Source organism: Uloborus diversus, chromosome 1 (genome assembly GCF_026930045.1).
Source record: "Uloborus diversus isolate 005 chromosome 1, Udiv.v.3.1, whole genome shotgun sequence".
Classification (NCBI taxonomy): Eukaryota; Metazoa; Arthropoda; class Arachnida; order Araneae; family Uloboridae; genus Uloborus; species Uloborus diversus.
In genome coordinates, this window is record NC_072731.1 from 181,663,200 (window position 1) to 181,735,288 (window position 72,089).

Below are 72,089 nucleotides of genomic sequence, written 5' to 3' on the forward strand. Positions count from 1 at the left end.
TGTGTCTCCGCAAGGAAGGTAAACACCAAGTTTAGCAGATGCCTTTCTGTTTCACATTTCTGTAGCTATCAAGTGAATGAAATGTCAGAATTCAAGTTGTATGGCTAAATCATTTTATTTATAATAATCCAATAATTAACAACTGTAAAACAAACTTTAACATAGGTAAATGTTATAAACAAGTATAAGGAATTTCAACACTACTCAAAAACATCCTTCATGTTCCAAAAGAACATCTTCCTAAAAAATGTTTCAAAAATTTTAAGTCCCTAACTCTCATGGCGAAATTCTAAAAGCCATTCCCTAAGTGCAGGACGTCGCTTCAACAGCGAACGATCCTCTCAAAAATACGACTATCGTCAGTCGAAAATGAGAAACGCGAGCAGAAGAAGTGATTTCCTTCTCATTTCCCCCCTGCTTATATAATACAGCGCATTCAGTGCACGTCACGCCGAATATGCCTACGTAAGAACTTAATCTGGATGTTTCCAGAACATTCGATTTGCCACGGAGCTACCAGGAGATTACATCATCTCCGCTCGTGCTCTGACGTCACATCCTTCTTCCTGACGAAACACGTCGTTCGTAGTCGTTCTGATGTTTATACGTAGATTCTCCCGTACGCGAATTGAAACAAGCGTCCTTTAAGGGACAAGATTAACTGCCTTTTCATTATTAAAGAAATACAAGTGAGTAAAAACATTTACACTTAGTTTTCAAAATGAATTGTTGAGAATATTTCTCAAATAGACATTTTTGGCTATCAGTAAGGTGTTTATCAGTCTATGTATGTCCGTTTCTATGTGGCGTTCTACAGGCTAAACGCCTTGACCAATTTTGGTAATTCTTACGCAATCAATTTGTCTTAACCTTGGGAGTGTCACTAAACACATGACAGTAATCAAAATTCTCCATATAAACAACCAGTTTCCATTTTGTTAGTTCTGGATCGTGTCGCACGCAGTCACGGTGTCCCTCACTACCTGCATGCGACACAGCATGAGGCAAATGCAGGTAGCTTTCACTGCCTGAATTTTTTGTTTACTAGCGTCTACTAAATTGGGCCTCAGTGGCTGAGTGGTCTAAGCGATTGCTTCTCACATTTGAGGCGGTAGATTGGACTTCCACCCTCGCTCCGTATGTACTTTCCCCTCATTTGTTTTTGTCGTGATTCAGGGGACTGAGTTTCGGTGCGTGTACTTTCGCGTCAGGCCTTTTTAGTTTTACGAGAAAGATTTGACTGACGATGTTTTCTAGCTCGCATCATAAGAGTTATACAGGCTGTTTATATGGCTGTGCTGTGGTTGACTTAGTTCTCGCATTTTTGCTAAAGGTCAAGCACATGTAGCTTTAAGCCGAGTTAGGTCTCTAGAAGGACTAATTATCTGTAGTTTAAACCACCACAAGTTACTTAATAAACCTCACGATACAAACTCTCTCTATGAAATGACAAGATTCCAAGTCTTATAATCATAATGACAAACTCAATGAAAATTAACTAAAAAGTGTAAAATAAAAATATTTATTAAATAAAAACAAAAAACCCGACTGCGTAAAATCCAAAAAAAAACTAAAAAGAAAAATGTATAAGCCCAGTAGTTTAGAATGCTATTAAGTACTACTGAATAACTGCACCATTGAAATAGTTTTACATTCGTACACAGATAAGACATATCATAAATTCAAAATCAGAATGGAAGGATCAACAGTCGGGCCCTTCCTTTTTGAATCAAGGAACCCCGTAAAATTTGAATGGGTCCCGACTGTTGATCCTTCTATTCTGTTTTTGAATTTATGATATGTCTTATCTGTGTACGAATATAAAACTGTTTCAAAGGTGCAGTTATTCAGTAGTACTTAATAGCATTCTAAACTACTGGGCTTATACATTTTTCTTTTTAGTTTTTTTAATTTTTACCAGTCGGGTTTTTTGTTTTTATTTAATAAATATTTTTTTGAAAATATATCTTTAGTTCAATAATTTTACACAACTTAAAATGTTTAAAATACTGCATTTTATACAAACATACAATGGATTTCAAGTAGAGCAAAGAAAGGAAACCATTATCATTGGTAACGTAAATCAGGGAAATTTGGTGAACTTAATCAGGGAAAAGTCAGGCACCTTTTTTTATCAAATTTCCTGTCGCCACCCTGCTGAGGCTGGACACTACTCTTAAGAGGGCAGCATTTTTCATAGACTCAAGCTGCAATCTTGGCAATTTTCTCGCTTTCGCTCAGCCATTGCTTTTTTGTTGAAGATGTAATCCCCCCCCCCCTCCAATGCTAAATCACTGCTGGTTGGAGGATAGTTCTTCGATGGATCCCCAGTTATTGCAACATTAAATTGCAGTGTTTCTAAATTGGAGCAGCCGATTTTCTCATTCACCTTTCACCAATTTTGTACTCGGGTTAAAAAGACAATGAAGGAGATCTTGCAGCAAGAATTTACACAAGTTTCAAACGGTAAAAAATGGAAGGACCTGCTCCTTTCTCCTGTTCCACCGGGCTTATCTCAAGCAATTTTTGTTGCAATTTTAGATTAACAGGTCATGATTTTTTCTATGGACACCCGCACTGTATCAGTGTTAGTAAATAATAGCTCTTTTGTGCTCCCAGGACGAAGTAATGAGCCTTCTACATTTGACGAGGTGCTGTGCACTATCTAGTTCCAGTAATTTTATCCAGGACAATTTCACCATTGGATTGCTAGGAGGCTTATAGCGGATAACGTCACGACCTTATGACATAGGAGAAAAAAGAAACATTTTTTTTTCTCCTCTTGCTCTTTCATTTACATTATAATGACTGCCAAGTTCTAATACCAGCCATGTCAAGTGCTTGACTCCTTTCCTCAGTTTGAAATAAAATTGATGCACCATTAAAATCAACAGCTTGAAGGCTCTCAGATATTCAAGATGGGTTTCAAGTGAAATTGGAAAAATAACTGTAAAGATAGTGAGAATGAGTTCAAAACAAAACAATAACAACACAGCAGGTCTCACTCAAAGCAATAAATTTTGATGAACGACTTTAGAAATGGAACCTGGAAGACTGTCTTGTTATAACTGTCTGTATAAACATCCAGAAAATTCTAATTTTAGATTAAGACTGATTTCAATGCAGTGACTAGTAAAGATGTGGTGTTCATTATGAATATGTTTTCATTGTATTTGTTGATTTATTTTTAATTTTAAGGGGTTTTTTTCCTTTTTTAGGTTAAGTCATTAAAAATCATTACTGGTGGAGATGGACGAAAAGTAACTGTCATTCCAGATAAGACAGAGAGCCAAGATGAGCACCACATTGAAAGAAATAGAAATCTTTCTAACAGAAGTGGCTACAGGGAGCAGAGCTTCTGTAACCAAAGTTCTTACCATTCTGAGAGTATTGCAAATAGTAAGGACTTAAGTATTCCTGAAAAGCCAGAACTAATTCCTAATCCTTACAGACAATGTTTATTCTGCAAAAAAGAAGGCAAGTTATTTTCATTTTGAAATTTATATTTAAATTATTTTCACATCCATTGTATTGGGTTATTTTTGAAGATATTCTTTAATCAATCTAGCATTTCTCTCTTGTGGAAACTGCAAGAAACCATATTGTTCTCAAGAATGTCAGGTTCAAGATTGGTTGAAACACAAGACTATGTGTCAGCAGTTGTGAGTATTTTTTTTTTGAGCATCATGAATTGCTTTTATCCTTATTTGAACGTAGTTGATGTTCCTTTGATTTTTCAGATAACTATGATGACGAGAATAAGTCTAGCTCGTTGTTTTTATTATTTACTAGCTGCGTTACCAGGCTTTGCACGGTCTACCTCTAAAAAAAAAATTATGTTAAGTGATGTGTGTTGAATAATCAGGCTTCAATTCGAGAAAAGAAAAAAAAAAATACTGTAAAATTTCCTATCAAAATTATCATTCTTAAGGAAAGAAAACGGCAAATCAAAAAATTCCGGAACAAATTAAACGCAACTTTCCTGATTATCTTCTGACGGCAGTACAAAAAGAAAAGAAAAAGGATAAATCGCCAAACAATAATTTACCTCAAAACAAAAGCAAAATTTTACATAGTCACAGCCGAGAAAAAAAAAGTGGCAACCTTCTGAATAGTTTTGTTCAAGCTAATTTAAAATGAGATCGTTCAAACGATAATTTTCCCATATGAAAATGCTGTTTCATTTTAGACTTAAGAATCAAATGCTTTTAACTTTTTTCCCGGTGATTTTACTGCCTTGTTTTTTTTTTTTTAATTCAAAAGAAAAAAATCTATTTCAGAGACATTTTTCGCTGGCTTTCCAATGGGACCTGAATCAAGAAAATCAGATAATTATTTCAAATGGAAAGAACCGTTAATGCCATTTTCAGGCCCTACAATTAAAGTTTGACTGTTTTGGTACTTTTTTAGCATTGTAAAATGTCCCTACAATTCTTTTCTGGTGTCTAAGTACCTCCCTGTCGAATTTGGAGATCTGACGTAAACTAGATTTGTATAAAGAACATATATACACACATATAGTGTTCACATTTTTTTCAAAAAGGGGCAGGGTAAATTTCTCAGAGAGGGCATTTTCCATGGAAAAAGAGGCACTTTTCGGGAAGTAAAAAGGCACGCAGGGTAACCCAGCAGGAGGTCAACACAAGGGGTGCCCCCCCCCCAAGAGCAAGGATGCATCCCCCTCCAAAATCACGAAGAACCCCCCCCCCCCCCCCGGCCAAAAAAGAACGGGAGCTTCTAAAAATTCCCGATTCAGCAAATTTTTTGACAATAATGCAACCTACTTTTTTTCTTTTTAAATAACACTTAATGACCCCCTATTAGATCTAGGTGTGAGTGCATGGTCGTATTTTATAATTAGGTCATATTTACGTTGAAAAAATTGCGAATTTCTTCTTCCTAAACAATCGGGTTTGGAGTGAACCTGAAGACACTTTTGTGACATATTTTAAACCATGTACTACTATGTGTATTATAGTCATTAAATTAAAAGGAAGAAACTCACAGGAGTATACTCATAATTTTCAAATTTAGATTAGAATTATATATCTAGTGATCTGGTTTAATCAAATTGTCTTGGAAATTAATAGCTGATTCCCTTATGCATCACATCAATATAGGAACATCACTTAAGTTATCAGTTCTTAAAAAAAAGGGGGCAGGGCGCCGCGCCCTTTGAAAAACGCATAACGGGAACACTACACACATATGTACCCACCTTTATACACATATTTTTGGTTTTATTTCTATAGATTAAGAGAGACTAAATTTTGTTAATCATTGTCACAAATCGTCTGCGTTCATTCAAGGCTTAACTAAAGCTGATTTTACTTTGAAAAAAAGGGTTTATTTTGTGTAAATTTTCACGTTTTCAGGAAAACCTATTTTGTGTAATTTAAATGGCAGAACGTCATCCAAATACAAAATTTGCAGATTGCTAATTTTGATTACTAAGATTGATGAGGAATAAAAATGCCCTAACAGTATATGCTGCAAATATAAAATTTGTCACAAGTGTGTGGGACCAAATTGGCCTTAATAACCACATCTTTATTACTGTCCTGTCATAATATGCCAGGTGCAAATTTCTTTAACATTTCCATTCCATTTCATTTGTAGAAACAAGACACAGAACAAGTAGGGTCCTATAAATTTTCGATTGAGAAAAACACAATTTGAATTTAAAACGTAAAAACTCAATTCAAAGGGCAGGATGCTAGATTATTTTTTTTTTTTTGTATTTGTTTGCAGTTAATTAACTTTAGAATTTGAGTCAATCTTTCAAATTAAATTTTTACTGTTTTCTAAACCTTTCTCTCATAATCTGCTTTGAGCTAGACCTGAAAATGGAAATTTTTAGTTAATCTCCTGTTGCTGATTTGACATTTTTTGTTAAGTATCCTCTTTTTATTAGTAGAGCTACTTTAATCTTTTAACTTTTTTTTTTTTTGGGATGAAATAAAATGCAATCTCCAGTCACTTGCTGAAAGGTATTGTGTGAGTGAGGAAAAGAAATGGCATATCCCATTGCAGAAATGTCCGATGCTGCAAAGATTCGCTGATTCCTGATGAAGCCTTCAGACTATTTCTTCACGGAGGGGGATGGGGGGGGGGGAGAATAATCTTTTGGGAGAAAAAATTAAAATAGTGCTGTGGCATATGATCCATGGGTTATGTGTTACTTCGTTTTACTAAGCATTTTATGTAACATACAGCATACCTATACATGGAATAAGAAATTCATGTCTGTATTGGAACAGTGCAAAGAGGGATAATTTAATCTCAGATGCACATGTATTAAAGCTTAAAATAAGAGTTTTAGACAACTATGTTATGTTTAATAGAATGCAATTATCATTGATATAGTGCCATGACAATATGATACATTTTCTTCTTGATATTTCTTTTCAAGCTCAAAGATCCACAGTGGTGAGCGAAAAAAAGCCAATCAATCTCAACCTCAACAAGACAGCAGTTATGTTTCAGAAGGCAGTAGTTCTGAATATGAAATGGTAAGTAAATTTTGTACTGTCTTTCTGTTTAGTGTCACTTTAAACTAAGAAACTAAGAGGAATCTGTTATCATCACCCTCTCAGAGCTAAGCTTATAATTTGAATTCATGTCAGAAACTAAATATTGTTTAGGTCAGCGGTTCTCAAACTGGGTGCTGCTTCACCTTGAGTTACCGTAGGAAGAGGCAAAGGGTGACACGAAGTTTTCATGCTATCAATGTAATAATATAGGTGCGCCGAATAGCATGTATACCAGAAAGACCATCCAGCACCCAATTTTTTGTATGTTGTAGCATAACAAAAATCCACTAAATTGTGACTTCATCAACATCAGAAAGCTTAACTGATAATAGAGAGTAATCAAAAAACATATTTTAATTCCCAGACAACAGTGTAGTAAAAGTTGTACGGAAGAGTCATGTCCAAGTTACCTGATCTTATTTTACAGTAAGTTTTGATTCTTTATCATTCACTGTGTTTTAATGGTATAAAAAAAGTTGTTAGTCGTTCTTGAAGCCCAATTTATCTTTCGTTGGACAAAACCTAACCTGGCAGCATTGTGAAGGCTACGCAGATCCTATGCAGAGCATTGCGATGCTGTCGAGTTAATATTGCCCCAACTATAGTTGACAAATTGAAAAGGAAAATGTTCTATATGTACTGTCACTTTTTCCTGTGATAAGATAGCTCAGAAAAGTAGATTGCAGCTCATTAAGGCCATGGGTAGCCTTATTGATTTTCTGGTGTCCTTATAATATGATACCAGAGTATCGGATGGAGGATATGATCCATATGTGCACGAACTGTGGACAGAAGTTCAAAAAAAAAAAAAAAAAAAACACAAAATTACAAATTATCAGTTGTCTTGAATATGATGACTTTCTCTTTTTAATTGAACTAAACGTGGAATTTTTGGCAATGTTTTGAAGGTTATCAAATGTGATTGAATGTGTTTTTATATTGATATTAAAAAATAAATAATTTGATAGTATTCTTTAACTTTTTTTTTTCGGCTTCCACTCTGCGTGAAGTAATCCATGCTCAGTGTTGGCTGCAATATCGACCCATGTTCTTAAAAAGATCAAGTCCCCTTTCTTTGTCAAAATATCTCAAAAAACACAGGTATTTTTTCCCTAAGTAGTTTATGAATATGCAAAAGCTGGAGCCAATTCAATCATAAACGTGAGAGGTATTAAGTTACAAACCTTAGAAAGACCTTATTTGGCGAACTTACTTTACATAATAGATATAGACTAGGGTGCCGTGAGAACATTCTAATTCTTCAAAGGGTGCCGCAAATCAAAAAAGTTTGAGAACCCCTGGTCTAGGTATTATTTTTTCATTTTATCTGTAATACCTTCCCAAGTAGCATCAACTCATCGGATTTTGCTCGGCCAATCATCGCCTCCTCCTAATCTCATCCCGTAACACACGCTGATATCGTTGCGAGCAGAATCTGAGAACCGGTTTTCGATTAACTGTTTTTTATCAGAAAACTATATCCTTACGATCAAATTTTCCGATTAAAATTTGCCGGTCTAAATTTCATCGGAAAAAGAGATCGTAAAGATCAAATTTTCCGATTAACATTTGCCGAGCTACATTTCATCAGGAAAAAGAGATCGTAGCGATCAAACTTTCCGATGAGAATATGCCGAGTTACATTTCATCGGAAAAAAAATAGGTCGTTTAAATTTTCCTATTAAAATTTTCCCAATCCAAAATTTTTTGGAAATCTCCAAACTGTTAAAGTAGGATAAGTTTTATTATTCGAATATCTGACGATTGATCAAAAGTAAGGCTATACGGATCAACATTCAGAGTTGAGAATCGGAGGAAAAATTACTGAGACTTTGACTTCGAATCCGACTCCTGGATTTTGGAAAGGTTTACTCTGACTTGCTGCAAAATTCAACTTCAACTCCATTATTCCGAACCCGATTACCTCACTGGAATTGCTATCTCCAAAACAATTCTACTCGGTTCAATTTGACTCCCAAAATTACCGACTCCGACTCAGTTTGCCGGCAAAATGATTGACTCCGAATCTTCACTAGCTGGCACCACAAGCGCATTCCACTGAATAAAATTCTCACTTTCCGTTCAGAAATCTGTCATGGCCTTGACCCCCGATAGCTGGCGACACAAATGATTTCCCATTTGACACATTATTTTCCTCCTTGGTTAGGACATTGGTTAGCATACAAAGCTCGTACTCCAAAGGTTGAGGGTTTGATTCCCAGTCAAAGCAATTTAGGTTAAACTCATGAATCACGTTCATCAAAAGTAATAAAATTAGAAATTAAATAGGTAAGAAATTAAGTAAACATGTTATTAAAAAAATTAAAGACATCATCCGAAAATACACCTTCTGAAAGTTTTCAAGATGGTGGAAGGGTCACGTGATCATCCAAGATGGCAGACCCCCTTCCCACTGTTGAGTTGTTTTCCTCCTGCTTGTCCCTATGTCGCGGCTGTTACTACTTCTCATTGTATTTTCATCCAAAATTCATCGCCTCGGAACAGCACTGCTCGTATATTGCTCCAAATCTCATCGTATTTTTATCCAAAACTCATCGCGTTGGAACAGCACTGCTCGTATATTGCTTCAAATCTCATCAGTATAGGGAGCAAAATTCATCGGATTTCGATTATCAGATCCTACTATTGCCGATGAGACATATTGGTGCAATTTCCGATGAGAACTCATCGGAATCCGATCATCGGCCGATCAAAGTTTGATCGGATTTCGATGAATGGCCGATGATTGACCGATGAGTTGATGCTACTCGAGTTGTCATTACCTTCTTAAATTATGCTAGAACTAAGCCTTTAACTTGAGTTTTTACCTTTTTTTTAAAACTAAATATTTTCATCCACATCTTTTAGAAATTACTTCCATTTCTTCTTTGTAATAACCCCCTCTATATTATATTGGTTATAACAGTGGTCTTTATTGTATTCACTCATTTGTTTTCTAAGCAGCAAACAACAAATCAGCACTTGAACCCCTTCACTACTCTTTGTGTAAGCCCAATTAACATTTTTCATTTAATTCTTTTTAAAATGTCTTTTCTATTACATTTCAATCAGAAACAAAGAATTTCTGGTGTATTAAATAGGAATCTAAACCGAACTTTAGAACTGATCTCTAAGATCAGAAATAATCTTATAGTAGTTAAGTTCAGTGATGTAGTACATTTAAAAATTAATTTGCTTTTTCTTTCTCTAGGGAGCAAGTAAGCCTCATCAAATTGAAATGTTGCGTTTATCACCATCTAAAAAAGAACTGGTAATTAATAAGTCTTATTACCTCTTTTCGTGGAAGAGTGCCTTATGTAAAATTTATGTGTTCTTTATACTGGAAAATGTGGAAGTTATGTGTTAGTTTTTTGCTTTTAATTTAATATTCAGTATTGTATGATATAACTTTGCTCTATAGCTGAAAGAGAAGTATGCGAAAGTAAAAGTAAATTCCTTTTTAATTTTGAAAAAGCATTGTTTTTATCGGTTTTTTTAGTAACTGAATTTGAAAAAGGAAAGGACAAAAAATGCATGTCTCATGGAACCCCTGAGAGAGCTTTCGTGGAACCCGGGGGTTCCACAGAACACAATTTAAGAAACGATGATCTACTGTATGAAATATATTATGTTTATAAATGTAAAGTAAATTAATAACTACAAATTTTTGAAGATTTTAAATAAATAAAAAAAAATCTGATTTATAAATTTAAAAAAAATCCGACTTTTTTGATTTTTAAAAAAACATCAAAAAAAAAAAAAAATGAACCCTGGATTTATGGTCTTAAATCAGGAATTGTGTTCTAAATATATGTCTTATAATATTTTTTATCTAACTTTTCATAAATTGGTCCTTAAAAGTTCTTAAAAGGTACCAGAAAACTTTTTGGGCTAAAAAATTGCAACCCTGAATACCAATTAATGATGTGCTAATTATTCATGTTTTAATTTTTTTATGTTTGGCTGATCAAACAATTTCATTAAGAAGATGTTGAAACAAAATGCTTAAAATAAATTATTGCATTTATTAGAACGTACCTAGTATCAGTTTATTGTTTATCTACTGGTTGTTATTTAAAACTGATTTAACAAACTATCAAAAAAAAAAAAAAAAAAAAACATTGAAAGTTGTAACACTTCATTATTTACATGTAAATGTTGATTTTTATTTATAATAGGTTAAGATTTGTCATTTGGTTGATCCTTCAAAGTTCTGGGTTCACTCTAAAGAAGCTGTTCAAAGTTTGCTAAAGCTAGAGAGAGAAATGAATTTTATTACCAATAAAATAAGGGTTTCTCCTGTTGTTGGCATGGTGTGTTGTGTTCAAGAAAATGCTAAATTTTTTCGGGTAAAAATTTTGGAGGTATGTTGCTTTTTATTTGTAAATAATAGCTTTTTATTTGTTTTAAATATTATTTATTTCTTAATAATAATTACTAATTACTTATTGATTTAAAATTTGACTTCAAAAAGTGTATGTTTTGTTATTTTCGAAAATATCTGATGTTTTGATACCTATCTAATATTTTCAAACATCACAAACTGAATTGTAGCTGCATTCTTAGATCGATATTTTTTCCCTTTTGTATTCTTGTTATTTTATATATAGACTTAAAATTAATGTTTCTTTCATTATTTACATACAGTCGACTATCAATAACTGGAAGCCTTATGACTCGAATATTCCTTTGTTTTCATTTGGGCCCAAAATAATTTAATGTTTCCAGCAAAGTTGTCTCTCACTTGAATGTACTCCATGTTTCCTTGCATCTCCTATTTGCCCAACCTCAATTTTCAAATGCCGTGACTTTTGCTAAAATGTGTATTTTTCGGAGACATGTCAGTTCCCAAATACGTGCTTCGCCAAAAATTTCTTGCCTTGTTAAAATTTAAATCGGTTTGCTTCTTGTGAAGCTTTCAATTATTTTTGAGGTTGGTTGGTATTGTTTCATAACTATCGTAAGTCGGCTTATTTTATCCTTTTTCCAACAACTTATTTAATTCTTAACTTGATTTTAGTGATTGGGTGTAATCAACCAAGAAAATAGGATTAAGAACCCTTAGTCTCGAAGTTTGAGCAATAAAGCAATTACTCAAAACACAAATGGCATTACACAATGGCTCTTTATTAGGGAATTATAACGGAATGCTTCAATTCTCCGAAAATATCAGCATCAACATGCAACTGCCCTAGTGTAATACTGAGATATGGTAAAAATTTCTCTTGATAAAAACTCAATGGAAAATCATAATAAATTCTGCACTCTAAAATGAGAAATGTGCAAGGGAAAATGAAATTAGAGTGCAAAAACTAGAATTTATCATACCACTATAAAACTAGATAAAGTATGAAGTACTACTCTATATATTGATATAGAAATTTCAAGATGACTTGAACATGAGCAGCAAGAAGTGCATCTGTAGAAATATTGAATTAATTTTCAATTTTTGGAACATGCAATGCAATAGAAAATCTCAAATTCGGACTTTTTTTTTCCAATTATGATTTTATTTTTGAATATTTTTTTTCCGAAAAAAAGAGGGGGGGGGGGGGTAAAAAGCATCCTTGTAAATTTGTATTTTAACCCTGTCTTATCTATTGATTACCTATTTCTTTTTTTTTGCTGGCATATTTGTTTATTTATTATTGGAATTTATTATTATACTAGAGGACTCGACAGACGTAGTACTGTTCAAGCTATATAGTTTTATTAACTTTTTTCACTCGTACTTGATGGTTTGTTCCTTCAGCCATACTCAAAGGGTAAGAAGCGTCCTCAAATATTAAGTGTAAAAAACTAACTACCCACCTAAAACAAATGAGGAAATCCACTGCAACATCCCCCATATGAAAAAATAAAACAATTGATGGATATAATTTTAAAAAATGATAAAGGTAAAAACAGTTCTCTGAATAAGCGAAAATCACTCATCTCCCCCTCCTGATGTAAAATAAACACATTCATCAACTAAAATGACTAAACACTCTTTATAAACAAAAAACCATTCGTTGCATTTGAAATATAACAAACAAAAAATACAATAAATTACATTAACAGTAGCTTTAAAATGCAAACAATTGATCACACAACTCTTTATATGTCCAAAGTTTATATCCAAAGTCGCCAACTCCGACCGATTAGCGGTCCGATCTTTTGAACAAAAACTTTTAAAACTTCATATATTGCCTAATTTGTTCTATCCACCAAAGATAAAGATCTTCCACTGCACTGATTTTTTGTATACAGAACTACCTTGTCGTAATTTATCTAAACAAAAATAAAATTTATTTTTTCTTTAAATTCCATCAACTTTTCATGTAATAATGTACTGATTAGTTTGATAATCCTTAAAGTATTCTTGACATTGGTGCCAAAACTAGCTGAGAAACAAATGTTGCTAGGTACGGTACTTTCTGATCATTTGGTTAGGAAAACCTAAAGCACCGATCTGGTTACATAGTTCAATTACGACGACAGAACACACGTTTTGCGTGAACCTTCCAGTACTTTACTTCAAAATATATCACGGGACCTAAAATTGTTGCTTTCAAGAAATGAAGGCTTCACTCTCTCTCTCTACATTTTATATATTCTCAATTGACATATCACAGTAGGAAATTTTAGTACAAAAAGCAGAGCTGGCTTTCTTATTGTCCTTTGGCAATGGGTTAAATATTTATTTCGGTTCTCACTCAACAATAGGTTAAAATAAATATTAATCATTTAAGAGATAGAACCATCCAATGTTGAACTTAATTAACAAAAAAGTTTCCGATTCGATCCATCTCGCTTCTGACCCATGCTTTGCCACAACTTAAACACACACAAAAAATTTGATCAAAATTGATCCAGCTGTTTAAAAGCCTTATGATGACAAACATTCGCAGAGACGATTTTTATATTTTAAGATATAAGTAAGTTTGCATTAACTATACAAAACTATTTCTGGTATTTTTAAAAATTTTATTGTTATTTTAGGTGTCAAACAGAGAAGCAGTAGTTGTGTATTACCTAGATTATGGAAAGAAGAGTACATTATCAGTACAAAACCTTTTTAAAATGCCTCTAAATTTTTTCCAGTATCCTGCTCAGGTAAGTCTTTTTTATAACTTTCGTTAAATTCCTCATAACTTAGTTTTAAAAATGTGTTTTTTTATTTACTTATTTTTTATAGTTACAACATTATTAAGAAATTCAAATATTTTCATTTAGAACAGAATTTAAATTACAGTTTGCCGTTCCTAATTAATTTATATATATAAATATGACGTACAATGTAGAACTTACTTAGACTCATTTAAACGGTTCTCGAATCGTATGAGTATTTTCTGATATGCAATATCTTAGTTTTAAGGTATTTTTGATTTATACTTCAAGTTGCCATAATCATTGAAGTATGCATGTTAGTGTGGTTTTGTTGTGACACTGTGAGCCATCTAACAATAGTCGCAATCTGCAATGCTTTACTGAGAAATGTTAAATTTTATTATTGATAATTATTGAACTATCTATAGATCTTCTGTTTGCAAATTTCATTTTTCTGTGTTTATCAGTGTTGAAAAGTTGTTAGGAGAGGGGGGAGGTAAAATTTGCTAATGCAGGGGTGCTTATGTTCTAGTTACACAATAGAATATTCTAGTATTGCCATTGTACTTTTTAGTTTCTGATGTTTTCTTTTTTTCATTACACCAAATTTTTGGTTATTATGTCAGTAGTTTTTAATATTGCAATTTAGTAAAATGCGATCTCATTGCATCCAATATGGAATTCAGATTTTTTGCCTTTCCGATGGTTACTACCCTTTGTTTCGACAAATAAATAAAATTTCTTTTTCTTAAAATCGCAGATTAAAAATATTTTTTACTGAATCTGTATGAAATGTGAATTAAAAGATTTTGTGATTGTTATTTCAATTTAGGCTATTTGCTGTAAGCTAGTTGATAGTGCTGAATTAGAAAATATCACATGGACTTCTGAAGACACTGCATCTTTCAAAGTTCATACAGAAACCAAGTACTACAAAGCTCATGTTTTAAGAAGTAAAGATGACACGTATGAAGTTTCATTATTAAATGAAGATGGTGAGATTGCTGTTTTTAACATTGCTATTTCATTATTAGTATTATTATTATTCAAACAAAATGCAAGTATGTTAATGCAAAAACTTGTGAATATTGTACTGGCAAGAACTGTTTTCTTCATCCAGTTTTCATATTAAAATTTTTCTGTTTTAGGCCTGTCTTTATTCTCCATTCTTATGGCTGAACGGAATGCAGTATCTTGTATTACACCAGATGCCCCATCCTCTGACCTTGAAATGTATGTTTTTATTATTTTATTCCTTAAAAAAACAGAAGTTATGCTAGTTGCTTTACTATTAGTTGTATTTGTTTTAAAATTTTATGTAATATTCAGTTGCATATTGAGTGTTCCAAATGATTAGAACCAAAAGAATGCATACCTTCCTGTGACTGTTGTAAACATTTTTCTTTTTTCTTCTTTTTTATTCATAATACAACTTTCTTGTAAAGATAAAGCCGGTTAAGAAAAATCTCAAGTGAAGGTTCTAGATATGTTTAATATATGACCCTCCTGTTTAATGCTAATGTCTATACGGAGATTCTATTCCAGCCGTTGTTAAATAGCCTGTGTCATGTAGCCCAACATGTCACTTATTCTTAGTTTTACTTGCTTTAAGTTCTGTGGGAACAGCATTAGCACATGGCTTTGACACTCTGGAGGACCAAAAAAGTAATGGCAGGTAATTTTTTCCTTACAGCTAAACAAACCTAGCATAAAGTAGATTCTCTTTATGATAATAATATCTTCGTGTGAATGGGACAAAAGTTCTTTGTTGCGAACAAGTTTGGAACTGCTTTGCTAACTAAAATAACAGCTTGTCCCCAACAAAAAATCTTGTGGGGGGAAATCGTCCTAAATGCTCTGTACAACAGTTTGTTGGTACTTTTTATAGAACACATAGTACAGTAGAGCCTCTCAATAAGGGACACCTATAGGACCAGACAACTTGTCCCTTAAATAGAGGTGTCCCTTCTTCGGAGGTAGATGAATTCATATATGCTAATAAACTTAAATTAAAAACAATAAGATTAATTATTGAAAAATTTTCTCATATATATATATATATATATATATATATATATATATATATATATATATATATATATACTAAATAAAATTCAGAACCATTCAAGCTAGAAAACAAATTTAGTATTAAAATTGTATCAAACTTTGTATATAAAAGTTTTGTAACTGATTTTCATTAATTGCAGTTTTGAATTAATGTGTTACATGAATTTGTTGAATGTCATTTAATTTACAGTGCAAAAAACAGTGTGATCATATTTCAAGTTTTCCATACAAAGCTTGACATGAGCACACAATATCTTAGGGGTGAGCTCCTAAAAAAATGAAAAAAAGAGAGAGAGAGGAAAAAGCATGAATGTAGGTCTCTGAATGGGTTTTAGGATACTTATTTGTTTATTTGCAGGTTAATGTCAAGACAAACTTTTACCAGTTTTTGTTAGAACAAAATGAGAACCTTGAATTTCAATAAATTCAATATTTCTAATTTTTCTTTTATACCTTTTTTTTTCAATGTTTCTCTTTGACTGTCCCTTAGAGTGTCCCTTAATGAAAGGGAAATACATGGATGTCTCTATTCAATTTCTATCATATTCAATTTCTATGTTCCCTATTCAACAAATTCATGTAACACATTAATTCAAAACTGCAACTAATGAAAATCAGTTACAAAACTTTTATATACAAAGTTTGATACAATTTTAATACTAAATTTGTTTTCTAGCTTGAATGGTTCTGAATTTTACCTATTCAAAGGGACTGGGACCAGAGAAGTCCCTTAAGCAGAGGTGCCCCTTAAAGGAGGTACTACTGTAGTTTGCTGTTAAGTTTGCGTACCTGCCTAGTCTTCTGTATTTTGCAATTATCTCCCGACTACTTGTATTTTTATTGATTTTTCATAGTTTAAACCCCCTCTCCCCCCCCCAAAAAAAAAGAAAAAAAATCTTCATTTAGCATAAATATTTCTCTTATTGCTCAAAGACGGCATAACAGCTCAGCAGTTGCAATAAAATAGCCCTTTAAGCAAAAAACCGTATGTTTAGGAAAGATGCCAACATCAAATATGTGCTACTCCAAAAACTGCACGTTTTGTTTCAGATTTCAATCTTTTTGCATCCTGCAAGTTTTTCAATTAGTTTTACAGCTATAAAGTAATTTGATATGTACTGGCACCCATAGTTTTGAATTTTGATGAAATTTGGCATTTACGCTCTTTTTATGTTTTTAAGATAGAATGCAGAATATTTATGCTTAAGCTCAAGCGATTTAGGTTTTACAGCTTGTTAAAAGTTTTTGCAATTTCATTACTTTCTCTTTGTTGTTCCTTGACCTGTGGCTTGTCAATGGTGCAGGATTAGGAGTGGTGGGAAAAAAAGGGTGCTCTAAAATGCTCTGTTTCTGTTTCCATTTTGGAGTGAGAACCTTAACTGTTGTTTTAGTATATAAGGTATTGTAAGAAGAATGTACAAATTATTTAAATGCTTTAAGAATCTAAATATTAAAATGTTTTAAAATTGGTCATTCGGTGATAAAATATTGAAATTTCTTTAGCTTATTTTATATTAGAAATTATTATAATTAACATCCATTTTCTTTATAATTCCTCTTTTTTCTCTTTTAGAAATTGTAACCAGCTTACTTCTGTAGTCTCTGACATAAAGGTAGGAATGAAGATTAGTATCTTACCTTTATCCTACAACAGTAACAAGTTTTTTGCATATGTTTTAATTAATGAAGAAGATGATTCTGCTAACATATATAAAGTTGAGAATCTGCTGTCATCACTTAAAACAGAAGATGCAACCATGAGGTAACTGATTTTTCCTTCCTCCATATCCATTGTAATTGTTTTATATTTATCCGAACCTCTAAATGAATGTCAAGGACCATATTTGTTATCATAAGCTTAACCCCTTCAGCACCAGGGACATACTTACCAGCTGTAATTCAATTAATATTGACTCTACCACTGTTAATTCTGATTTCACCCTCTGGGTACTCCAATAGTCTTTGTGCTCTGTTCACCAATGTAGCTATTGATTTCTCAAATATTAAATTTTGGGCAGTAAAAGTAGTTCCGTCCAGAACTAAACAAGCCTACTTTCCTGATGTACCAACATAGACTTTCAGTATCAAATCAATGTTCTCGAAATTAGCTAAGACAGCAACTTACGTTAAATATACCTTTTTAACATTTTAAGCTGATTTCTAATAACAAAATATGCCTCTCTCATCTGATGAAAAAGATATATAAAATGTAAACAAACAAACAAATTAAGTAATAGTACATTTTAAACAATGCAGCTAATATATTTTTTCCCATAAAAAAATCTTGATTGCATTCAAGAAGAAGGGGGGAAAATAACAATAAAAAGTTCATTTAAAAAATGTTATACAAATACAATACAAATGTGATGACCAGCAACAGGCTCTGGGCCTAGCTACGCTGGTCCTAGTCAATTTATTAGTCCTCAATGAAGATCAATAGTCCTCTTAAAGCTATCCACCCCCTTGCTCAGTACTGCCTCTTCCGGTAAGCTGTTCCAAGTGCCCACAACCCTTCTAAAGTAGTAGTTTTTCCTGATTTCCAGGTTAGCCTGAGATTTAAATAGCTTAAAACAATGACTATCGTCCTGCTTTCTGTGCAAAAATTTAATCCATTAACATCTTTCATTTTGATAAATTTAAACAACTGAATCATTAAGTCTGGTATCATAGTCTAAATCTGAAAGCCCTCTTTCTAGTAGTCCCTTATGCTCTTTCTTCTTGGTTTTATAAAGCACCTCAAATTTTATTTACCCCCTGTTGCCAAAAAAATTAAAAAATAAATAAGTATTCTTTAGAAAATAAATAAAAATTAACATTATGTCCTCTTAAATAGTGTTCATCAAAAGAATAAATAATCTTCACAAATCTTCCATTCTGTTAAAAAATAAAGCACTCCAAATTTCCTTTATTTGCCATCACCAAAAATAGAATAAACAAATCAAAACTTTAGAATGAAAAATTAAAATTAAAAAAAAAGTATCGACAATCAGTATTTTAAAGTAAAAACCAAGACTACAGAGTATGAAAGTTTAAATTTCCAGAGTCAGATTCGGAATTGATCATTTTCCCTTGAAGTCTGCAACTCTACCAGTATTTGCAGAGTCAGAGTAGAAAGCTCTAAAATTCCTAGTGTTGGATTCAGAGTCAAGAGTTTATCATTATTTTCTGATGACTCCACAGCTTTGGTAAAATCAAATGCATTTTGAATTGATTTCATTTCTAATTGGTCATATATGTTGTATCTGACTTGCACTATTGTTAAATCTACAGAATACTGTATTTTGATTTTTATTGATAGTTTTTTTTCTACTTCTTGAAACCAAAAATTGTACATATTCAGATTCTGCACAATATTTTCAATTTTTTAGTATCAAAAATAATTTTTGCGCTGTCGTTAGTATTAAATTTTTTTAAATTGTTAAAAATCCTTTAAATAACGGAATTAAAAAAAACTGCTTTGTTTATCTTCCTCATTAAAAGCTTTTTCCAACGAAGTTTGTGAAGCAAATCTGCCTTTAAATTCGACATCAATATTGACCTTAAGTTTTTTTATAGGCACTAGTATAGGTTTTTTGAACTGTTAAATTTGAACAAAAATTTGTTCAAATCGAAAAATAGTTTTTGAACATTTGTTCTTCATCATCATCAAGAACTTTTCCCAACATAGTTTATTTAAAGCAAATCTGTCTCTCAATTAGGATCTATATTTGCCTTAAATTTCCCTTTAAACCCTAATGCCAAGTTTTTTTTTAAAAACATGCTGTATAGGAGTAAATACCAGGGCTACTTGTGCTATTCTTTTACCCTGAAATATAGAGGTTCACCTACATTGTGTGCTGGTTATCTCCAAATTTTTAATTTTTGCTCATATATATTGTTAGGCATAAATGCCTGTTAATAACAACAGTAAATAATCCTATCTCATCACCTCACAACACCAAAAGTAAAAGAATGTTTTTCCTTACTTATAATGTATTACCAATCATTCTGCATGACTGGGGTAAAAGAATCTTATCAGCACTTATTCACATTGGTCGAATCGACCGAATGTTTGTTTCACTTTTGTTCACCTTTGGCGGGAACTCCGTTGTGGATGACGTCATAGATGCTTCTAGAAGGAATCTGATGGCACGTGTGCTTAACGATAGCAGTGATGTGTCCGTTCACGTGACTCTGATATGCTAATGACCCGGGGGGGGGGGGGGTATTTAAACTGCTCGCGGCTTTAGTTCTCTCTCTTTTTGATCATCTCTCGTCGTGGTAGGCGGTCGCTCGTTCGGCATTCGAACTTGCTTATTCGTGCCGTTCGCCCTTTATTAGAAATGATTAGCTGGACTTAGCTTATTTCCCAATGGGTCTACTTCATCAAAGTTTTTAGTCAATAGTCATGCAGTTTGCGTTGCACTGTTAGTTATCTCATGCAGAAGTAGCATGTGGAGAGATTATGTTGTTAGTGTTTATTTTTATCATTTACAGCATGTTTTTAACTATTTACATTATCGTTTAAATAAACTTCATGAAAGTTAGAAATAGTTTGTCAAGTTCTTATTTCCGAACTCACTCTGCTAGTATCAAAGAAACATTGGGGAGATATTATTAGATTAGAAATTCTCCCCAACATATATATATATATATATATATATATATCCCTTTGTTTCCCACTGCCTCAAATGTCCTTAAAAATAGAACTGTATGACATCTTTTTTTTTTTTTTTTGAATTTTGAGAAAAAATTGAAGCAAAGCTAATCTGATGTTTATGTGCACAGTTTTGGGAAAAATAATGTGGAAATTGTATTTTCAATTGAGGGCAGAAAATAGATTCCTTTTGAAATATTTGTTTTGCTGTATATAACTTATGTCTGTATTTTATTGCTTAAATTTCACTGTATTTTTAATATTATCTGATGGCAAAATATTCCTTTTTTAAATTTAAGGAAAACATTCCATATTTCAGGATTTTGAAAATCGGGGTCCAATAATCTTTATTTATTTATCCTACATATGCAATTTCTCCTGTAATCAGTGAAATTCCAAGAAATTCAGTTTTCTGATTAGTGGAATACAGGATACTTATTCCACTAATCTAACTTATGTCTGTATTTTTATAGTGCCTAGAAAGAGTAGTGTGCCGATCGACGGGGAAAAAGTGAGGTCAGATCTGAGGAAAAACCAGATGGCGCTGCGCTCGAGGTGTACGTTATGCTCCTCAATCAGACTCGTTTTAAATCAGCGATTGCATGCTCATTTCGCAGTTTAAAAGCCCCGTTTTTCGGATTGAACTTATTTCTGCGCAAAAGACAAATTCTGTAATAAGTGCTAATTGTTACATGGGTGTTCATTTATTTTTTGAAGAATATAAAATTACCTTATGCTAATTTATCTTCAATGAAAATAGTAGACTATAAGGGGCCATTCATTAAATATGTAAGGGCCCCGAGGGGGAGGGGTTGGAAAAGCCTCTACGTACCTTTGGGGGGTGGGGGTTGGTCAAACTCATTCTTACGTAATATTTTCCAAGTCAGTATTTCACATTAGAAATTGCGCGGTCAACAAGTGATTTGGCAGGGATTATGTTCCATTTGCGTATGGAAGGTAAGAAATGTGTTAGGATAAGATGTTTTTTTATTTTTTTTACAAAGAATGAATAGTGTAAAATATAATAAAAGAGTCACATTATGTATGGCATGTTTTATTTTTAATTAATATTACATCAAAAAAAAATGTCGAAAAAACATTCAGTTTACATTCTAACTTTTCAGTAACTATTTCTTTACGCAAAAAGTTAAATTTAAATAATGATTCCAGTGATGTAACGATTCCAAGATTTGTTATTTTCTCATTTTGAAACATGAAATGGAATCTTACATAAGAATGGGGGGGTGGGGGTGAAAAATTTTACGTACCCTTACATGGGGGGAGGGGGATCACAAATTGCCAAAATCATCCTTACGTAATTAATGAATGGCGCCTAAGTATTCAATAACTGCGCGTCTCTTATTTCTCTACTAATAATAAAGCTGAAAGACTCTCTGTCCGGATTTCTGTCTGGATCTCTGTGACGCGGACAGCGCCTAGACCGTTCGGCCGATTTTCATGAAATTTGATACAAAGTTAGTTTGTAGCATGGGGGCGTGCACCTTGAAGCGATTTTAAATTCGATTTTGTTCTTTTTTTATTGAGCAATCACGATTGCTTATTGTTCTCATTTGACCGTCTTTGATGTTCCGTGCCTTTTCCAACTGCCACCTGCAGGCGCGGCTCCGTCCTCCGGTAGCCGCTCCTGGTAGGTGGCGTCCATGTCCTAGACACATGCACGCTCATACACATATGTACTCACACACATACACACACGCCAACGTGCATACACACAGGTCTACGCACACTCAAAAGCCTACACATACACAACTAATACACACGTCTCCGTTCAACAGGAGGGTAGACTTGGAGGGACAAGAGCCGTGTCTAGAAACAAGTGAGTAGAGTAGTAACCAATGAGTAGGGTCCTGTCGTAACTCATGATTGCGAAAAACATAATTTGAATTCAAAATTTAAGAATTCAAATTAATTTTTTCAATTTTAAGAGCAGTTTCCGGAGCAAAATTAGTAAATCACGAAATTATAATGACGTGGAACCGTAACGTGGGAAGAGCGAATGAACATAGCCAATTGGCGAGAAATTCATCATCCATTATTTGTACATTTACAAGCTAATCAAATGACCTTTTAATTTTCTCCTCCGGGCAAAGTCCTGCGGGTACCGCTATTTTCAAAATAAAACTGCTTCGAAATTCTTAAGCTAATTAAAATTATCAGGGCTTCTCAGTCTGAGTCGAAGAGTCGGAGTCGCTCGAAAACCTACCGACTCCGACCTGTTTTTTTTTCTGTGAGAAATTGGTACCTGCAATCCCTCGCCAAGTGTTTAAATTTTCCACTTTTCTTAAAATTTCGGGAGACTTAACTACCTTTTATCTCGATAACGGGATAACGGGGGACGATAACAAAAATAATTATCAATTTCGTACAGGATTTTAAAAGGCTAAAATTAAAAAAAAATTTCTTTTTAAATATAACTTACGTGCTCGTTGATTCCGTTTGTCCAAAAGTCGAATGGTCGGTCGCTAACAGTTACCAGGCGTAGCGTTGCTGGAGATTTCCAACCTATTCTCCAGACCTATAGACTGTAGAGGTGATACTACCATATACCGTGCCCAAGTTGGGCTCTTTCTCATTTAGGGGCCTCAATGACTCAGGAGTCGCTCCATTCTGCTTTAAATTCATGCTCGGGCTACATGAATGGGGCTTGAGTCTCCCAAGTGGCATTAAAAACAACAACAAACTGCGCCCTAAGCCATCTCGATTGATAATACATTTCTCTTAAAATATAAGTATAAATTTTCAGTCAATTGTGTAAAATTTTGTTTTGAAAATATCCTTCTCTTTGTGTCTACTTCAATAATGATCTTTTTATCGTCAATATTATTTTCCACATAATTTTCATTATATACAAAAACTACAATATTTGGAGATTTTTTAAATTTCATACAAACCCAATATTCGTTAGGCAAATTAATATGAACAATTTCATTTATAATAGATTTATATGTGCTTATTTCTGTTTCATCTGTGGAAAGATCAAGTTTTATTTTTTTCAAACAAGGAACATTTTTCTTAACTGCATAATTCCTGATGGACCTTTTCTTTGGTAATTTTTTAGTAAAGTATGTTAGCAGACTTGGGAAAATTGTCGGAATTGCCGCATCTTTAAAAAAGTTTTTCCCCGAGGAATCAAAACTTCCTCACCATTTATAATATGCTTAAAATGCGTTTCAATAAAATGTTTGTCGAAATGCAGAGCACCGATTGAGCAATATTTATCAAAAACTTTATCTAACCTGGGAATTAACGAGTTCCACTTTAGTTTTTCTTCATCTGCTGGAGCTTTAAAAAGCGTAACTTTTTCCTTGCATGTTTTGTACCCACTTTTGCACCGTGGTACGAAACAAGATGAAGCTTTATTTCTTCCAATGTTCAACTTTGATGTCTCGATTAAAAGCCTTAAACGCTGTTTCATGAAATATTCACGAAATAAAGGTAAAAAAGAGAAACGCGGAACTAAATTGTAACAAAATTCCGCGTCTACTAATGTAAACACCGCGAAATTGAACGTACATCTCGACCGCACTGCCATGTAGAGGTTTTCATACAATTTGTCTTCAAGAATCGTGGGGGAAAAAGCGCCGGTCGGCACACTACTCTTTCGAGGCACTGGAGTATTTTATTGCTTAAATTTCACTGTATTTTTAATATTATCTGATGGCAAGATATCCCTTTTTTAAATTTAAGGAAAACATTCCATATTTCAGGATTTTGAAAATCGGGGTCCGGTAATCTTTATTTATCCTACATATGCGATTTGTCCTGTAATCAGTGAAATTCCAAGAAATTCAGCTTTCTGATTAGTGGAATACAGGATACAAAAAACTCACGCTTGTAAAAAGTAACTTCATATTTTTACTCAGCATCTTTTCTAATGTTTATTTAAGAAATAGTAAGTAATATAGAAAACCAGAGATTGCTACTCAATTTCAGAAATGCTGTAAAATAACAAAAGCCTACTTTTCCTTATAAAAGCAAAAGAATACAACCTTTTTGTTATTAGTCAATCAGCTGTCTTTATACATGCTGTCAAAAAATCAGATTTTTTTTGTTTCCGACTTTTTTTATGTTTTCATTCAAAGCTTAATTTGAAAGTATAAATACACAATATGCCCCTTAAAAATTTAGTAAATCATTCAGAATAAAAAAAAAAAATCCAAAGCTCAATCATTGTTCAATAAATAATATGATGAGACAATAAATGATTTTCTTTTAAAACATGATTGCCTAGAGTTAAAAAATTAAAACATTTTCAGCTAACTAGCAGACTTGCAGTCCTGCAAAAAAACTTAATTTCTCTAGCAATCGCACATATGTTGTCCTTCTAACACTCTTCTGTATAAATGTTTGAAACATTAATCAGTTTATCCTCTTTCAGGCTCTATATTCTATTTATAAAACTTATTGAAATTTATTTGTTGTTTTTAGCATTGAAGAAATGGATTATGCTGCTGGATATTCTCCGCAATATAACAGTTGGTATCGTTGTGTTGTGCTGCAGCGAAAGCAAAATAAATTCCTTGTACGATATGTTGATTTCGGTAATGAAGAAGAAGTAGAAAAAGTTAGGCTACTAACTCCTGAATTATTGGGCATAAAATCATATCTTGTCAGCTGTGATAAACCAGAACACATGTCAATCAAAGAAGTTGAAGAATATTTTAAAGAAGCCAAAGAAGCCAAAATGACAGTAAAGTTCATTCATAATAATTCAGTTGAGCTTAATTTTGATCACAAAGGTAGCACACAGACTATTCTCTGTTATCCATGGTTTCGAGGTATTAAGTCTTTAGAAACTACTTTCAAAGCTTCCGGAAGTTCTGATTCTAAAAAGCTGGGAAGTTCATCAAACTTAAATCAGTTTCAACCTGAAGCTGGAAACAGATTGGATTCTGAAGTGGACACAGGAAAAATAATGAGGCAAAAATCATTAGAGGTTAAACAGAAATATAAAGTTAAAGTTGTATTCGTCAAATCACTTTATGAACTCTTTGTTCAACTTGTTGATGATGAAATCCCTGTCAATACTTTCCATGAGAAGCTTAATACTTATTGCAATTCTGTAAATGATAAATATGTGCCAAACAAAAATGAACTAATTTGCTGTAAATACAGTGAAGATGGTGTGTGGTATCGTGGACAAATAATGGAGGAGAACTCCAACAATTTTAACGTCTTCTTCATTGATTTTGGGAATACTGAATTAGTTCCAAAGAGTGACATTCGTTTTCTGTCTGAAGAATTTAGGTGTCCCAAGTTTAGTATTTGTGTATCTTTACAAATTAAAATAAGCAAAGAAAACATTCAAACTGTCATTGATAAGTTGTCACAAAATGATTGGGATATGGAAGTCCTAGACAATAAAGAAAAATATTATGAAGTTATATTTTCGCAAGGGAGCAGATCTTTGGATTCTTTGTTAGGGAAGGATGTCATTATAGCAACAAATGATGCTCCAAAGGTTGAAAAATTACCACCCGAAGAAATCGTTAAAGTTTCTGTATGTTATAAAACAGATCAGAAAGTATTTGTTCAAAAAATTGATGATGTAGAAAGAATTGCACATTTAATTAATACTTTGCATACAATAAATATGCCACGATTGAATAAAAAGCCCATGAAGGGCAACATATATGGTGCCCTTTTTGATGATGGTTCATGGTACCGTGTTAAGGTTATTCAAGAAAATGCCAATGATTCTTATGAAGTGGACTTTATTGATTTTGGAAACTCTAAAGTACTGTCAGTTAATGATATGAGAGAATTACCAAGTAACTTGCTTGAAATGCCTCCCTTTTGTAGACCAGTTTTAGCTCATAATGTTGATGTGTCTGCTATAAATTTGAACACGCCATATTCTGTACAAGTTGTTAAAGAAAGAAATGGGCTGCAGGAAGTGAAATTTTTGGACATAACTCCGACTAAAGAAACAGTGCCATCTGGAGCTATGAGTAATTCAAGTATAACTGAAAAAAGTGAAGACAAAAAAGATGAAATTATCAAGTTTTCTTCTCTCAAAAAACGTTTGTTACCTAGGGAAACACTCACAGAAATTTTAATTAGTCACGCTGAAGATGATTTATTTTATGTTCAAAAGCTTTCAGATGAATCTGAACTTTTAAAACTTAGAGAAATACTCAAAAATGCTGGTGACTTAAAATGCTTATCGCATTTACCTGATGTTAATGATGTCATTCTTGCAAAATTTTCTATTGATAATCAATGGTATCGAGGATTTATTAAAAAAGTTGAACCCAATAAGTGTGAAGTTCAGTTTTTTGATTATGGAAATTCTGAATCGGTTAAGTTGAGCGACATGAAAGTGCCTTCCAAAGACTGTTATAGTTTTCCAGCATTTGCAATACCAGTTAAGTTTAAAGATTTGGAATCTGTTCTGAAACGTGTAGCCAGTAATGAGCTTTCGTTTTCTATTATAGCTCTTGAAAAGCAACAAAATGTCTTTGTTGTAGACATCAAAACTCCTGGTGTAACTTCTATTGAATCGCGCTCATTAAAAAAAAGTCCGGTTGAAATAAAAATTAGTTTTAGAGAAGATACTCTAGCGTATGTTCAGAAAGTTTCTGACTATGAAGATTTGCAAAAGGTAATGATCGGTTTACAAAACTCAGAGGTAAAGAAACTGAATCACCTGCCAAAAGTGGGTGAATTGATTCGTGTGAAATATGTGGATGGCTTCTGGTATAGAGGATTAATCAAATCAAATGCTGCTGAATTATATAAAGTGTTTTTTGTTGACTACGGTAACACAGATAATGTTAAGCTAGAAGATATTTGTCTGTTACCTGAAGAAGGTACCCCATGTCCAATGTTTAGTATTCCTGTCAGAGTTCAAAATTTAGAAGATATCCCTAAAGATATTGATTTGGAAGCGGTGTTTACAGCTGTATTAACTGATGAAATAATTGATAATATTCAGGCTGTTAAAATTTATCCTTTATATGAACCTATTCTCGAATCAGCTTTACATCCCACAGTTTTACAAATTGAGGAAATGTGTGAAGTTGTGATTCATCATTTTGATGAAAAATATTATTTTGCTCAACGGGTTTGTGATCTGATTAAAATTAAAGAAATGAATCACTTATTAAAGAATGCAGAACATCAGATGATCTACCATACACCTAGCAACAACGAAGTTTTACTTGTTTGTGGAAAAGACAAGTTATGGCACCGATGTGTAATAAGGAATGTAAATGATAAGCAAGATAGGTATACAGTTTTATGTTTTGATTCTGGTGTTACTGAAGAAGTTTCCAAGTCGAGCATTTTCTATTTACCTAAATCATGCGTAAAATTTCCAGTGTTTACAATAAAACTTTCATTAGAGGAAGTACAGACTGTAAATTTAGGGCAACGTTATTGCATTGAAGCTGTCAGAAAAACTGCAGACTGTATATACATTGTAAAAATATTTCGCCCTATTACTTTAAAATCCCTTAAACGAGAAAAACTCCCCCTACAAACAAAGTGCGCTGTTATTATGTGTCATATAGAGCAAGATGTTGTGTTTTTACAAAATTTAGATAATCAAAAATTGATTGTTGAGTTACAAGAGGAGCTAGTTAAATGTTCTGTTGCTAAAAGTATGTCACGTAAACCTGTTGTTGGTGAATTAATTTGTGCAAAATGCAGTATGGATAATTCATGGTATCGAGGCTGTGTGGAAGAAATATTACCTAATGATGTTTATAAAATTCTTTTCATTGACTATGGTAATACTGAAGAAGTTAATAAACGAAGCATACAGTGCCTACCGACGAACTTAGCTACTTATCCATCATTTTGCATTCCAGTAAAAGTATTGAACAAAGACATTTTGACTAAGCCTTTACAGTGTGATCAGGTTTATTCTGTGATTGCTGAAACTGAACCTCATGAAGGTGTGCAAAATGTCAGATTTGTGCTTGAAACTGAAAATATACCTCAAGGAGAAAACATAAGTGGGGTAACTATTTTGACATAAATTTATGTTTTGTATTGTTTTGCATGTGAATATTCTATACTTATATAATGTGATGATAAAGTGTTTATAATGATGAAAACAAATTTATATTTAATAAAAACATTTAATTGACAATGAAAAATAGCAAAGTATGAACTTGCAAAATTTAAAAAACAATTCCAAAATCCTAACGCATGGACGTCATTGCAAACATTCTTACTAACTCATAAACAACTGAATGTTGCCACTCATAAACAATTTAATAAACAAATAATAATTTATCTGATACTTAGTATGCCATTACTTCTACCAGGGCTTCTAGTACTATGTGTTGCCCCAAGACAGAGGAAAGCTTCCCCTACTATTTGTACTGGTTATCTCCAAATTTTCAATTTTGCCACTTACATCCCTTTGCTTCTCATTGCCTCATATGCAATTGCTTCATAGTACTGGTGTCACTCTTAAGGATAGTTCAATAGGTCATGTCATATAATGGGTCCTTGTTATATACCAACCTTACCCTTCAATGTTACATTCAAACATCGAGTAAGCAACTATCAATAGTGAAAGTGGGCGGGGTGGGGGGGCAGTCTGAACACAGTTTTATTTAATTGGTATAACAATATTAAATGAAGGAATTACTAACATTTTAATGCTCAAAAATTGCAAATTTTTGCAAGAATGTTGGACTATTTTATTAAAACTTTGTAATTCATTCCTTTAATTTTCAAGCTCAAAGGTATTTATTCGTTATTGTATAGCAATAGTTATAAAGTTATCCTTTGTTCAAATCCTACAAACATTAATGTAAATCAGAATTGCATTTTTTGTTAAAATTTGTCCTAGACATTAGATATGTTAGCCCCTGCTCCCCTACCCCGATGTTATGTACCATTTTTCACTTATTGTTTACACACACACACACCCCCGTCTTAGATTAATTATATCATTTTATCTGTTGCTGAAAAAATTTTACACTCTCATTTTATTTCTATAGTTAAAAGTATCACAGTATTGTTTATTAACTCTTCTTAAAGGGAAATTTGGTTACTAATTTTTTTAACTTAAATTCTGCAAAATAAGCTTAATGTTATTTTGGTTTTGATATTTATGAGCTTGGATATATTTATGTTGTTGACTAGATTTGGTCAACAACACACACACACAGTTGTTTGGCACACTAACATGCAGAAGTGTGTGTGTGTATTTTTTTTTTTGTAAAAAAAGTAAAAATTGATATTTTTCAGGCTAAAAGAAAAGAAAAACAAAATGCAAACATAAAAAATTATTTCAAAAAAAAAAAAAAAAAGTACCCTAATTTTATTTCTGTACATATCTGCATATAAACAGAATGAAAATCCATATATTTTGGCAGTTATAGTTTCTTTCATTCAAAAAATCATTTTTCCCCCTTCTGATGCAGCAGTTTTTGCTTAGGATTGCACAAAAATGGGCAAGAATATTGATTTTTTTTGCAAAAAACTTAGTAAAAAATGTAATGCTTCTAGGGGAATTTTTCATAAAGTCCTATTTTTGTGAATTTTAAAAAACTTTTTGTGAAATTTCTAAATGTTTACCAAAACTTATCCATCAATATAGATTAGATTTCTAGTTTGCGTACTCATTTATTAAAAAATTAGTCCATGAAAGGTTTCATTTGGTCAATCAAAATTTTGTGATGGGTCCTTTTGGTTAATCAGGTCTAATTATTATTTGATGAAAAATCCTTAAAAGGACCTCCATTTCCTCTGTCCAGACCCTTGAAAGGGAATTTAATCCATCTTACTTTACACTTACCAGTCATTTAATTAGATGTATTTTTATCTTTCAGTAAATTTATATTAGTGTTTATTTTGTTTATTTATTTATTTATTTATTTATTTATTTTTTTAAAGCTCACCAGTTTTTGCCCAAAATTTTGAACATCAAGATTTGACCCTGCTGAGGGGGCAAAAATTACATCCCCATAACAAACTTTGTTTCTTAGCACACAACTTTCTCTGCACATGTGACACAATCTTTTTATATTATTTTAAGTATTAATTGTTGCTAATGCAACAAAACTAAAAAAACATATGTTTCTCTATCAGTTTGAGAGATCTCATTCAATTGCTGAAACCGACTGTTTTAGGAGATCATTATTTTCATCCATTTAAGTTGTCATACTAACAAAAATAAATGCTTATGGCCCTTGTGTTTTGTGTATTACACTTTGTCCTTTAGAAATTTTACTTCATTATTTATTTTGTTAGAATCATGGTGTGCCTACTCCTGAAGTTGAACCTAAAATTTTCTTCTCCGACATTGAGCGTGTTCCATTTTCTTCTGGAGAACAGGATATTGTCATTTACTTTGTAGATGATGACTTTCTATTTTGTGCTCCTTTCAATGCTGAAAGTAAGTTAGCTGTTTTTTTATTTCTTCAGTTTCTAATGTATGCGTAGTATATTGATGGTATAGTACAGAAAGTGTCTGTGTTCTGCATTCAATGTGTTTTTATTTTTCTCAATATCGATGTTTTATATTTGATCAAAAACGTTTTATACTAATGAATTTACAGTCTCAGCATTCAGTTCTTAAATTCGAGGAAAATTATCTATGTATGGTGTTTTTAATGATTATAATAGTTGCTTTAAAATAATGGCTTCAGTCCCATCAGTACTTTTTCTCTGAACGGTGGAATAGTCGGCAAAAAAGGAATATATTTATTTATATACTGTTATAATACTAACAGTATTAATACCTCATTCAGACTCCCATTACTAAATGCATAATATTTGAGTAAATTTTGTAATTTAAATATATTTTGCAGATTTCCTTTTTTTTCATTCAGTTTGCTGCAAGTGCTATATATATATATATATATATATATATATATATATATATATATATATATATATATATATATATATATATATATATATATATATATATATATATATATATATACATACATACACATAATGCTTATGTGTGGCACAAAACGAGCCTTTATTTCTTTCTCTCCGTTGGCAACGATCAGCTTTGTTTACGTACCATCGTTGTTTACATGTGCTGCAGGCTTGCTTCTAACAGTGGATGTAGTTCAAGTTCTAGCTTTTGAATTCTAGCGTTAGGATTTTCATTTTAGAATGAGTGTTTAAGATCACTTGAATATAATTTACAAAGAAGAGAGCAATGGGCTTGGGAGTTTTTAGATGAAAGATCCGAGTGCAGATCGTTAGAAATGCTGCCGATAGGCTTAAGCGCGCAAATGTACGCCGTAAACCGCAAATCGCAAATCGAGTGAGTTCTGTGTTTCCAAACATATTTGTGGAATTATCATGCACTATACTGGAGAAAAGAGCTAAACTAACTTTGGTAGTAATAAAACTGGAAAAAATACTGTATTTAAAAAAAATGCTAATAATAACACTGATACTTATCCTCGAATACCACTTTTTTCATCCGATAGTAACGTGCCTTTTAAATTCAAACATAAACAGATTCCCGTTAGATTAGCTTTCCCAATGACTATATATAATGCACAGGGTCAAACTTATGATAAAATTTGTTTAGATTTGACAAAACCATTTTTCAGTCATGGACATGTTATCTCAGGCTAACATGGATATTAGGGATAATTATTATTATAGTAGGGTAGTGGAACCTTGGAACATCTTACCGGAAGAGGTGGTACTGAGCATGGGAGTAGATAGTTTTAAGAGGGCCATTGATCTTCACTGGGGATTGTAAATTGACTAGGACCAGTCTAGTTGGATCCAGAGCCTGTTGCTTCTCGTCATTTTTATATTTGTATATTTTTATGTCATGTGTAAGTCATTCAAGAGTCAGATCATTTGATTATGTCTCTGCTGTATCTGAAAACCCAGAAATTTTCAATCGTGTATGTAGAGAAGTATTATGATTTTCTTTTTTTTTATCCTTTGCAAAGCTGATGTTGTTGTTGAAAGGTTTCTCCCGTAACCATAGTGCTCACAAAAAATAAAGTTCCCTACTTACCAGGGCTGTAGAGTCGGAGGAAAAATGTCTTACTCTGACTCCAGGATTTTTAGTGACTCCAACTCCTTTACCCAAAATTAGTCTGACTCCGGCTGTGACTCCACAAATAATGGCAGAGCTGCGAATTTTTAGAGAAAATTACCAACTCTGTCTCTTGAAATTTTAAACCTTCGACTCCAACTTTTTTACCAAAAAAATGCAGGTTTTTTTTCCAACCACATTTTTAAATATATTATGTTATTCCACATAGACTAAATTTATTGGACAATTCTCATTGCAAAATATGTCACAAACAACAATGCATTGAAGTTAAGAACTGAACCACAATGACAAAGTAAAGAGACAAATTGAATTGTGAAGACCTAAAGAGCAAATCATGTCGCATAATTTTGCAAGGGTATTAATGTTAAGAACTGAACCATAGTGACAAAGTAAAGCGGATATTACTGCTAATATGTTTTCACAAAATCAGTTTGACTCTGCTTTATTTATAGTCATTAGGAAAGCTAATCTAACAGGAAATTGTTTACGTTTGAATTTAAAAGACACATTACTATCGAATGAAATAAGTGGTATTCGAGATATGATGTTAGTATTAGTGTTACAATAATCACTATTTTTTTTTGCTACAATAGTATTGTTCTCCAGTTTTATTTTTATCAGTCTTAGGTCAACTCTTTTTCTCCAGTAAAGTACATGATTATTCCGTAAATGTGTTTGGAAACACTGGTGAAATTCTCTCGATTTGAAGTACACGGTGTGCATTTGTGCACCTAAGCCTATCGGCAGCATTTTTGACCGATCTGCTTTCAGATCAGAGTTTCCGCTACGGTCGCATTTTTCGCAAAATGCGAAAAACCTATTTAAATTGCGAAAATTAAACAAGGCGTTTTCGCTTTTTTGCTCAAATAAAAAAGTACAGGAATAAAGAATTTAAAAAAACAAAACTATGCATGAAGCATGATCCGAGAGATTATTAAACAAGAACAGCGATTCTCAACTTAATCATATTACAATTCTTAGTTCAGAAAATGTTTCAGTTACTATTAAGTTCAACAGCCAGTAGAAATGTCTTTATTTGCAATCTGACCTCCTAATAAATGAATTTTTGGGCTTCATTAAATGTCGATGTTTTAGCATTTTGCTAAACTTTTTTTTCCAACTTTAGGTTTTTTGCAGAAGAAGTTTTAAACTCAGCTTAAACCCTGTTTCAGATCTTTCATCTAAAGACTCCATAGCCCACTCTCTGCTTTCTTCGTAAATTATATTCAAGTGCTCTTAAAGCCCAGTGGCTCAGTGGAAGCGCAACGCTTCAGGCCCGGGTTCATTCTCCGGGTCCGGCATGATTGACTCAGCTGTCATCCCTTCAGTGGGTCAATAAAATGAGTACCAAGCATGCTTGGTAACTAAATCCTGGGTTTTCCGCGTTAGGCTACCCTCTTAACCGGAACACCTGCCTAGCACCCTGGAGCCCTTGGTCAGAAAGAGTGAGATGAGTACAGTAGGCCTTGGCCCTCATGAGCTGGCGTGCCACTGGGTTTGGTTTTTTGACTCTTAAAACATTCATTCTAACATTTTTTTACTAAATCACAGCTTTCAGAAAATGTCAGAAGTTGCTTGCTCTTTGCAATTGTTAGACATTTTAAAACATATATCCACATATATTTTGACACTGAACATAGTATAATTAATGACCATGAAATGTTTTTAAGCTGTTTAGGCTTTCCAGTGTGTAAACATTGTAGGTTGTTTTTCACTGCAATCTCTTTTGCATTCAGTAAATATAGGAAACAAAGATTATATTATGTTTGTAACTTTAGTACAAAAATGTTCCCTTGCATACTTATCTTAAGATAATGGAATTGCAAACTTATGCTTTATCATAATCTAATGCACAAGTTGCATGTCAAAGTAATTGTCTCTTTTACATGTATGATTCATATAAAAAAAAACATTTTTTAAATACAAATAAAGCAAGACTAATACTTTGCTGACCGGTGAGCGAGCGTAGCAATCCGAAGGAACTGCGTAAGCAGGTCTGGGAATTGGTGAGCCTAAATAAACAGGGGGCGATAGCCCCCTAGTTAGACATATTTATTCAAATAAATTTGCTTTTAATCTAGTTTTATTTTTAATGTTATCTAGTTTGAAAAACATTTCCTAGGTGCTCTAACTAGGGTGTATCAATCACTGAATCACTTATTTTCAGTTCCAAGCACAAAAGCAAAAAATTTTATAAAAATTATTCTTTTAAATCTGTATTCATATTTTAATGTTTGGTTCTTAAAGTATAAATATGCATCAGGTACTTATTCTTTCGCATTATTAACTCGCGAGAACTCGCACCGTTATTCGTCACACAAGTATTCGCGCGGGGTCGAAAACGACCCCAGTATTTTTTTTTCTTCCTTTTAATTTTTGCACAAATTCTTTATTTTATTTTATTTGTTTATGTTTCTCCACCAACAGAGACTTCTACAATAATTATTTTTTTTATTTGAAATGCATAAAGAAAGATTTTTATGAATTATGCTATGCACGAAAAAAAAATGTTTTAAATGTTAAACAATGCATAAAAAATACTTTTCCTAGCTTTTACAATGTTTTTAAGCATATTTATGACACATTTTTCAACAACTTTTTCAAAACGTTTACACATTTTTATTCCTATTTCAGTTAGTATTCAGTTAGCAAAAGTTGTACAAAAAATATAGAATACCTAAAGAAACTTACTTACAGTTGTTGCAAACAATATTTTGATGTTCTTTGCATGCATAATTTTTGCTCAATACCCAAATGTGTTGACATTTTTTGTCTTTATTTCTTGGGCACAAAGCACACCTGAATCGACCCGAAACTTTGGCCTTTTTAGTTGGGGGTTCTTCACTAACAACACGGTTTGCTTTTTTTTCTTCAACTAAACACAATGCAAGCTTTTTTAAAAAATGTCTTCGGTTCTTATATTCCACAGGAGGGTCCTTTTTGGACAGCAGTATTATCCGTGGGTTTATAGCAGCAACATTCAGAATGCAAAAAAATACTACCATGGGCCATCGTTAGTTATCCTTGTCGTGGTGTAGGATGCTGCCATTTGATCAACAACATCCACTGAGCACTTCGGGGCTTCTTCATTATAAATGTTCCGTTTAGAGAATTTTACTGACGTCACTACTCGTGCAGGGTCGAAAAAGACCCCACTCGCAAAAACCCCCTTGTTTACAAGAATTGAAAGGAGATAAGAAAATTCCAACCACACCCACACATCAATCAAAGACACAATCCCAGCTACTCAGAAAATGATTTCTTTATCTGTCCATGAAATTCCAAGAAATGGAAACAAAAAATGGCTGGGGTTGTTTACGACCCCGTGCCAGCTCTTGCGAGTTAATCTGACGAAGAAGATACTTTAAAGTTATGATTAGTTATTTTTGTTATTACCGAGTTAGTTTCGGCAGTTTTGAAACATTAGTTGCAATTTAATGTAGAGAAGTACTGACCTTAGAAATATACTTTTTAAAGATTTTTTTAATGAATTAATAAAATTCCAATAACTTTTTTTATTGTTCACTACAATATTGTATTTTTAGATATTGCTCTGAATATGGATTTAATCAAAAAGATGACAGAATATTGTGAAAACCTACCTGTTTCTACTTATGATGATTCATCCTTGCCAGAGGAGAATGAGATTGTTTTAGCAAAATATGCTGGTAATTATTTGTGTAAAACTAATATAACAGGAATTTTAATAATTTATATCTAAAAGCATGTTTTGTTTGAAAGTTAATTGTTTAATTTTAAACTTCAGCTACAGTTTTTGGCAACAGTTGACACGCATAATAGCATTTGTTTTCTAATTGTTGGACAAATTTTTTTAAAAATTGATCTGTAAAGTATGATGCTCATAAAAAAAATGTAGTTTTCTTTCAACAACAATCTAAGTTTTTACTTTTTAGATTTTTCTAAAGTAAAAAAATAGTCGATTTATTAAAGCAAGTCTTCAATAACTTTCTGGTTTAATTTTAGAAGAGTGCACTATCACTCATGGGTTGTAGGTTATTTTCTTGTTAATTTTTGAAACATTTCTATTTATCCAAATATTTAAAGTTGGAAGTGTATATATATATATATATATATATATATATATGTATATATACATATACATACATACACACAGTCGTCCCTCGCTACTTCGCGCTTCGACTTTCACGGTTTCACTAAATCGCGGTTTTTGCTGTTTTTTTTTTCAATTATAGCAAAGAGCCTTTTTAATGTTCTCGTGTAAACTTTTTCTTCCAAGAGAATTACCTTACTTAAAAGACATAACTTGTAAGCTCTTAGGGACTGAAGTTGTACTAGTTGAGGGAGTGGAGGTTTAAAATCGCCAAAGAAAGTTTATCTCAATTTAACCTTAAACGCTAACTGCAAAGTATAAATCACTGTATTATTACTAGGGGATAAATTCATCTCTAATGGTGTTCAACTACGTACTGCTAGCTTTTTAAACTATATGCGTAATACCTTTGATGAGGATAAATGTAGAGGAAGAAAGGGGCATATACGGTCACAAACTGGAAATTAATTCATCATTGAACAAGTTGAAGTTGAGCTATTTCCATAGGTTAGTAGTAGTGTGTAAGAACTGCATGTGTGTGTACTTTATTTCCCAATAATTAATTTGATATCGATTCTGTCTAATATATCTCGTTTTCTCATATTTTGTGCAATATATATATTAAGTAATACAAATGTAATGTTGGATAAAGGTGCTGTTTCATGTCTAGTCCCCTAGTAGGGGACCCTAACTATGTTAAAAACCTATTTGAATTGTTGTCAGTAAGTTTTATGCCCTCTAATTAGGAAAATATTCAGTTTATAAATGCAGAATCCTACTTCGCGGAAATTCAGTAATCGTGGTGAAGTCTGGAATGAATTAACCGCGATAAACGAGGGTTAACTGTATATCTATAAATTTACCATGCATGTCCACGTAATCACGAAAGTATCCACTAAGAAAGGATTTTTTTGAAATATCAATTAGTTCAGGAGAAATTAATTAAAACCCCTTAATTTCTGTGAAATTAAAACTTGTAATTGAATTTTAAATCCCTTATTTTCGCAGGCTTTCCTCCATTCAAATCATTATTCAGTACTTCATCTCAACTTTTGGTCGATAGTGAATCTTAAATTTGATATTGTTTTTGTTTCTCACGTGATTCTTCGAGGCTTTTCTCAAGTCAAATAATAATGTTTCTGGCTTTCATTTTTTCAAAACTGGAAACGAAGTTTTTAAGAACATCATCACAAATAAAATACATAAAGCATTTAAGTTTTATTTCACATTGTAAAAGTAAATGATAACAAGTGATTGTCTTAAATTAGAAATTAAAAAAAACCCTGACTGAGTCGCAAAGTAGAATCGAAAGAGAAAATTGAAAATTCTTTTAAAAGTCTTATGCTATTACAAATCAATTGCGAATATTTTATTTGTTAACAAATAGAAACTGGCAACAGATAAAAATTTTAAATCATTGCTTTTAATTTCCTTGCTGGCCAACAATGAATTCAGTTACCAATCGCTTGAATAAAGGCTTAGCCGTACTTAAAACCTGCTTTAAAAACATTATAATTTGAATTCTATATAACATGCAAGTTCTAAGCACATTCTATCAGACGCAGAAAAAAACTCTTGATTTTGGTACTGAATTTTTACAATTTAAATGTGTTTTCACTGCAAAAATCGCGAAAAAGCGTTTAAAGGTTTTTAACTAATATCTTCGTTAATTAATGACATCCAAAGACGCAACCTAGCTAAGGACTGATCAACTCTCCTTTCGAACAAATTTTTTTTTTTTTTTTTTCAAAATCGATCCATTCCTTTAGCTGCTCGAGTGCCTCCGGCAGACTCACAGATACACACATACAATATCAATGTCCTGAGATAACATATATATACTAGCATTCCTGCACCTGGCATTGCTCGAGTAAAGAAAATCGCAACAAAACATAAATTTGAAAAAGGAGCCAAGTTAGGTCGAAATGAGGTTCTGGGTAGACTATATCACTGACAAAAAAAGAGTTAGGATCTAAACGGTTACCAAGTTCCATAGCAAGTTTCTCATAGATGTTGGACTTTTCCATGTTCTTCACTTCATTGAGAAAACAATTTTTTACTTTCTTTGATAATGGATTTTAAACTTGCAGCAAGTTTAAGCATGGCCCCACTGAATACTTAACGGCCGTGGCAATCGCTGAAACTCATGGCAACAAAGAGGGCGCCACTGGCTACCCCTGTTTTTGTTTCCACTTGGCGTGATTGTGAGCGTTGGCGCTTTGGCATCTGTGAATACGTGATTTCTCGACTTATTATCGGGCGTACGTCATTTGACGAAAATTTTAATTTCAAAAGAAGGAATGAAGAGAAAAAGTGCTGAATAAACATTGTATTACAAAGGTGAAGAGCATTTCTTATTGTTATTTTAATATCATATCAAAAATTACGTGTAATAAAAATTTTTAACTGAACACAGAAAATATATGATTTTTTTTTTTTAAATATTAATGCGTAATTCTTAATATATTTTTTCAAACTTTTTTTTTTTTTTTTGAAAGCTTTGCAAATAATTTTCAAATTTTTTATTGAAAATTACCTGGGGTTTCCTTTTTGGATACAACAGTTTTACGATTGATAATATATGGCAGGCAGCTCCCATTTCTAATTTTACATGCTCATTTACATGAGAATTTTTTCTGCTCAATAAATTACATCGAAAAAAAAAAAAAAAACACGCTCCGCAATCTGTAAATACATTCATTTTTCAAAACTTGAGAGGGTCATTCATTGCCCCTTTTGACCCTGATGGGGATTAGAGGGAGGGGGGTATAGGAATTTACGTTGACAATTGCCATTCTTTTCGCTCGTAATGTAGTGTATATTTTACAACGAACAGAATCTAATTAAAAATGTACGAACAGGCCCGACATTTACAAATTCGCGGGGGGGGGGGGGGGCGAAGGTTTTGTGTAGGGGAAAAACAACAAAATACGAGCTAAATGCCTAATTTTAGTATGTTTGTAAAATTTAGGGGTGTCATAATTGCCTCCTCCCCACCGTGATATCCCCACTTGACAGGCCTGGTTAGGAATATTCTTTTTCAAATGAAGAAGAACAATAGAAAAGTTAAAAATATCATGGCAATTTAAGAAAATGAACCATTAACATAATTTTAAAAACATTTAAAATCAGAGTGTGACTAATACATGGTTCTACGACGGGTCCGTGGTTCTCGCACCAATATTGTACGGACACCAAAATAATGTCATTTATCTATTTCCCCTTCCATTTTTAGCACATCTCATGTTATAATAACTTTAGTGTAGATTTTAGTAGTATATTAGTGCACAATACGCATAGAGATGCACAAACGCTTAGTGCACAAGAGCTATTTCGAAAAAGTGCAGATTTTTTTTTCTTACAAAAGGAAATTCATAGCATAATCAAAAAATAAATAAAAATAACATGGAGCTAGAAAAAACTTTCATTTTCCCGAAGCTTAGTTTTTAATTAATTTTTTTAAATATCCGATTTTGAAAATAAGGCGTGGTCTTTATGACGTCACAAATGATGTACTTTGGCGCATTTGTCTACCGCGTTTCTACGTTATGATGATCGAGAAGCGAATTACATATTGCACTCTACGCTTACTATCAATCATATAGTTGCCAACACTTGTGAGTAAAGAAACTAATTGAATATTGTGCTCTGTGAGTGGCATCAGTGAATGGCATTTCATCAATTGTGATGTCATCGACTGAAGCGTAAACAATGAAAGTGCACCGATTAATGCATTTTTTTTTGTATATTAAACAGTCAAGTTATTTTAAAAAATGATCAGATCCTATGATTTTAAAAATGTTCTTTCAAAAAAAAAAAAATCCCTTAAAATTTCGGAAACGACCCTGTTGCTTCACACGCTTTGAGCATTAAAAATATGTATATATACACACCCCATCCTCTTTTTATGCGGTGAATAGGGACCGCATAAAAAAATCGTGTAAAAAAAATGCTTGAAACTTCACCAGTAGCCTTAAAAAGTTTTCGCAACTGAGTTAAAAAATATTTTTTTATGCGGTGGATAGGGACTGCATAAAAAAAGTCTCACGTAGAAAATACCCAAAATATTATATTTAAACGAAATCAAAATAAACCAAGCGATGATAATTTTGCCGACTCCCGAAAAATTTCCCGAATTAAGAAATTTTTGGAAAGTCACAGTGACTTCCCATCGGATGCCCCTGTCGACCCTTGATGATACTACCAAGCACTCGTTTGATAAATAATTTTCGCTCGTTTTATAAATAATTTTTATAAACTACACAAAAAAAAGTCCGCACAAAAACAGGTTTGGGTGTACACACACACATCAGAAGGCGCACAGACCGGAGAGCGTTCACTTTAGCTCAGGTTCTATCCCCACCCCCAGGCTCCCACCTTACCTATAGCATCCCAGGTGCTATTACTTCAATATATTTTTCAATTGTTATAAAGTGTTCACGCAGTAAATAATTTTTATGATAAAGGTCAGATTCGGCCACAAAATATTTATCTTACTTACGGCCTCGTATTAACTATTCTAAAAAATCAGCAGTAATATTATGACGGGTGCAAATTTCTTGGTCATTTCCATTTTATTCCATTTGTAGAAACAAGAAACCCAACGAGTAGGATCCTATCGCAATTCATGATCGTGAATAACTTAATTCGAACTCATCAAGCAGCCAAAATTCAAATTATTATTATTTTTTAAAATTTATTTTTAACATTTAACAAATACATGCAATAGGTAAAGAAACTCCTCAAATATCTACACATGAATTTGTGAAACTATTTTTTTTTTTAAAATGGGGAACAGATTATTTTACAAAATATCAACACTGTTGATATTTTGTAAAATAATCTGTTCCCCATGTAAAATAAACTCTCCCCTGCTAGGATTTCGTAAAATCCTAGCAGGGGAGAGTTCCGTACAAAATTTATTTTGTCCTTGCAAAAGCAAAACAATGATATGATTTTTTTTAATTGCCATTTCTATGATATTTTTAAACATACATTCGATTTGCGATAGCTCGAATGTAAAAAGACCGACGGAAAACTTCGACTTATCGAAAGGTTGACTTAACGATAGTTTTGTTTTTTGATATTTTAATATTAAAAACCATCGAATACTTTAATTAATATGTACATATAACAGACAAAATTACAGAACTTAAGTTTTTTAGCACAATATGCACAGTTTAATCAAATGTATTGATAGAAAAAAATCAAAATCATGCTGGAACCGCTTGAATAGAGCTGATTCTACTTCAGGAAATGTGCACATCTTCATTCGTTTCAAATTCGGATTGCAAGTGAAGGTAAAATAATTATTCTCCCGTAGTCACTTCTTTTTTTTTTCTTTTTCTTTTTCTTTTTCTTTTTTTTTTTTTTTCGTTCTTTCGAAATAATTTCGAGTAATCTTGGAAAAAACTTCGAGTTGAAAGAAGTTAACTTCGAGTTATTTAGAATAATTAGAATGGAATTAAAGACTAAGTTGTCAAGACTTGATAAAAATTTCGAGTTATAGTAATATTCGATTTATCGGACTTTGAAGTATCGCAAATTTACTGTACTTTTAAGAAAATTAAAATATTTAGCAATGTAAAATCCTGTAAACATTGAATTCGTCATAAAAACTATTTTCTACACTTTAAGCATGAATGAGAAAGGAGCTTTGAACTAGAAACTTTGCAGGAAATTTGATCGCCAAGTTTGGCGAAAATTAGGATATGAATTTTCTGTTGGAAAAATAAAATACACACACACAGTAGACCGTCAAGTATCCGCAGGAATCTAAGATCTGCGTACAAATTTTGTAATCTTGTTCTAATAGTATAGCATTAGGAGCAGCTCTAAATATCTAGCATTTCTTAAAATAAAAAAAAGTGTGGGGGGAGGGGGGTAATTTTCCGTGATAGGTACGTAGCGGAGCATTTTTTAATCTGGCGATAAGTTTCAATTTTATTTATTGTCGGGGACTATTTCAAGTTACATATGAAGTATTTATTTGGCGATACCATAAACTATTTTGTCTTTTTCAAAGACTTGTAAGCGAAGCGATAAGCCCTAGAAACAAGATCTAAAAGTCCATTAAAATAAAAAATAATCCTCTGAATAATTATGTTTCTCCATTAAGCGTAAAATAATCCATCAAATGATACACAAGCTATAAATGAACATGTAAAATTAAATTAAAAGAAATTGCCTAACCAACTTTAGATCCACCATTTACGCATTAAATAATCAGCTAAATAACTTTACAAATTCGATTCGAATTGGTTTTTACGGTATATTTCTGAGCATCTTGCGAAATATTGATGTTTGTTACATGTTCCATTTATTAATTAAAATAAACAAGCTTTGAAACTTGTCGTTGATTGGTGGATGCAACCGTGGCTTGTGGTGCCTCCTTGCGGTCAGAATGGGCAAATATGAAGTTTTGAAGTTTTTCCATCTAGTGTGGCCATGTTCAAGTGCAGAAATAGTTGCCCCGGTTTAACACAAGAAAGTCAAAAATTGTCAAGGCCTGGTAAGCGCCAGCGCATTCAGTGGGGCCATGGTTTAAGTCATCAGTGTTTTTTTTTTTTTTTTTTCAGACTCAGGGTTCGTACGCCCTTGAAAAACCTTGAAAAGTGCTTGAAAAAAAAAGTTCATTTTCAAGTGCTTGAAAACCTTGAAAAAGTTTTAAAACCTTGAAAAAGTTTCTTAGTGCTTAAATTCTCTCAAAAATTAACGAATTGTGCTTAGAAGTTTTAAAAAAGTATTTCACCAATGCAATTTTCTGAACATGTATTCAGTATGCAACATCGCGAAAAATTGCTTCCGTGTTTGGGATTTCAATCCTTTTGCATCTTGTAAATATTTTGATGTTTTTTACAACCGAAAGATATTTTGACATATGGTACCTTAGATTAGTTTATTTTTTGTTTAATTTCATTAATTAACAAAGAAATTAATTTGGGAACCATGACAACATTGAACTTACTCGGGTTTCACGGAAAATTGCTCTTGTGTTTGAAATTTCAATCTTTTTGCATCCTGCAAATATTTAAATATTTTGGCTAATCAAATGTTAGTTTCGCATATGCTACCTTAGATTAATATATTTTTTGTTTAATTTTAATAAAAATCAAATAAATTTATTTCATGGGAAACATGCCACGTCGAACGAACTAAGACTTTGCAAAAAATTGCTTTTCGTGTTTGAAATTTCAATCTTTTTGCATCTTGCAAATATTTAAATATATTCACTAATCAGATGTTATTTTCATATTTGCTACCGTAGATTAGCATATTTTATGTTTAATTTCAGTAAAATATAAGTTTATTTTATGGGAAACATGACAACATTAAACTTAATTCGCAAAAATTTGCTTCCCTTGTTTGAGATTTCAATCCTTTTGCATTTTGTAAATATTTTTATATTTTTGGCAATTAGTTGTTATTTTGACACTGCTACATCAGATTTGCTCATTTTATGTTTTATTTTAATAACTAAAGAGTTAAAGAATTTATTACCTTGGTCTTGTTTAATTATTTGCTTATTTATTTTTGCAATTTTGAATGATTATCTTTACCTAATTTTTGGTCATAATAGATTTTTTTTTTAAAAATTTAAATTTCAGCAGTTGAGCACCTAACAAATTAACTTAAAGTTTGTATTTTAAATATAAAGTTGATTTATATAATTTTATTTATAAGTACATCATTTTTTTATGTCTGCTAAAATAAATAAGGTGTATAACAGGGGTGGTTGTGTTATGATTATTCACTTGAAATCCAGTAGTGTTCGTTTTTATGCTTTTACCTTCCTATATCTCCAATTTTCCCCTTTTCCTCAAATGTTCAAAATTACTACTTTATTAAGGTTGTGGGTGCTTGGAGCTTACTGAAAGAGGCTTTAATCAGCAAAGGGGTAGATAGTTTAAGGAGGGTCATTCATCTTCATTTGGATCTAATAAATTGACCGGTACCAGCCTAGCTAGGCCCAGTGCCTGTTGCTGGTTATCAACAGGCAGTGGGCAATGGGCATGGTATTTCTATACAGAATATTTCGACTTAATAAACTATTTTATGAATTGTATGCATAGCAAAAATTATTTTTGTACATATGTAGATTCAAGTAATAGGGGTTTTAGTTTTAAAAATTATTCCCCCCCCCTCGCCCCATTTTGCTTTTTGAAACTTTCAGGTAATTTTTTATGAACTCACAAATCACCTGAATATTATTGCCTTTCTAAATTTAAATTCTAATTTCAACAATAACCCATTTTTTTCCCAAAATAAAACTACTTTTGTCATAATATATGTCAACTTCTTGTGAATCTTTTCAATTTCGAAATATGGCTCTATAAATCTGAACTTGCACATTTATTGTCTATTGCAAGTTAATCAATGAAAGCTGAATAGGCTCAAGTTTGCATTCAGAGTATTTATCACTGCTTAAGCTGCTTTTGTATATTTTGAGGTGTAGAGACTGGACTGTGGACTTCAGAACTTTCATAAACTTTTCTTACTTCCTAATTTTTAAATTTACTTGAGGACAGTTGAAATGCCTTATTGGCTGAACAGCTAATAAATACATACGAATAATTGATTTGCATACTTATAAATGATTTGCAAACCTAATATTATTAGAACCTAATAGTGCAAACTGAAATAACTTTCTGGGTAGTGTTTTTGTCCTAACCGCACTTATATTGTAATAAACCACTGTATAGATATTGGAAATAAATGTTGAAATCGGGGGGGGGGGGAGTAACTTCAAAAACTCCTCTCTGGCAATGCCATTGAACTTGGGTATTTTAGTTTCTTCCCATAAAAGTTAAAAGCACTTATGAAAGTTTTTTTTTAAAGTATTAATTTGCTGATTCTAGAAAATATACAAACCTCTGACTGCTGCAACCTTTAAAAAACCCCAAAATTAAACCTCTTGGTATCTGCTTCTCTTTATGACCAAACTTTTCAAAATTTTCAGAAAAACTTTCAACGCAGTAGATCTTTCATCAAATCGTCTCTCGTTGTAGAAAAAGCAATTTTGTTTTCCTATACTTTTTGTATTATTGCCTTATTTCTATGCGTTTGTAGTAAATGAAATCTGCATACTATATTTTTAGTACAAATTTATGATATTGCCTTGAAAACAACATTTTTTACCTTGAAAAGTACTTGAAAAGTGCTTGAATTTTTTTCTGCCTAAAGGGTATGAACCCTGAGACTTGCCAAGTTTTAAATCTAATATCGAAGAAAGTAAAAAAATTGTTTTCTCAATGAATTGACGAACATGGAAAAGTCCAACATCTATGCGGAACTGCTATGGAACTTGGTAACCGTTTAGATCTGAACTCTTTTTGTCAGTGACACCGTCTACCTCAAACCTCATTTCAAATGAATTTGGCTCTTTTTTCACATTATGTTTTGTTGGGATATCATTACTTTTTGAAAAGCTAAATCAAAGGTTATGTTCTAATTTCGACAGTCAAATGTAAAAGCTTGTGCAAATATATGATTTTCAATTTCCCCTGCTTTTGTGGTGCACTGTTTTTTTTATTAGTAGTTTTGACAATATTTCAATAACTGAGGACTTGGCATGATCGCTAGTTTTGGGCAATAATCGTCTGTTTTTGTCATTTATCAGCAAGGTCAAAGTACGCTAGCTCTTGGTCTTTGGCGTCCTCAAATTTGAGGACAATTGGGAAAGTTGCTAAGACTCTTAATTCTCAAAGTCTGTCTGGAATTTTTTTATTGTCCCAGGAGGATCATAACGTAGATCGTAAAATATGCAGAATTGGCGAAAATATTTCTCATGTTGAAATTATTGCTGCCGTTTTTGCTCCTCCTGTAATTTTACACTTAATTGAGATTTAAAGTTTTTAAATAACTTGATAAACTTCAAGGCTGGTTATTTTTAATTTTAAAGGCTTAGTTCTAGATTTGCAAGTTTAATTATTTGATGGATCATTTTTCATTTTAATGGAACTTAAAGTATTATTTAAAACCACATTTTGGGTAGAAATTAAATAGTTAATTTAAAACTTAACCTTGTTTTGGCAACATTTGACGAGCTCATTTGTTTTGATTTATTTGGCGACCAGTTTGAAATTGCGCAGTGAAGTGAACAAGTTGTGATGCTCATGAAAAATTGCTTAGTTTTTTGCTATTTTAATGTAGTTTGACTTTTTAGAATTTTCTTTTCACATATGCATGAAAATCTTTGTGTCAAATTTCAAGTATGTGATACAGTTGGAAGTTCGTAATCAATTTGATGAGTGAGTCGGTGAGTCAGTATAAAAAATGGCATTTTTCAGATCTTAATAATTCCATAACTATAAGAGGTATAGTCATGAAATTTAGGAATTTAAATCTTCTAGGCAGCCCCATTAGACATACAGGAATTCAAGAATATAGGTCTAATAGTTTTTGAGAAATGAGAGGGTCAAAAGTAGCTTCGAATGGTTCGTGTAAGATACACACTGGCAAATGCATTGCATGATTTCCGAACTTGGCTGACACACTGCCGTGTGTGCCAAGGCACTAGAGTGCCACAGACAGATACACAGACAAGTCAAACTTATAACACCCTTCCTTTGTGTGCAGGGCTAAAAATCAATGTCCTGAGACAACATATATAAACTAGCATTCCCGCCCCTGGCATTGCTCGAGTAAAGAAAATCAATACAGTCGAACCTCCATATATCAAAATTTTCTATATATCGAAATCCCAGCAAATTTCTATGTTCATTACGTAGAAAAATTGTTTCTAAATATCGAAAAAATCTCTATGTATCAAAATTTATTTGAGACATTCGTAGATTTTTTTTTCCACTTCAGACTGTTTGTCTCATGAAAAATGAAGGTTTGGGGAGAATATTATGTTAACTAAATGTTGCTACAAAACTCAGAAGGAATCTGGTGTTGAAGGGTCACACCCCCAGATAGGTCGTTGTTCCGTTCTGGTGTTCTTAAATTCCCCCAAGTTTATTTCAAATCTAAGTTGTAACCAGTAACACTGTAAAATCAGTTTCAAGTTATCCCTTTTATCTGTTGATTGTCATTCCTAGTCTTTTTATCTTCAGCAGAAATCATTCAAGTTAGATTGATTTTTTTTTCTTTTCTATCGATTACATTGTCAAAACAAAACTCTCCTAATGCTGCGGATCAAGTTAATTGCTGAAGAATAAAGATGTATGATGGTGCAAAAATGTAATTTCTGTTAATTTTTTATCTATCAGCTTTCATTTAATCCGATGCTCGTATAAATTAGAAATTGGGTTGCATACATAAAAATTAGCTTTAATTTTAGTATTTTAGGAGATTTGTACGATAAAATAATGTTTCTATGTATCGAAATTCCTATGTAGCGAATTTTTTTCCGGCAATTTGCTACTTCAATATATGGAGGTCCAACTATACTTTAAAAGGATCGGTTAAGGACAAGGATATATATATATATATATATATATATATATATATAGAGAGAGAGAGAGAGAGAGAGAGAGAGTTCATAGGAGCCCCGGGACTCTCCCAAAATTAGAAAAATGTTGGTAATAAGTAATTATTATATGGGATTTTCGTAACTAGGTATACCAAGCACTGTTACCCCCCTGCTAATTCCATTACCCGAACAATGCCGGGTACGGGAATGCTAGTATATACATTAATATGTATATATACTTAATTTTAATTGCCTTAATCTTCAACTTATTTTCTTTATATTTTTCTGTTAAAGCAATTTTTTAATTCAATTTAACTTAGGTTTAAAATATTTTAGTGTAACTTACATGTAAATAGTTTTGGGTTTGATAACTGAGGGAGTGAGAAGCAAAGTGATGCAAGTGGACTATTTTAAGTTTCGAGTAAAACACGTTTACGGATTAGATCCTAGGTAAGCTTTGCTTGAAATTGTTTTCTAAATCATGCTGTACAGCAGCACCTACCAGGACTACTAGTACAATCTCTTGCCCCAAGACAGAGGAGAGGTTCACCTACCATGTGTACTGGTTATCTCCAAATTTTTAATTTTGCCACTTGCATCCCTTTGCTCCTCACTGCCTCAATTGTATTTGCATATTAACATCTATTGTTATGCTTTAAAACATAATTTTATTTTGATGCATTGAGTCTGCACTAAATAATGCTATATGGTTATTGTTATAATTTTGAAATAGAGGATGGACAGTGGTACCGAGGAGCAGTGATTGGAAAGAAGGGTTCACACTGTGTTGTATATTTTGTGGACTTTGGTAACACAGAAACACTTCATAAAGATTGTCTGAGAAAAATGCCAAAGCAGTTTATGTCTTTGAAATTTCAAGCATACATATGTGAATTGACAGGTATTTTAAGTGTTTTGAAAAATAATAATTATTATTTTGAAAACTATTGAAAACAAATTTTCTGTCCTTTTTTAATGAATCACAAGGGTATTTTAAATTGTAATACCACATTCTCACTGTAATATTTTATGTTCCTAAAGTAAGAGCTGTTTGGTCACATGAAAAAACATGCTCACAAAAAACATATTTTATTGCAAATTTAGTTATCTACAAACTTACTCTGCATAATCTCCCTTCACTTCTAGGCATTTTTCGTCCCACTGTACAAGCTTCTTTAACCCCTCTGCATTGACGCTTGCTGCTTGAGTATTTCTAGTACCCACCTTGCATGCAATTTTCGGTATCTAAGGTTTCCTGTGACAATATTGTAGACTGTAGTTCATCTAAGTTGAGGAAATTGTTTAGCTAGGTCTAGAGATGAAAACAGGCGGAAAAAACCCGGGAAATTTCCGAAAAAAAACGGAAAAAACTTTTTTCTGAAGGAGTAAATTTCCACTTCAGAAAAAATGAATTTTTTCTTTTCAGGGTTTTAATTGGAATTTTCAGCAAAAAGTGATTAGAAATTTCTCACACTTAAATTCTGATGGAACCCCCCCCCCCCCCCCCCGTTTAATGTTGAAATACTGTCTAACATTAATGAAAGTTGTTGTATGACAATATAATTTGCATATAGATTTAAAAATTATTTAATAATACTTTTTACAAAAAAGCTTAAACTAATAACCTTAGTGAAGAATTTATTTTCCTTCTTCATAAAACAAACAATCATAACTTTAATCAAAACTATGTTTCTGCTGATTGCGCGAACCAAATGTACAAGGTGCGGCAAAAAAAAAAAAAAAAAAAAAAAAAAAACGGGCGAGCAATTTTCCAAGAAACTCTATTAAAAACAAATAAATTTACAAAACACAAAAAATAATAATAGAAGACCTTTAGCAATCAATAAATTTAATTGGTTTCAAACTAGCAGCCTTTTGCAGTAATACAGAGATGAAGCTGCTTATTGAAATTTTCATTCAAGGGCAGCAAGTTTTTTAATCAATCCTATTCCCTATAAAGCAATTGGTTTAGAAAGTCCAAACTTATGCGTAGTTTAGGGTAGACCTTTGACTTTGAAACAGGCCATACAGTGTAATAAATGGGATTGAGGTCAAGCGAGTAGAGCGTCCACTCTAAAGATGATATCATGTCAAAAACAATGCACCTTGCGCCACTCTTGTCTTTTTGGCCATATGAATCAGTGTGGAGTTGAAGGAAAATGTGCAGTCTACAATGCTGAAGTGCTCTTAGGCCCACAGAAGTACAATAACTTCTAAAATGTCATTCTGGTTCACTTTTTGATTCATTTTACGGCCCTCATCCACAAAAAACAGAGATTTTTTGTCGCTTGTGCTGATTCCATCTCAGACCAAGCCTGACTTCGGGTTTTGGCGATATCTAACACTTTCTAAGGTGCTTGGAATGTCTACAGACCAAATCCTATGGTTCTGGGGGATGTGGGCAGGTTGAACGGTAAATCAGTGAAATGTATCTCTTCCAGCGTGGACTTGCGGCCCGCCTCAAACGTTTCTGACATCTTTGGAGTCATACGAATGCCTGAACTTTTTGGAACTCGTGAAACTTCTGTGTGAGCTGTTTTTTCCCTTAGTCGCACTTATCAGTCACAAATTCCCAAAAACGATTGCTCTTGTGGAAACCCAAGGATTTCATTAAACTCACTTTTGGATGATCTGACGATTAACTGAAATGTTCACTGTTCGTTTTTGTACACATTCCCGACTATCATTTCCAAGCCACTTGAAATGACATGCCGTTTCAAATACTGTTTGTCGAGGGACAACAAGCGAACGAACTGTCGTTCTACTTGGTTAAACAATTTAAAATAGCAGGTATTTTGCTTAAAATTGTAAGAAAACCGAAAACAATACATAAACTAGGTAATATATTGTAAATTATTTTCTAATAAAGTAAGAAACAAAAATAAATTAGGCACTCATTTAAATGAAATCATGTGACTTTCTTCCATTCGATGATACAAATTTTGTCCGATATTTTTTTTGCCACACCCTGTATACCGCCGTGCTAAGCAAAAAAGGGGAATTTGCAGTTAGGCTCAAGCTGAGATGCTGAGATATTGTATTTTAAAGTGTGGCTCTTCCATATATTTGATTCAGATGTCTTTTTTTTTTTTTTTTTTTTGGATTTTTCAAAACAATAGTTCTTGATCAAATGACCCTAAAACATTTTATTTATTAAGTAAAACACAAAACAGAGAACAACATGGTTATAATAACTTAAATTTGTTTAAAAGTGCTGGTATGACTACTTTTACTACAGTGCTTAGCATGGCCTTATGAATAAACTGAAACTATAGTTTTGGTTCAGCTTAAGAAATACCAATTTAATTTTGATTTGGTCTGAGACTGGATTGGAAAAAATCAAAACTCAATAGCTTTCATTTTCAGACAGTAAAGTTACATTGTATTATTTTTCTTTCAAAAAAAATCAATCATGATTGAAAGTCAAAAATTTCAATTAATACTTCAAGTTTCAAAGGCAATCTAAAATAGAAAATGTAATTGTTACGATTAGACACACAATATTGTTGGTTGTTATTACCCAATATTATTGATTGAATGATGACTTGACTTATTTCTGGTGTTTGATCATGAAAGCTGTCAGTTATAAAACAAAAAGTTTTTTTTTTGTTCTAATTAATCTTACCTTTATGTGTATTTCTGTCAAGCAGATGTATGGATAGCATATATTTCTTAATGCTGAACCCTTCATATGTTCCAAGAATCACAGAGTTTTTAAGAAACCTTAATTTTATTCATAAAAAAATCAAATTTTCCTTTTTTTTCCAATTTTTCCTGAAAAAAAAAGGTAAAAAACCGGTTTTTTCCCCACCATCTCAAAATTTCCGGAAATTTTACATCTCTAGCTAGGTCAATAATCGTCAATCGACAATCGGATTGCAGTTTTTGATCCACTTGCGAATTTATTTTATCGGTCAGGATATTGGGCCTGCCAGTCCACTCTTCGTCATGGACATCTGTTCGTCCATTTTTAAAACCGTAGCACCATTGTTATAGTACCTAGAAAGAGTAGTGTGCCGATCGGCGGGGAAAAAGTGAGGTCAGATCTGAGGAAAATCCAGGTGGCGCTGCACTCGAGTAGTATGTTATGCTCCTCAATCAGACTCGTTTTAAATCAGCGATTGCATGCTGATTTCGCAGTTTAAAAACCCCGTTTTTCGGATTAAACTTATTTCTGCGCAAAAGACAAATTCTGTAATAAGTGCTAATTGTTACATGGGTGTTCGTTTATTTTTTGAAGCATATAAAATTACCTTATTACCTTATTATAAAACTACCTTACTTCAATGAAAATAGTAGACTATAAGGGCCCATTCATTAAATACGTAAGGGTCCCAAGGGGGAGGGGGGTTGGAAAAGCCTCTACGCACCCTTACTTGGGGGGAGGGTCAAACTCATTCTTACATAATATTTTCCAAGTCGATATTTCACATTAGACATTGCGCGGTCAAGTAATTTGGCAGAGATTATGTTCCATTTGCGTCTGGAAGGTAAGAAACGTGTTAGGATAAGATGTTTTTTTATTTGTTTTACAAATAATTTATAGTGTAAAATATAATAAAGGAGTCGCATTGCGTACGGCATGTTTTATTTAATTAATATTACATCAAAAAAAAAAAAGTGGAAAAAACATTCAGTTTAGATTCTTTTCAGTAACTATTTCTTTACGCAAAAGGTTTAATTTAAAAATGTGAATTTAATAACGATTCCAGTGATGTAACGGTTCAAGATTTGTTATTTTATCATTTTGAAAAACGAAATGGAATCTTACATAAGAATGGGGGGGGGGGTGAAAATTCTTACGTACCCTTACATGGGGGAGGGAGGGTCAAAAATTGCCAAAATCATCCTTACGTAATTAATGAATGGACCCTAAGTATTCAATAACAGCGCGTCTCTTATTTCTCTACTAATAATAAAGCCGAGTCTCTCTGTCTGGATCCCTGTGACGCGCACAGCGCCTATACCGTTCGGCCGATTTTCATGAAATTTAGTACAAAGTTAGTTTGTAGCATGAGGGTGTGCACCTCGAAGCGAATTTTCGAAAATTCGATTTTGTTCTTTTTTTATTTTTAAATTTTAAAAACAGTTTCCGAAGCAGAATTATCATAAGATGGACGAGTAAATTACGAAATTATCCTGACGTGGAATCGTAACATGGGAAGAGCGAATGAACATAGCCAATTGGCGAGAAATTCATCATCCATTATTTGTAAATATACAGGCTAATCAAATGACCTTTTAATTTTCTCCTTCGGACAAAGTCGTGCGGGTACCGCTAGTTACAAAATAAAATTGCTTCTAAATTCTTGAAGCTAGTTAAAATTATCAGGGCTTCTCAGTCTGAGTCGAAGAACAGGATAATCTACTTTTACACCTTTGACCAAAATAGTAGCATTGATTTGTAAATTTTCTTCTACTTCAATAATGATCTTTTTATCGTCAATATTATTTTCCACATAATTTTCATTATATACAAAAGCTACAATATTTGGAGATTTTTTAAATTTCATACAAACCCAATATTCGTTAGGCAAATTAATATGAACAATTTCATCTATAATAGATTTATACGTGGTTATTTCAGTTTCATCTGCGGAAAGATCAAGTTTTATTTTTTTCAAACAGGGAACATTTTTCTTAACTGCATAATTCCTGATGGACTTTTGCTTTGGTATTTTTTTAGTGAAGTATGTTGGCAGATTTGGGAAAATTGTCGTAATTGCCTCGTCTTTTAAAAAAAGTTTTCCCCGGGGAATCAAAACTTCCTCACCATTTATAATATGCTCATTATGCGTTTCAATAAAATGTTTTTCGAAATACAGAGCACAAATTGAGCAATATTTATCAAAAACTTGATCTAACCTGGGAATTAACGAGTTCCACTTCTTTAGTTTTTCTTCATCTGCTGGAGCTTTAAAAAGCGAAACTTTTTCTTTGCATGTTTTGTATCCACTTTTGCACCCTGGTACGAAACAAGATAAAGCTTTACTTCTTCTAATATTAAACTTTGATGCCTCCATTAAAAGCCTTAAACGCTGTTTCATGAAATATTCACGAAATAAAGGTAAAAAAGAGAAACGCGGAACTAAATTGTAACAAAATTCCGCGTCTACTAATGTAAACACCGCGAAATTGAACGTACACCTCGACCGCACTGCCCTCTAGCGGTTTTCATACATTTTGTCTTCAAGAATCGAAGGGGAAAAAGCGCCGATCGGCACACTATTCTTTCTAGGCACTATACCATTGTCTCACCTTTCCTTCACTTATAACTGTAGGTCAACTAGGCATAACTCTCGATTAATTTCAGCAGCCAATGATCCTTTTGCACACAAGAATAATATCACAGAACAGTCTTCACCGCTGGCTCATCAGTGATTGTCACCGACATTGTTGTTTATATGCATAAACAAAGCAGACGACTTCAGAATCAAAACAAATATTGCTATAGCCTCGCAGTGAATCAGAGTACCAAAGTGCTGATATTTAAATCCTATAATAATCTTGGGCAAAGAGAAACTAACAGTAGTTAAAAGAGCAGGTGATTTGAAAGCTATTACAACTGGAAAATCGAAGGATCCACATAACAAATCTGAATTCTGTTATCTTGATGTATCCACTTCTGTAGCAGCCGCTCATTTTTTTTGTGATGTGACTTTACTGCTTGGACAACATTCACTTTAATTATTTCCATTATTTTAAACACTGCTTATATTTTATATTCTGCAGTAGCAAACTTTCAAGTTCTCGAGTTTGCCACGACCACTCAAAAAACGCAATTTAATTTCAACTAAATTCATTTCCATCACTCGTAAGAACTTTATTATTAAAGTTATAAGAGTTTATCTTAATTTGTTGAAGATTTTGAAAAATTAGGATCTTTAGTCAGGTGATAGAATACAGAAATAGAGGAATTCTAATACTCTAACTAGTGCCCAGCATACAGCCCACAAAACTAATCCATGCGGCCCACTGCATTGTTCAATGTAGGGAATTAACGCTTCTGGAATTTCTGAACCTATTAATTTATATGCATTTGAAAATGTGCAAATAAGTTAACACCTATATTTGAATCAGAATATTTATTCATTACTAAATGATTTAAAAAAAAAATAAATGTCTGGTTTTGAAACATTAATTCACTAAAACATGTGTTTTTACTTCAAAGAACCAAAATACTGTCAAGTTATGTGGGTGATTAAATGTACTGTTGACACTAAAAAGCAACTTTTAAAGCAAAATTATTGAAACTTATTAATGACTCATTCAATCTTTGTCCCATTCCTTATCATTCTGCCTGTTGATAACAAAAAAAGAAGAAAAAAGACATTTTTAGCATCATAATATTCTATTCATTGTATTTTTACTTCACTTAAATTTATATGATGAAGACAGATACACTGCTCGATATTGAAAGTGCTACACCTACAAAGGAGTGGTTAGAAAGTGATGAAATTTAGAAAAAAGACAGAGACAGCAAGGAATAATAAAATATCTTAATTTCACAATGATAGGCGGAATAAAGAGCGAGAATGGCGTCGGCTCAGTAAGATGTAGGACCACCGCGGACAGCGATACACGAAGAAACACGTCTAGGCATAGAGTCGATAAGGGTGCGGATGGTGTCCAGAGAAATGGCTTTCCATTCCCTTTCAACCATTTGCCACAGTTCGTCTTCTGAACGAGGCAGGGACAGAGTCTGCAAACGGCGTCTAATCACATCCCACACATGTTTGATTGGTAACAGGTCAGGAGAGTATGGTGGCCAGTGAAGTATCTGTGTGCCTTGGAGAGCATGTTGGCAGATGCAAGCACTGTGTGGTCAGGCGTTATCCTGCTGAAAAATTGCATTAGGTAGCCCTTGAAGGTAAGGGATTGCCACCGGCCGCAGCACATTATCCAAGTATCGTTTCGCCGCCATAGTACCCTGAATACGAACTCGAGGTGATATGGAATTGTACGCAATTGCGCCCCAAACCATTATGCCACGTTGTCGTGCGGTGGGACGTTCCACAGTTAATGCCGGATTAGATCTGTCTCCACGTCGACGCTACACATGTATGCGGCGACTATCACTGGATAAACAGAAGCGGGATTCATCTGAGAACACGACATTTCGCCATTCTTTCATCCACGTAGCTCTAGTCCGGCACCATACTAAATGTTGCTGTCTATGTTGTGGGGTTAATGGCAGTCTTCTTAGCGGACACCGTGAGTGCAGACCACGAGCAACCAAACAATGGGAAATGGTTCTGGTTGACATGGGAACATTCAGGGTATCTTGCACCTGCTGCAGAATCAAAGAACAAGTGACTTGTGTGTTTGCTACAGCTTGTCAGCGGATGCGTCGATCCACGCAATCTGACGTCACTCTGGCTGCCCCTGCACCCCCCAATCTTGCCACATTTTGTTGTTCTAACCATCTTCGGCACAGCCGATACACCGTGCTCGCATCCATGTGGGTATCGGCTGCGATTTGACTTACGGACCAACCTCTCCTTCTCAGTCCGATCACCATACCCCTAGTAAAATCATCTATGTGTTGAAAGTGGCTTCGTTGACGGCGACCTGGCATTCTCTCGTGTTACGTGTATCCTCCAAGACAAAAACAAAATTTCTTCGATATTTCTCCAGTTAGAAATAACGACACGAATATCGTCCATGCTGCAAGTTCCTTCCATTATATCTTACTTCACGTGCAAAGGAGAGTTGCGCAATTCACATCATTTACATAACTCAGTGATGTACTTCTACTCTAAAATTTGCATAAATTTCTGAACACTCCTTCTTGGTGTTGCATTTTCAATGTCGAGCAGTTTATAATAAGAATAGTTCAGTTTTTTAGGTGTACACTGATATTTTTTCAATCACAAGTAAGTGCTTTGATTAGGTAGTGGTATTAACATAGAAGTTTTGCTCGTGCTTAGTTCCAAAAATTAGCAATTCTCTTTGTGTAAAAAGGTCATGAAAAAGGTCTTGAAAAGTCATGGAATTTTTTTAATCCGAATAGAGTATGAACCCTGGTTCATATGCAGATGGAAGGCTATTTGGTTATCAATAGCTAATGTTGAAGTGCTTTTAAGAGGGTTGTGAATTGTTCCTATTTTGAGAAGTTTCTCTGCTAAAAACTATGAAGCTCTGCCAAATAGTTCTTTTGCTCTGCATTTTTTGGTGATTCGTTACACCAACATTATCAAACGTTAATACTTGGTCATAATCTTCTCATCAGGACTTTAGCAGGCACACATTCTTTCGCAGTCTCTTATAATATTGTTGTTAAGTTTTAGTAACATTCAAAATCTTGAAACTTAAATAATATTCAATCTTATCTATTTTTATTATACAGTAATCTAGTTGTTTCTAACCTATGGGGCATGCCTTGGGTTTCGGCACTCTCATAAGCACATCTGTATCTTTCTTTGCAATAGCACCTCAGTTTGAAAAATTTTGGTCTCTGATGCAGATTTCACAGAACTTGATCAAACTTTAAGTTTTTACCACACACACACAATGCTGTGGCTGGAATACATTTTAATAAAATTAAATGTACAAAAAGCATAATTTTAGAAGAAATGGGAACTTTTTGGGCATATTTTTATTTAATACACAGTAGGATTTGTACAATCTCCGGGATGTGCCAGCTGCGCCAAACTGTGCTAATTGCTGATCCTGCGCCAAACTACTCCAAAAGACCACTAAAAAACTTTTCTGTGCCAAAAGTGCGAGATTGCATTTAATTTTGCAGTTCCTTCAGCATATTTGGCATTTTTTGCAGATTATCATCAAATTTGTGCATTTGGAGCTTGTTTCAATGATTTTTTCGTCTTATTCCTGATTTTTTACGCATTTCAGAATCTGATTGCATTCCTTTTAAAAAACTCGATCATTTTAATTTAGCCATTTTTTTTGTTTTTCTTTTTAACCTCTTTGAATATGTTTTTGAGTTTTATGTGGATGCCTCACTTGCCAAATCAATTAACTCCATAAAACAAAAAGTAGAGAAAAGTTATGAAGAAGATGGTGAGTAGTAAATAGGACCTCGTGTTACATTTTCTGCCATCACATGGTCAGAAATGTACTGAACCAGAACTTTAATATAAATTCACATGCTAAGCATTGATTAAGCACTATTAAAACATAAATGAGGATTTTTTTTTTAAAGTGGAAGTTATGGATTTGGCAACTGAGGCATCCATGTATATACAGTAGGCGCCGCTTAATGTGATCTTTTTGGGACAACTACAATTTGATAACAATAACCGACTGATAACAATAACCGAAAAGAATCAAGGAGACACAAAATAATGTTTTTTTTTTCAATTAAGGTGCATTTATTTTGGCAACCTCAAATTAAAATCACAATGACTCAACTGAACGCAGTTTTAAATTATAAATTTTTAAATTAACAGAATGGAAATATCTGAATTATAAAAATTTAAAGCTAAATTATGCAATTTTTAATCACATAGTAATAGGTGAAGTAAAATATGGCCGTTTTCCCTGACATTCGTAAACCAGTTTCAGAGCCTATGTATTTCTGTTAATTAAGGAACAAAAACAGGGAAAAAATAGAAAGTTTATGGAAAAGTGATAACAATAAACAAAGACGCTGATTACAATATCCGACTTTTTCTGTGTTAACATACAATTGTTCTGGGACTTTGTGATTCTGATAACATTAAGCGAATGATAACATTAACCGTGATCACATTAAGCGGCGCCTACTGTATTATATAGTTTACATGCCGATATATGAACTGCCGAAAAGCAAACATTTTAAAAATAGGTATCAAAGCACTTTAACTTAAATGTGCACTAAAGCAGTGATGCATTAAGTAAAGTAAATGTGACATAAATTTTAATCAGAGGAAGTGTAAGAAAAAGATAAAGCAGGACAGGATTTGCCTTTTGTGAAAAATATTAGACATAAAAAAATTATGATAATAAATGTAATTAAGAGAACTTCTATTAGTAGTTGGAGTTATGGTGTTTTTGCATCCAAAATCTCCTTTTCTATTATTTTATCATGTCACACATCTTTGTGTGTGAGAAATATACATAGTTGCTACAAATAGGTGCAGAATTAAAAATTGTTGCTGTTGCAAGTTGCTCCAAATTTGCAATTTTACTGCTCCAGGCTGCTCCAAATTCAGTTTTACTGCTCCAAGCTGCTCCAAACTCACCATTTTCCTGCTCCCAAGATGCTCCAAAAGTGAGTTTTGGTCGGCACATCCCTGCAATCTTGAAAAACCTTAAAAGTGATTGGGGGGAAAAGGTCATTTTCAAGTAAAAACCTTAAGTTTTACAAACTTGAAAAAATTTGAAAGGTTTCTTAGTGCTTGAATTCTTTTGAAAATTACTAGATGGCGCGGAAAATTTTTCAAAACAATTTCATCAGTGCACTTTTCTCAACATGTGTCAATATGCAGCATCGCGAAAAATTGCTTCCTATGTTTCAGGTTCCAATCCTTTTGCATTGTGAAATTTCAAAGCATTAAGAAAACTTTAATAATGTGTTCTTTGATGCCTGTTCACTTTAAATTAGAATGTCTGTTTTTTTATCTGTTCCAAAAAGGTTTTAAAATCCTAGAGGAAAATAAGTCACAAGTTACAGAAGAACTGAAGCTCTTCACTGTGTTTTCTATGGCTGAACCATTAAAAGCAGTTGTAAAGGTTGATGAGTTGACAAGGATAAATATACCAAGGTAACTTTTTTTTCATATTTAAAGTTTTTACTGAACAGTTTAAATTTTTAATTGAATATTTATTACCATTTCAAACATTTTTTCAGGATAACAAGTCATTTGTTAGCAAAGAATCTAATCATCCCAGATACGTAATCATCATAAGAAGTTATAAAAGTTTTCTTTGCATTTACATTTTCAAGTATCCAAAAACGTTCCTGTATATTTGCTCATAAATGAAGTTTTAATAAAGTACTTTAAATTTTTTTTATTTAGCTGATTCAAGTGTATATTTTTCCATATGTAAAATATGAAACACTTTTGCTTTGAATAATGCTGCGATTGTGATAAGTGTGTACATAATCTGAGTTGTATATCTAAACTGAAAAATGACTGCTAAAGTGTTATAGGAAAGATTCATGGAGTTTCTGCAAAATATTGTTATTTTTTCTTTTATTCTTAGAATCTAAGCAGAATCATGTATGATATTGCATGCTTTTCATTTTTAAGCTTCAGTCTTTTCCCAGACCAAGTAAATGCATAAATTTGACAATGTTATAATGAATGATGATCAAAATCATATCAGGGGTCTTTCCAGGTTCTTTTTTTTAGGTCTGCATTTTTGTGAGCTTTCTCTTTTTGTGAAAAGAACTTTTTTTTGGGCGTTTTTCCATGAAAAAAATCATGTCATGTATTTTGCAGCAGCGGCTCTCAACCTGGGGGCACAGAAAAATTCAAGAGAGGTGTGAATGTGGCTAAAAGAAAAAGGAATGTATCTCAATTTTGTGCTCACTTGTGAATAGTAAATAAGTGCCAATCCACATTAATGCTGTGAAAGGGACAACCTTGGCTAGATCCTAGGTCATTTCAAATATATATATATATATATATATATATATATATATATATATATATATATATATATATATATATATATATATATATATATATATATATTTCTTTGCCTATCAGACTTCATATGTACTTATAATGATGTGTTCAAAATAATGTCATGTGTAATCAAGTTAAATATTGTGTGCAAAATTATCTTGGTTTTTACCTAAGAACTAGCTTTTGTTGTCCTAAACAGTTTCCTGTTGTACATTGTGGGGAAGGGGGCAGGATTTCATGTTAGTGTTCAAAGAGGGGTAGAGCCTGGAATGTTGCGCACCCCTGGAGAGCATGTTTAGCTTTCACAAATCTAATCTGAAACCCCTTTGGCCTAAAGGACTTCATTTGCAATGACTTGAAGCTGGAGTTTTTTTTTTTCTTTTGCTTTTAATCAACTTGATTGAGCTTTAAAAGTGATGAAATAACTGTTTTTACAACAGATATTTTGTGAGAGGTTTAGTTTTAAGTTATACATTTTGTGAAGCGCCCACACTGCGAACCCAATTTGCATCTGAATCGACTCCTGCATATCTCTATTACTTGCCAACGTATTAGCTTCCTGCTTGATTTGAATTGTTCTTTTCCTAAGCCCTTTTGTTTAAAAGGAAATAAATTTCTTCAAGCGTTTGTGTTTTGTGTTCCGATATGCTGCTGATGTAAGAAAAAAAAAGTCAAACTAAGCATATTCAGCACTTAAAAATGAATATTTTGCCCAGGTGTACCTAAAAGAAAATTCACTTTTATTTTGACCAATACTTAACTATGTCTTTATTATACTTCCTGTGTCAGCTAAGTTCTAAAGTTGTATCCATCAGATGCAATGCAGCTGTGATACCAATGTTTTAAATTTTGAAGCAAATTACAGGTTTTGTTTTTGGAATCTGTTTCACCTGTTTGTTGTAACTTTTTTATTTTATCTTCATTTTTATTATTCATTATTTTTGCCATTTATGTTTTTTGTTGCTTGCAGTTGAAGCCTAGTTTTATTGGGCTGTTATCCTTTTAAAAAAGCCTTCTGCCATACAATTGCAAGTAACCTTGACAAAACATCCCATTGTGCTTTTTAAAAAGGTGGTTTGTTTCTCTTTCGCTAACTTTTATGTTAAACTTTAGAGAACCACTTTTTTTTTTCAATTTCCATTCTCCTGACATTCAATGAACCCTCTTAACAATGACTCATTACTTAGATTTGGCATTATTCAGAGATGCAGGTACTCAGAAATCATTTCAGTTTTGCACAATGAATGAAAATGAAGTAATATATGCTCTAATAGTGTTAGCAATAGGCCGGTTATTTGGGAAATCATTATTTTAAACCCGGATTTTAAAACCTAATGAAATTATGCATTTTTGCTTGTATTTTGATGTTTTTTTCCAGTAAAATGAACTGGAGTTTGCTCCCCCCCCCCCCCCCCCCCCCGCAAAAAATTGAAACGACAGGCTTGGTTAACAAATGTTCCTGAAGTAAAGCTCCAATTCGCAACTCCAACGCTCGAATACGCTACCTTGCAGTGATTTACAAAATTAAAGAAAAAAGTTAAACAATGTGTTCCACTTGTGTCTGTTGGTAAACATAGGCAGTTTGTTATGAGTATTTATTAATACATTCGATGTGTCTTAGATTGCTTTCAGCTACAGAAATTGTTTCACCCTTTAATAGTATTCTCGAGCTTCTCAAAATAATGTTAGTTTTCGTTATTTCCTTCTAAAAAGTGAGTTGATTCTTAAATGGTGAAAGCGTAAACACAAGAAAACTCTGGATTAACAAACTTGGATAACGTTATACCAGGTAAAAAATTTTAATGTTTTGTATGAATTTGTAAGAATATGGGATTTTTTTTTCTCTTTTATTAATTTAACTAACCATATTTTACAGCAGCATTTAGTTGTAATGGACAGTATGCAAAATATTTTCTTGAATATATTATCGTAGAACAAAATGAAAAATTTTTAACAGAGAAAGAATTTACTTGAATGCTTACATTCTCAGCTGAAAGGTTTCGCCAAATTTGTTTAGGTTATAGTTTTAGTATTGTGCAAGCAAAGAACCCTTGGCGAGATTTTGCATGTCAGTTAAACCATTTTTATTTTTTATCGTGAGTGGAATAAAATGGTTGAAAGATTATAGAATTTGATAAGTAAAAAGAAATAATGGTTGATCAATTGAAAAGAAATCTACCCCCATATATCCCTGAGAATTTTCTTGATGATTTGCATAGCATGACATAATTAAATCATAACTCAGAAATTAGAAACATATGAAACAGAAAAATTTAAAATTTGCCAATTTGACTATTTGAGAAAAATAAATCAGTTACAAATGCAAAACAATTAGCGCTAGCCAAGCAAGCAAATAGGTATCATCTTCTTTTGATAATAATTCGTAATGTCATATAATCAAATTATCTAGCATTAATTGTTATTCTTGTCAGGCCACAATTATTATTTAGTTTTATCAAGAATTGATAAATATCGAATGCAACATCGTGGAAATGGCTGCTTTGAACTACGAACTACGTAATTTGCTTTAATTTCTAACGTTTATTAATGCTTCTTGAATTCTCATTTCTTTCTACGCCGACCAGAATATCCACATGACTTTGAAAATTAATTTAAAAGAATAAAGCAAAAAAATGTGCACACGAACAAAATTTACTAGGCCTATGAGAATTTTCTACGCTACGGCGTGCGTTTGTTTTACCTTTTTCATCCGCCATTAGACAGTGGCTACAGTGCCTCCTATAGTTTGTTGGAGTTGCAAATAATGAGTGACAATTGAGTTGTATAAAAAAACAAATATATTTTCCTTGCCCTCCCAATTGTAAATTTTGCTCCTCATATATTATTTTATTAATGATTTTTAAAAAATTATTTGCTGTAAAAATCATTATTTTTTGTAATGCAAGAATTGGGAGTCATAGAGAAGATATTTAACATACCTACAGAGTTAAAATTAAAAATTTATTGAAATTTGTTAACCACATATTTTTACTCCTTTTACGTAGTAAAGGAAGTATTTTTTTGGCTTCAAGTTACCAGAACTTGTTGGCCTTAAGTTGGCTGCCTTTATCAGTTTTTCTAAGCATTCTGAACATTCCATTGAAAAACACACAGTACAGTAAAATCTTTCTAAAGCAAATAACATTGCATAGAAATATCTGTCCTTCTATTTCATTTATTTTCTGACCACAAAGATCTAATGGTTAAAATTAATTCATCTCTAGTTAGTTTTTTAGCAACTGGGTAGAGTTGCTACAATATATACAGTCGAACCCCAGTTTAACGAACCTTAATTTAACCATTTCACGATTTAGCGAATTTTTATTTTTCTGGACTAAAATGAAGGCAAAAACCCCTATTTAGTGAATAATAAACCCCACACCAACAAATTATTCGAACAGCAGAATATTTTTTTTTGTTAATTTGAGTTAGGAAATATTGGATTGTTTTCCAAATGACATATCCATATTGTCTGAAGTAAAAAAAGACTTATTGGAATCTGCAATTTTTGATAGGTGAGGGGGCAACCAATGAATAACGATTCCGATGCAGAAAGCGATATTGAAACTCCCATCAAAACTATTATATGGCCTGGAAATTAAAAACTGACCTCATGCAGCAGGCTGTAATTGGCACAGTATTTTCTTCTCTTCATAAAGTCAAAAGAGAACTATTTCAAGTCAAGTATCAAGGAAATTATCAAATATCTATTACTCAGTACTTTAAAATTTCAAATTAACTAGTGTGTAATAAATAGTTCATGGAATGCTGGACAAAAATTGTACATTTACTAGTTATGGATATTTATGCGCAGTTGCTTATTAAGGCTTTTATATAAAATCAGAACAATATTTTTAGACTGATATTACGAATAGAGCCGATTCAACGTGTGTAAGTAAGTTTCAACTCCGATGAATTTGTTAAATTGGAGTTCGACTGTATCTATATTAAAGGCAGATTTTTCTCGTCTTTAAGATTTTGTCATCACGCTGAATTTCATTGCCCTCCGAGAAAGATCTTAAAAAAAATTATCATAACAAAAAGGTGTCACAAAAACATCTTGCTAAGCAATGGGTTATCTACCATATTCCTCCATGGCGGGTAAAATAAAGGGAGACAGTGTTCTGGCACATAATATTTCGATTGTTGTCCATTGGTCAGAACGCTTCTATGTTTTTGAGATTTCATAAATTTCATTTTCTACATTAGCAGCTATCATTATTATCTGATCAGGGAATCAGTATTGTGTTGTTTAAAACTTAATTTCACTACTGATTTTAAATTAAGATTTTGCATTGTATATGATAAGGCCAGATGGAGGGGGGGGGATAACACATTTTGCCAATTCAAATACAGTAGTTTATGTACACACGTTAGGTTTATTATGACCCACTCCCCTCCTCCAGAAAGATTTTCAAACTGCACTATTTTAGAAAGTGCCCTTCAAGGAATCTTTTATCCTCCGAAAATAATGGTAGGTGTGCCAATTTATCTCCTTTGCCAATGCATTCTGAACTACTGAAGTAATGGCAGTATTATGATGCTGGATACTACTAAACTGCTTAAAATTTCAGGTTGTGGTTGTAGAAATATAATAAGGTTCTATGTTTCCATTTGAGGTGCCTTCATGCTTTACTAGGGAAACCTGTACCACCCTCTGTTAACCACAAGCATGTTTTTATTCGGGAAATAATAATTTTCCAAATGAAATAATTTTCGATGGTCTTTCCAGACTGGCTCAGTTGGGAATGTTGTTTAAATAATCAATTTAACAAAAACCAATAAAATATAGGACTGAAATCAAATTCTATTGATCATATAGATTTCTCCAGAAACGTGTTTAATAAAACCTTCCCTGAAAAAAAATATGGTTATGGTCCTGTTTCCTCCTCATTTGTTCAGACAAAAGAAAATCTGGTATGTAGCCATATTTTCTCTTAATTGTTATCAATTCTGTGATAAATATATCTTCAGTGATGAAATTTTCAAAATCAAAATACTCGGGGATTTTCAAGAGCTTGTGATATTTCCACCACATTGATTGACTGTTTTCACCCCAATTGTTATGTTTTGCACATGCATTTATTTGAATGATACATGATCAATTTATAGATAATTTATGACTTTTGTAATGGTGCTTATTATATAACTTCTTTGCTTAACATTAAAAATAATTTCTGATATCAATGCATCAAGTAGTTACTAGCTCAGTATATTTTCAAATAAGTGTCAAATGTGTGATGGGTATTTATGTAAAGTTAATGTTCTTGCTTTATTGATTCTAGCATAAAGTTTTAAGTCTGAAAACAATAACTTTTGTTTATTAAAACAATGTAGCCACTTGCTTAATACAAGCACTTTTAAGAATCTTCGAACAAATGTTGTTTGCTATTTAATTACCAGAAATGTCACTTTTCATGACTTGGTTTGATTCTCTTAACGTCTAGTGGCGCATGAGGCGGCTAGCTTGGCATTCCATCCCGACCGGTTTAATGCCCCCTCTCAGGCACTCCCCCAGCTTGGCTAACCAAAGGCATTTCTTTCTTGCATGGCCATCTGACGCCAGGTTAGTGTTGGACGCCTACGCTTCCTCTTACCATCAGGGGTCCACATGAGAGCAGTTCTTGTAAGGTCTATTGCCTGCATTGTGAGAACATGTCCTATTTATGACCATCTGTGCTTTTTTATCAGCTTGGTTATCGGCTCGCAATTTGTATGTTTGTACAGGTCTGAATTTGATACGTCACTTTTCATAAGTACTCATAATAAAAATTAAAGTAATAATGATAAATAAAGAAAATGCTAATATTCGAGACAGAAAAGTAATTTTTCTATTTGAAGTGGACAAAGCTTCGTACATGTATGCATTTTAAGAACAACAGGTATATTTTCTAGAATCTAGATTCTAGAGATAAGAAACTGTGGTTAAATTAATATGGATAAAATCCTTGTTAGATACCTCTCTCTTTGTATCACTTCTTCAGGAAGCTATTTGGAAGGTAATTTCTTCACTCATTTGCAAATTAGCCATTAGTGATCATCATTTGGTTTTGATTTTCTAGAAGAAAATGTTATTTTTCTTAGCATTAAATTTCACAGACCAAACTTCTATTGCTGTCGGATGTCTTTCAGAAATTGTTTTCACTTGTCAATCTCAAACTTTTCTCGTAAATTTCTAAATGATCATAATTAAAACTACTTCCCCCTCACCTCCTTTGGTGGATGCAGACTAAACAGCTTATAAATCATAATTCTTTTATCTTACACTTTTGCTCTAAATTCTTTGCAATCAACTTTAAATACATTTTTGAACCTTAGAGCAGGAATTAGTAGTAAATGGGGGGAGCTAGTCCAATCATTGACTTAGCAAAAGCTTAGGAGAATAGCTCAAGTCATGTGACTTAATGACCAATGGTTCACATGTTTTGCATAAAACTGGTGAAAGAAACCTGTTTTCTTCAAACCTGCTTCAAAATCTTTCACACGTCTTGGTGTCTTTGGTTTATAAATGAAAGTCTTCACTCCCTCCATTTTATACCTTCTCGATGATATGCACATCATCAATTTTCAACTTGAGCTACAATTTTTATTAAAGGGGTATTCTAGTCTAGAAATTCAAAAAAAATCGGAATTTTTTTTCCTTCATATTCTTAAAGTTTAGACCTTTAAGAATAAGTTTCTAAGAGGATTTATGGAAAGTCAAATTATTTTTGGAGTTACAGTTAATTTTGTTGAAATAAACTCTTTGCTGAAATGGGCCTGCAAACTTTAAAAGCATTTTTCTCGAAACTAGTTTTTCGATACAGTTGATAAAATATCTCAAGTTCTAATACACCGATTTACTTGAAATTTGGTACAGACTTTCTTAGTACTATCAAATTTGTCCCCACTTAGGGGTTCTCAAAATTTTTGATTTTTAAAAAAATATCAATTCCAAAAAGAAGCCAAAAAATTTTTTTTTTCAAAAAGACGCTATTTTGTGAGAAAAAAAAATATTTTCAAATCGGCTACAATCCAAACAATTCTACATCTTTGCTTAATAAGAATTAGCCTTGACTTTATGTTTCAGATCACCTGGAGGATTGGAATCACGTCAACCAGGAGACCCTTGTTTTTTTAGACTCCCCACTTTGCTAGCCTTCTCCAACTTCAATTTTGATTTTTTTTTCAACTATTATGCATTTTTATACTTTTAAAGTTTTAATAAAAAACTGATAAAAATGGATAGTGAAATTAGCTGCTGTTTTTATTTTCTATAACGCCTGTAAAATCACCTTAAAAGATCCTGCGAGAGACTAAATGATTACTTTTCCTCCCCTAATCAAGTTCTCTCTAGGTGAATTCATATTTTCTTTAGACTAAAATGTCTGTCAATTTTTTCTATCTATCTATCTCAGAAACTATCCAGTTTCGAATAGAACAACAAAAGAGTGTGAACTTGCTTTTGCAAAAGTGAAAAAATTGGAAAATTAAGAGGGGTTAAAAACAAGTCCTCTCTCTACAAAAAGACACTAAAATCAAAAAGTTATGTGTAAAATGAAAAACATGTATAAATCAATTGAAAAAATGAGACCAAAGAACAAAAAACATGCACGTTAAGCAGAGGGGAAGCAAGAAAATCATCAGCCATCATAAAAGAAAAGGTCCTTAGAGATTTTTTTTTCTTTTTAAATCTCTTGTATCATTATGTTAAATACAGTTCTTGTAGTAGACGATGGATAGTCTTTTTCCTCATAGGTGTTGTGCACAGGACTCTGCTCCAATTTAAATTTATAGAGTTAATCTTTCGAAAGGTAGCAGTTGGTAATAAACCTGTTGATTTTATTTCTTGCTCCCTGTTATTGATGCTACTGCTATGATTGTTCAGAATAAGTTTTCTATGTTTGAATTTATTGTAATGTTGACTTTTCTTTCATTTGTTATCTCTTGATACTTTAATAATTGAGTGAATGAAATTCATCTCTCCAAGTGGTGCAGAGATTCTATGGGTTTTCAACATACTCATACAAGCATCTTTGTTAAAGAGTTGGTTTCTTCAAAAGCTATATCATCGAACTTTATCTTAAAGTGTTTTGAGCATTTATTTTAATTTTGTGCTCTTCTAGTCAGGAAAACCCGAGTCTTTGTTCATTTTTTGATACATTGGGCATTGTGTTTTTAATGACTGTGAAGAGTCAAGTGATGGTACATTTCTCTTTCTACTTATACCCTATTTGCATGTCAAAAAGCATAAGTCTATTGCTTGCTATATGCTGGATTATCTTAGTAATGTACATTCCTGCTTCTCTTGTGTCATATTTTCCTAATTTAAAATAAGACAGACACATTCCAGAGCTGCCACCTCATCCTGTTTTGGCAGAAGCTTTCCGCATTTCAACCTTATCTTCCACTGTTACGCATATAAAAATTTCAACGATATTTACACATACTTTTCCTTAGTTTGATCTTTTTTTTAGGAAGTCTTTTTTGATTTTAATCTTGTTGTAAAAATCATCCCAAGCTAATAAAAAATATTAATTTTTGAAGTAAATGTTACAAATGACAAAGTAATTATCCTAAATAATCCCTCACAGTTAATTATTTGTAGACTTTGTCGGTCATCTATAATGAAATTTTTACTTTTACCGGGACGAGAAGTAAACTGGCCGGGACGTTGTGATTTTGTCTGAAATCCGGTACTAAACCCGTTCTAAACGGGACGTTTAGACCTGGCCTAGTCATGGGGGAGTGGGCCTTCATGCAACATCAACTCTTTTTCAAAAAAAAAAAATAATAACTCAACACATTGTTAGTGACTCATTTATGAAATATTTATTTCGATTCCTGACATGAATACTCGTGTAATAATCTCTTCTATTGTTAAAATTTCTTACATACTAGTCAAACTAAAAATTTACTTTGTGATGAGCAACAAATGTTATTTTAGAGTATGTGACAACAAATCTACGTAACCAGTGAAAATGGTGTCTTCAACTTGCCATATGAAGGGGAGAGAAAATTGAGAAGTATAAGGAGTACAGTTGGCTCTCCGTTTGATGCTCTATTTAACGACTTTCTCTATTTAATGATAGCTTTTCATGGCCCCAGGTGGTCCACTTTAGTTTTAAAAGCATTCTATTTAAGGACAATTTTTTGTGATCCCTTGAAAGTCATTCAACAGAAAGCCAACTGTATTTCTAACTGTATTACAAATCACAACATTTTGTTTTCTTGTGCGTGCAATTATCTATTATGAGATTAACAGGTGACATTTAATTATATCAGCTGTCAAGTATTTCGTTTACTCAGAAATTTCCATTTCCCTGTTTAAAAAAAAACTTTTTTTTTTCTAAAGTCATGGTCGAATTCAGTTTAAAAAAATCAACTTGTTTGACTTTCACTTAGCTGAATTTTCGATTAATAAATCATTTAGTTTATTTTTGAAAACTTGCCAACATCCAGGGCTGCCGAGAGCCAAGCCGCCCCCTCCCTCATAAAACTCGTAAAATTTATACTATAGCCGGGTCCCTGGCTTCTGACTAGACTGACAAGGTTTCTCGTCGGCCCTACCCACATTGAGCATGTGTTTTAAAATTACATGTTGTGTTTGAGATTTCAATCCCCCCCTTTTTTCCTATTTTGAAAGATGAAAGCTATTTCAACATATGCTACCTTTTTAGCAGTCTATTTAAAGATCACTAGGTGCAGCAAGAATTTTTAATGATTACCGTTTGACATTTCTCACTTAAAAAATTTTATTCAAATTATTGCATCCTAATAGTATGATGGATGGATGGGAAGCTCTAAATAACCATAATCGACTTTTTTTAGACATGCACTTTACATACAAAATAAAATGGCAAATGATTTTGTTTTGAAAGGATCCCTTTTTGTCTTCAAAAAGGTTTTTAAAAAAATGTTTTGACTGCTCTAAAAACTATGGTCGTGCAACATTGCTGATGTTGAAAAAATATTGACATTCTGTTGAATGTTTTTTAGAACATAATCTGTTTTTTCATTTCTCCATATGAAAATATTTTAGCACATGTAAATGTTTTGATATTATACTTTGATGGCATAACAATTTATCAATACCGATAGTAACAACTTGATTGATATTAGAAAAGCACAAACTTTCTATTTTATTTATATGTGCAGTACAACCTCGTATATTTGGGACCAAAGGTTATTTGGATGATTTGGGTAGTAAGCAAAACAATACCTTAAATATTCATTCATGTAGTTCATTACGACAAAAAACTATATTTTGTAGCAAAATTATACGAAATTGTTTAAAAGACATAAAACACATAAAAACAATTTGTTCACATAATTTCGCAAAAAAGAATTGGTCAACTGTTATCTGGTTCAAATGTTGTTTGAATAAAGCTCGATGTTTGCAAAACTTCATTATTATAGTTCAGCTGCAATGGTGTTTGTTAGCTTAATATAATTTATTGTACTATCTATGCAAGAGTTGTATATTTAATCAAAATAGAAGGCCAACGTCTGGCATACTTGTAGGTTTGTTCTTGCTATCATAATTTAAAATTATTTGTGTGAACATATTTAAAAAAAAAAAAGAAACTTTGTGTGGATAAATGAGGTTTTACCGTACACTGATGATAAAATATTTTTCTCTGATTTTTTTTTACCACATCATATACTGTGTTGTTTTGTGATGCATCTGATAATAATCATTTTTCTTTCATTATCTGACACTATAAATCTTTTGATGTTGACTACCATAGTTTATTTGCATCTAAAAAAACTTTCAGAATTGTCATGAAGGAAAATCTACTGCTGGTATTTATTAATAATTTTGAATATGTATTTTCTTGCAATGTTGAATAATTCTCCAAGTGTTGAAGTTTTTTCAAAGAGTAGAAAACCATTCGAACTTCATATTTGCCGAGACAGGCTATAAACTTGCAATGCAGAATTCCTTTACTGTGTGATTTGATATTCACTGTTCTAGAACTTGAATACCCCACCTTGTGGTGATTTAAGAAATAAGCCTAAGAGGTTAAAACATTTCCATTTTGCGCAAACTAGGCAGGTGTCTCATTGGACAGGTCATATCTGACGTAAATGGGTTAGTCTTGGTTTTACCTCTTACAGCTGCCATCAGTCAGAGACTGCATTGCCTCGAAAAGTGTGTTTGAATTACTAATAAAACACGATTGCATATTATTAAAATTAAGATCTTATAAGATGTATCTTATTAATATTTAGTTAAATGTTTAAAAAAAAAATTAAGAGGAATTTACAAAAATGATAATGCAACTTTTAAGTTGAATGCTTGGAGGAAGCCTTACCACTTAATTTTCCTTTTGCAGTTAAATAACAAAGGTATAGTTTGACTACGAAATATATAGAATTTGGCAATTGGCCAAGACAATTCCATCTGAATTAGTCTCACAGTTAAAAAAGAAAAATTACGATGGGATTTTAATGTGTACGTTTAATAATTTCACAAGTGCCTAACTAATGTATTGCATTTTATAAGTTGAAAAAGAGGGGAAACAAAGTTTCTATGAAACAACAAAAAGAAAATAAAAAGTTTTCATTTTGTCACGAAATTTAGAAGCGAAATGGTAAGCTCAAAATTATGCTGTAAAAGATATAATGTTGTAAAAGATTTTTTCTATTGAGAATAGATTTCAAAAATTATTGCCCTTAACAAATTCA

At 32.6% G+C, this 72,089-nt stretch overlaps 1 protein-coding gene across 1 annotated transcript; it reads left to right on the forward strand.

Moving 5' to 3' along the window:
• The first annotated feature begins 999 nt into the window (after positions 1 to 999).
• Positions 1,000 to 59,767, forward strand: LOC129217508 (tudor domain-containing 6-like). Its single transcript, XM_054851823.1, has 15 exons — positions 1,000 to 1,014; positions 3,219 to 3,483; positions 3,575 to 3,662; positions 6,413 to 6,512; positions 9,745 to 9,804; positions 13,515 to 13,628; positions 14,455 to 14,617; positions 14,771 to 14,855; positions 17,263 to 17,451; positions 24,775 to 28,312; positions 30,562 to 30,706; positions 35,899 to 36,021; positions 48,575 to 48,742; positions 59,420 to 59,549; positions 59,636 to 59,767. The coding sequence occupies exons 1-15, from the start codon at positions 1,000 to 1,002 to the stop codon at positions 59,682 to 59,684; spliced, it is 5,232 nt and encodes a 1,743-aa protein (XP_054707798.1). The 3' UTR covers positions 59,685 to 59,767.
• The last annotated feature ends 12,322 nt before the right edge of the window (positions 59,768 to 72,089 follow it).

What these genes read in the sequence shown, in the direction of transcription:
- LOC129217508 (XM_054851823.1), top strand. An exon ending in CTGCAAAAAAGAAGGCAAGT is followed by an intron (nt 3,484 to 3,574) that starts TATTTTCATTTT and finishes ATCTAGCATTTC; the next exon opens with TCTCTTGTGGAAACTGCAAG. An exon ending in ACAGAAGATGCAACCATGAG is followed by an intron (nt 17,452 to 24,774) that starts GTAACTGATTTT and finishes TGTTGTTTTTAG; the next exon opens with CATTGAAGAAATGGATTATG.